Source organism: Tauraco erythrolophus, chromosome 21 (genome assembly GCF_009769465.1).
Source record: "Tauraco erythrolophus isolate bTauEry1 chromosome 21, bTauEry1.pri, whole genome shotgun sequence".
Taxonomy (NCBI): Eukaryota; Metazoa; Chordata; class Aves; order Musophagiformes; family Musophagidae; genus Tauraco; species Tauraco erythrolophus.
Window position 1 is genome coordinate 11517823 of NC_141485.1, and position 68738 is coordinate 11586560.

At 57.1% G+C, this 68738-nt stretch overlaps 3 protein-coding genes across 7 annotated transcripts in view; all 3 read right to left on the reverse strand.

Annotated features, from left to right (window-relative positions):
- Nucleotides 1–636: 636 nt before the first annotated feature.
- On the reverse strand, nucleotides 637–9912 carry PRKRIP1 (PRKR interacting protein 1). Its single transcript, XM_086624695.1, has 6 exons — nucleotides 9793–9912; nucleotides 8590–8668; nucleotides 7103–7203; nucleotides 6270–6355; nucleotides 4358–4425; nucleotides 637–2024 (listed from the first exon to the last, which is right to left on the reverse strand). The coding sequence occupies exons 1-6, from the start codon at nucleotides 9910–9912 to the stop codon at nucleotides 1909–1911; spliced, it is 570 nt and encodes a 189-aa protein (XP_086480821.1). The 3' UTR covers nucleotides 637–1908.
- A 6111-nt stretch (nucleotides 9913–16023) lies between these two features.
- On the reverse strand, nucleotides 16024–30715 carry SH2B2 (SH2B adaptor protein 2). The gene is made up of 8 exons (XM_086624739.1): nucleotides 29840–30715; nucleotides 26305–26406; nucleotides 21756–21847; nucleotides 19524–19618; nucleotides 18791–18979; nucleotides 18472–18665; nucleotides 17506–17677; nucleotides 16024–16337 (listed from the first exon to the last, which is right to left on the reverse strand). The coding sequence occupies exons 1-8, from the start codon at nucleotides 30698–30700 to the stop codon at nucleotides 16024–16026; spliced, it is 2019 nt and encodes a 672-aa protein (XP_086480865.1). The 5' UTR covers nucleotides 30701–30715.
- A 24523-nt stretch (nucleotides 30716–55238) lies between these two features.
- Nucleotides 55239–68738, reverse strand: part of CUX1 (cut like homeobox 1) — a 358862-nt gene continuing 345362 nt past the window's right edge. For all 5 annotated transcript variants that reach the window (XM_086624375.1, XM_086624373.1, XM_086624374.1 and 2 more), the window contains 9 exons: nucleotides 66078–66214; nucleotides 65533–65599; nucleotides 64262–64374; nucleotides 63692–63808; nucleotides 61338–61421; nucleotides 60782–60838; nucleotides 57738–57818; nucleotides 55784–55848; nucleotides 55239–55299 (listed from right to left, as the gene is read on the reverse strand). In XM_086624375.1, coding sequence (XP_086480501.1) covers nucleotides 55239–55299; nucleotides 55784–55848; nucleotides 57738–57818; nucleotides 60782–60838; nucleotides 61338–61421; nucleotides 63692–63808; nucleotides 64262–64374; nucleotides 65533–65599; nucleotides 66078–66214 — 782 coding nt within the window. The remainder of the gene's footprint in view (nucleotides 55300–55783; nucleotides 55849–57737; nucleotides 57819–60781; nucleotides 60839–61337; nucleotides 61422–63691; nucleotides 63809–64261; nucleotides 64375–65532; nucleotides 65600–66077; nucleotides 66215–68738) is intronic.

Sequence of the window (68738 nt, forward strand, 5' to 3'; positions counted from 1 at the left end):
CAGCACATTCTCTTTGCTTTTTAAGGATTTCACCTACAAACTCGGCATTCCTGGCAAATAACTACGAATAATTCAGCATGGGTAACGATGGTGTCCCAAGGAGGCAGGATGAGGCCATGCAACCTGAATTCCTTCACATCTTCCTCACAACCAAGAGAAGTGTGTCGTCATGCAGCAACATCTGGTCTACTTAACACAAAACAGCATTTATTTATTTATCCAGCTCAAAAGCCTGACCAGCTTGGAGGCAGAACAGTCTCTGTTTATTTGTGAGACTCTCGCTTCTCCTCTGTCCACAAACGCTAAGAAACATCAGCACATTGTTATGGCTCCTCCTTCGACACAGACGTACCAACAGGGTTTGCCTGCCCTAAGGGGGACCCGAGTGAGCAATTCTCCTGGCCCATCCCTCCACAGGGAACATGCCAGCAACTGCCCAACATCCGTTCTGCATCTTAAGCACTAGAGAAAGAAACACCGCCCCAACTTACTCTGAAGCAGAAAACAATTCCACGCAGATCTGTAACCTGGGAGGGTGGTGGGGATACAGACCTTGCAGCTCAGAGGTTATCCAGCTCCGAATCTTTGGGTGTGCGCAGGAGAACCAGACACAAACGCCACCTGCACTTGATCACATCTGCTTCCCCACCGCCACGGCAACACCATGCCACGACATAAAGGAGCTCGGACAAAACGCAGGGTTTCTGGCAGCGCTGCTCAACAAAGGCTAAATCTGAAAAGAGGTTTCTCCCTTTTTATTGTTTTTGCTTTAAAGAATTTGGCATTAACAAAGGCTTGAGAAGAAGGAGGACCACACGCTGGATGCCGAGGGTCTGCGATGAGCGTGTCTGAAAGATGGCAGGCACTTCTAATTGCAGATACACTGGAGAGACAACCACCTAAGTTACAAATACAATCACTGCTGCATGCGCTTCTCATTCAAGCACCAGTGAGTAAATCTATACACAGATGTTGGATTCCTACCAGGGAACCTGAAGCTCCAAGCAGAGAGCTCAAGCAGAGAGAAAGGCAAGTGTCATTACACGAAGCTGAGCGCAAGCAAAACCATTCCATTCCGAGCCTTTCTGCCACAGGATGTGGAGGCTTTACAGACATCATCTTTTGGAAAAGATATTGTTCCAATCCAAAAGCAAAAAGTAAATTAAATGCAGCTAATGCCTTTTTCTGTAGTTTCATGTGCGCCACATCACTTGGTCTTTTTGACCCTTTCTGCAGCACTGCAAGCATCTCTATTTTACTGAAGTCCTCTTCGAAACAAAAATAAAAGACAGAACGATCCAACACATCCCCTTTATTAATTTAGAAAACATGGAAGAAAAGTAATAGGGAAAGTTTTAGCAATAAAAAAGGGACCCTGCTTAAAAATCTATAGAACTTGTCTAGCAACATAAACTGATTTCTTTGGGTTAGAGATGACCCCATACAAAACCCCAAATGCAGAACGCTCACAGTGCAGGAGAGTCTGGCTACAGCCCACTTCTCTACTTGAGGTTAAACTCTTCCCTCGGACTCACGTATCCCACTGCCACCAGCTCCGACGTAAGCAGAACACGTAGCCCTCACAGTAATATTTTCCTTAAAGGGTAACGGATATGTTTCAGCTTTCAGACAGAAAAACACTCTGGGCCATGTTAGAAAGAACTCCAGGGTCACAGAGACTTGTGGCTGACTCTTCAGAGCAAACTCAGAGCAGACTGCACAGCAGTTAAACAAGCAATTAAGAAAAAATCTCCTATTTGGCATTTCTCTTGGGCCTGTGACGCGAGGGTCATTCACCGTTAAGCAGATACGATGTATGCCCAGGGGTTCTGCTTGGCTGAGATGAAAGGCTCTCATGCTCCTGAAGATAAAGCAATGAACAGTGTTGCCAGCTGTCCCTGAAAGGCCTCATCCTCTTCCCATCACAAAACTTGGCTCTTCAGCATCATCTTCCTTCTCTTCCTCCTCCTTGCTATCCTCTTCATCATCCTCGCTGCTGGCTTGCTCTTGAGATTGATCAGGTTCTGAAAACACAAACAGGATGAGTTGGTAACACATTCCCACGTGTCTTCCTTGTTAAGTGTCAGTCTCAGGGGCGAAGCAAACGTGCATTTGGTCACGTTAATTAGTACGGATGGATGACATATTCCCATGCGCCTTCCTCGTTAAACACCTCACAAAGTACTCCCAGACACTAAGGAAACCCATATCAGGTTCCACTAATGCTACTGAGTGATGCAGAGCTCGGAACATCAAATCCTCCCTTGGAGAAATATCCCCTTACCTCCAACACGACCACTGCGCCAAGTCCACCATTAAACAGCTCCACCTCCTGTGGAGCATTATTCCAAAGAGAGATAGTCAAAGGCTGAAGTGACAAATGATCCCATTCTCAGTCTCACCTCGGCATGTCAGAGTGGAGGATTCCAGGATTAAAGCACACAGGCCTGAGAAGCCCCGGGTAAGGCGCAGTGTATTTCTACACCTACTGGAGCCTACAGAAGCTCCAGAAGGTACCATGGGCTCTTACAGACTGTTTAGGATATTGCGAGCACAGGAACTCATTAAGACACGCGTAAGATTAATGAGGGTCACAGAAAACTCGGGAAGCCTTCTAAAAGGCCAGAAAACACCTACTAGAAATGAAGTAACGGATAATGAAAATTAGGGATGGCATAAAGTGGGACCTGAATCCAATAGCCATTCTTCTGCTCCCAGCAGCTCTCGTACCTTTCCTGTCGCCCCGGCCAAGTCCCACTCAGCTCAAACTCTGCCCAGTTACACGCAGGATTTAGGACTAGTGGTCTGATGCCACCGCGTGGTGAAGTTCTGTACTTTAATTTTTTATTTGGGGTCTGTACAATAATGCAACTTTAACAGCTGACCTTATTTAGTGCCAGCCTTTATTCTTAATGTTTTTCCTACAACGAAGGTGAAAGATGGCAACTCAGAGGTTTTATTTATTCATTCAAAAAGGAAGATAAACACTTGCCTGCCACATCCAACAAATAAACTCCGATTAATTTGGAAACACTCTCAGACCTCAACCCAGAGCACACAAAACTAGAAAATGACAAGCCTGTTGTCAGTAGGCTGAGATGGCTGTCAGTGGCTTCTATCTCCACTGGTATTGTTGTTGTTGTTATTATTGAACTACAAACTGTAAAGAGCTAAGAACTGCTCTAAAGACAGGGGAGTTTGTATTCTGGCTTCCAGAAGATGACTTACTTGTGCTGAACAAAAACGCTCTGGCCCAACGACTGGTACGTGGCAATCCCATCCCACAGTGCCAGTCCCTGACCCAGCTCCCCTCTCTGCCAGCCACTCCCTGAAGGGATGGGTATTCTGTTTTGTTCACTCAAAGTGGACAAAAGTACATTGGCTCATGCTCAGATTCTCCTCCCAGTCACAACTCATAAATAAGTAGCTTTAAAAAAAAAAAAAAACAGAACCAAAACAAAACACAAAAAAAATCTGCTCTGCTACATTCACTTGCTGTCACAAGTAAAATTAACTGAGTGATTAATTGGTCCTCCCATGTTTATACGGGAGGCTGGCAGTGGCTCAGTCGAAACAGATCCAATTCTGAAAAGCAAAGCAGGAATAAGGTAGAACTGCCAGACAAGTCACTGTTCTGCAGAATTATTAGAAACTGTTTTAAGACTGAGAATTACTGCAGAGTTAGAGTGCTAATCCACAAAGGACAGCTGTTTGAAAGAGCAAGCTAAAACATTCTGAAAGCAAGCAACGAGTGCTCAAAAGTTTGGGCAAACAGTCACACTGGCACAGCTGAACACTCATTTTCCAGACTGCAGGAGAACAGAGGCAGTCAGGATTTTCACCTGTGTTTCTGTGTGAAATAAACAGTCATGTGGAACACACGACACCAGGGTGGCCCGATTCCTTACACACAAAATCGTAACTCAGTTTCTTGCCATCCAAGCTGTGCATTTTTTGCACCTGTTTTCCCAAACACATTCAAATATTCTTTAAAAAAAAAGACCAGCCTTTAACAATACTGCCTTTTTCAGCAGATGTTCCAAACCTGCAGTTTGTCAGAGTAGCTGGGGCAAAACAGCCGCAATCACCAAACTCGGATTCCAATGTTTGCTGTCCAAAATTTCCCCTAATAAAGGGAAAATATTCACAAGCAGCCAAGTTATTTATAAGATTAAATCTCAACATAGATGGCTTTCAAAGATGGCTTTTGAAACATCAGCTAAAATAACAAACTCAGTGCTCAGCCTTCCCATCCCTGTATCGAGGGCGCTCGAAGCCAGGGGTGGGACAAACCCTTCCAGGCTCCAGTCAGGGAACAGATCTAAGTCTTGAGAAAAGAAAACTAAATTTCACTGACCTTTTCCCTGCTTCTTTTGCTCAAGTTTAGTTTTCTTAGCTTGCAGTTTCTTCTCTTTTAACTTCTGGCTATAAAGGAAAGAAAAAAAAGACTCTTTTGCACATCCAACATCATAAAGCTTCTGCACATTCATACACTGATAAAGGATGTATTCCAGACACCTTGGAAAAGCAGACTTCAGAAAAGAAGTTCAATTTAAATTAGGCCTCAACTGAAAACTCAGTGAGAGCAAACTTTGACACATGATCAACAGAAACTTTTCTATGTTGTTTTCAGTCTAATGGATTATTTTTTTAAAGTCTTTCTTGATGCCACTGCAACCAAAACTATAGGATACACAAGAATCTCCAAGAACACAGAAGGAACAAAAATGGAACTGCCCCTCCATTTTAGCTACCTATCCTAATAAACAGAAAAGAGAAAATGGTGTCGACACACAGACTGCTGGAACTGAACATTGGGAAAAAAAAATTAAGTCATCGCCGGTAATATATACTTTAATTGAAAAATAATAATAATAATGCAACATGCTTTGCCCTTCATCTTTGGCTGTAATCCATTGCCATGCTGGGCCCTAGGAGCAACATGAGGAGCAACATGAGGAGGAGGGAATCTCAGTTCACACGACCCAGTCCTGTTCGCCTAGCAAAGGTCACCAGGCAATCTAACAGCAGGCACAGGGCAGAGCCACCTGGGATTCCTGTTCCTCCCTCAACACCATAAAGGAACTCTCTGGAAGCAGAGAGCCAAGCACCGCACCTGTCGGGTCAGGACAGAAGGAGAAGGGCGGTGAGGGAAGCCAGAGGGGCTCCCACAGGGAAAAGCCACTTGGTACCTACACCAGGAGGCTACAGAAGGGGGGCAAGGAGGCGTTAGGAGTGTTGAGGCAGCGTTTGCTGTTGGAACACTTGTTCTCCATCTCAGCCAGGGAAAAGGCAGTGGGCCAGATCTGACGTGCTGGCCATCTGTTGGACCACACCAAATTAAAGACAGCAACAGCGTTTGTGTTGTGCACTTTGTGCTAATACGCCAGCGAGTCACTTTGCAACTCTCAGCTACAAGATGCAAACCCTCGTTCTCAAAGAAGCAGGAGAGGCTGCTCAGCATCAGACCCTCTGAAAGAGCTGAGCCGTGACACCCTGCTCGTTCTGAAAGGTGTGGTGGACACAGACTGCAGAATTTCAACTCTTGTGTCACTGCGCTACAATGCTCAGACTATTTCTGGAGAGCGTCAGTCTTACAAACGCTTCACTTTGTTTAAAACCTAAGAGAAGGATGGGTTTAGTATTTTTTAATTTTTCCATCTAACTTACTGGACTTGACCTGCCAGGCGTTTCGGCGAGGTAGGCAGAAGCGGCCACTGACGTTCACAACGTCACAACAATGCAGCCACCAGCAGCTTTTTCGGCACTCCCAGACTGAGCTGGACTAGCCACGCTGACAGTGCACGGAGGACAGCACCGCACCCCTCCGCGCTCCGCTAGTCCGAATCCACGCGTGTACCCTTTCAGCAGCACCCATTTTTGCACTCCAGCTGCTTGGTGCCAGCTGTTTCAGATACTGATGTAAGCCAGATGCACACACAAACCTTTCCTGGCGTTGTTGTAACAAACCTGCAGTAAGGTGTGTTGCAGTCGGCACCACAGTGTCAGCAAAAGCTGCTCAGCCAGTGAAAAGTTACCCTGCTGGCGGCGGCGCGGAACATAAACCAGGCCAGCAAAGCCTGTCAGGTTACAGCTTCCTTTAGAAACCAAACAACGACATTCAGGAAATTGGTTTGCACAGCCAGACTGCTCAGCTGATAGGTGCACACACAGAACGACAGCGTTTATCCAAAGCATGCAGCTGCAGATGGGGCACGGGGGGCAGGAGGGTTTTCATGTCGAGTCTCCTGGGAACGATCTGCCCTTACCGCTTCCTTCTGCGTTTTGCTGTTTGTTCTTCTGCAATCATCTTATTCCTCTCCAGTTTCTTCTGGAATTCCTCATCTAGTCTTTGCTGTAATTGATCACATGTCATACTTTGGTCACAATCTAAATTAAAATACTTCTTTTAAAAGTCATATCCTGTTACGGAGAAGGCTTTTAGCGAAATACAGAAGGGAGCTTTGCCAGATTTTGCCTGCTGCCTTCTTCATACAAAAGCCATATTCCTAAGGATGACTTCTGTATAGACAGCATTTTTAACCTCCAGCCTGAGCCAAAATTGAAGCCTTTAGAGGGAGGAATCCACACGAAGACAGCTGAGGGAGGTTGGGTTTCTGCCCTAAAGAATGCTCCAGTAAAGAGAGTAATTTGAGACACAAACATTAACATACAGATCAAAGGACTCATCTTGGCCAAGAGAGAGCATAACAACAATGCTCTCCTCAACTAAGACTTAACAGAAAGAGATCCAGACCCTGTGCACAGGCACTTGCTTTGATTCTGTCTGTGCAAGACAGTGATGTCAGGGATTTTTAGGTTTTAAAGCATTTTAAGTCAACCTGAGAACACACACATTCACGTGCACTCCTACTGTGTGCTAGGACCTCAGCGAACGGGGAAGATGGGGCACATCTGATGCACGCAACGAACGTTTCAAAACTGACAAAGATGCCACATGTGACACACTCCCACAGGTTTCCTCTGACAAGGGGTATGTGGAACTGAACGATTTCTACATGACTTTAAAGGAAAAAAAGGGTTTGCAATGAACACCAAATAGTTGTAGGGGCGAGGTGGGGAATTATAGAGTGCTGCTGACCTTCTCAGCCATGGCATCCATGAAATCTTGCCTCTGGTACTCTCGCCGCCGAAGATGCCGGTACACATGAAACTCTCCACTCCCAGCTCCAGCACTGGAACCTGCCACAAAGAGGAGTTAGTCTGCTAGAAAATAACATAACTAGATGCTCACAAATGACTACAGCTAGATGCTGAGGGACACAACACATGAAAGGGCGCTGTAAGATGAAAACCTACTAACAACACCTAGAGTGTGTCACCGTTACAAGCTCAAATCACTCGCAAGCAAATGCCAAAGCGAGCTGCAAAACCCTACACTTGCAGGTCACCGCAGTTCCTCCTGGGCAGTTCCTCCCGAGAGAGAATCCAGTCTCAGCTGGGCACGGAGGCAGTAAAAGAACTAGAGACCAAACGCACACTCCGTTCTCCTCTAAGCTGAGGCTCCTACTGACTAACTTTAAGCATCTCATACAAAAAATAAACAACGGTAATGTGATAAAGCCCACCATATTATACCTTCCCATGCAAGCCAGATCCCACTGACAGTTTGTGACCGTTTCTTCACAAATGAAATCCCTATAGCGCTCTCTGCCTGGCATCAGCCTGCATGCTGAAGCCTCACAGGAGCTTTCAACATCACCCTCCATTCTCTTCCTCTGTCTCCTGAGCCATTTCTCAACGCAAAGCACACAACCACGTGCCTCGAAGAAGACACCTAGTAATTAAAATGTGGCAGCTGGGACTGCAATAGGGGTGCTCTTGATACCAACAGAATCCCAGCACGTCAGGTGCTCCCAGAAAAACAAGACAGTTCAACTCAAGCACAGGGCAAGCTATCTGAAAAATCCACGAGGGATTTACAAGAAGCAGAACGGTTTATTCAGAAGTGTATAAAAGCTTTAGTCCAAGATCAGTTGTTCTCAAATAAGAGCAAGTCAGCCTCTAGAATGGATCATTAAGGATGAAGGTCCCAAAGACAGAACTTCTTCATGCAGACACAATTTATACCACAACTACTAAATTTAATCCTTGCAGGCAAAAGTAAAGCGTAAGCAGAACACCTGGGTCAGGCTCCTTGCACAGCTGCCACTCCCCACCTGGCCACGTACAATCACACCTGCTACACGTGCCTGCTTCTCACTGCCCGCAGTTCGGACTTACGGTGGTCAAGAGGGACTTTGCCAAGTTTCCAGAGCACTCTTAGATCCGTGGAACAGACAGATTTACTTATCATCACTTACTTGGCACCACCAGAGCAGGAGTTCACTTCACTGCACGGTGCTGGGGTGCCCCAGGCATTGTTCACTTTGCATTCTGACAACCAGCAGGAAAGTGGGATCCACGAATCAAATAAACTTGAAAAAAACACTCTCAAAGCACATTTCATACCTCTTTTCCCCAGCAAAATGAGCAACAACAGAAAACTGTCTCTGGCCTTTTCTGTTAAATACTTTTCTAAATTTAAAGTAGCTGAGCCTAGAGTTATCTGAAGAACAGTATCTTTACCCATCACATCTCTAACGAACTCCGGGGGAGGTCGTGGTGCCCATTCATTCAGTTTTTCAGGAATTGGTACAGTCTTTTCCTGCAAGAACAAACCAACCAGTCATCAGTATCTTCTAGGAGCCAAGTCTGCAATTTTAACCCATTGTTGAAAGGTGGTATATGTCTGACAACAGCGTCTTTCATCAGCTGACACATCTCGGAAGGAGCACAGCTGTAGTACTGTCTTCACACACAGGGATCAGGAATGAGCAGGTATCCTCTCTCTCCCGCACATTCAGGCCTGCAGGTCAGCAAACCCCAAGAGGATGAGGAGTGTCTGTGCTTCTTTCCAGCATGGAAACTAGAAGGAAGCAAGTCGACACCACCAAGCACTCACAGAGACTGCGTGTGCTCCCACCATCCGTCTCGGAAGAGGGGAAAGGCACTTGTGGGCCTTCCATGCCAGACCTATGAAGGAGAGGGAAGAGCGGGGAAGGGGGAACACGGAGTGCAAGGTCCGAGGGAGAGCACAGCGTGGGGAAGTCTCAGCCTCCTCCAGCACGCACCGAGGGAGGGCGAGACTCTCCACCCGGCACACGCCTCCTCAGGACAAGGACCAGAACCCCCAGTTAGAGGAACCAGGGTCACGCTCCCCCCCCATTAAAAGCAGCGGGCAGAGGACAGCCCAGCTGGCAGAGCGCTGAGGGGACAGTCCCCCCTGCGTCCCCGCGGAAGGGTGTCCCCAGGGAGGGCACAGCCTCCTCCTCTCACGGCAACCCGGGTGGGATGGGGGCTCGGCCCCTCTCCCCTCACAGAGCCCGGGGCGGGGTCGGGGGGGGGGGGGGGGTCCCTCTCTCCCTTCAAGGACCGGGAAGGAGAAAGCGGGAGGGTGGGGGGGGGCGGGTGTCGGTCCATTTCCCGTCACGGAACTGGGAAGGAGGAAGGGGGGTCGGTCCCTCTCCGCACAGGAACTCCGGGAAGCAGGAAGGGGGGGTCGGTCCCTCTCCCCTCAGGAACTCCGGGAAGCAGGAAGGGGGGTCGGTCCCTCTCCCCTCAGGAACTCCGGGAAGCAGGAAGGGGGGGCCGGTCCCTCTCCCCTCAGGAACTCCGGGAAGGAGGAAGGGGGGGTCGGTCCCTCTTCCCTCAGGAACTCCGGGAAGCAGGAAGGGGGTGTCGGCCCTCACGAGCCCGCCGCCCCGGGCAGGGCCCGGCGGGTGCCCTCACCGGGTTCCTCATGAGCCGCTCGAGGCGGAGGCGCTGCTCCTCGGCGGCGCTCCGCGGGATGACGAGCGGCTGCGGCTCCTTGCGGGGCCGGGGCGGCCGCGGGGCCGAGGGCGCCGCCATGCTCCCGCCGCCGCGCCCCGCCGTGACGTGACGTCACGCCGCGCGACGCGCGCGGCCGCGGCCTGTCATGGCGGCGGCGGAGCGCGCAGGGCGGGCGAGGGGCGGCCGTGGGGGAACGGGCGTCCGACGGGCCCCGGCAGCCGGGGGCGGCTCCGAGCCCGGCGCGGCCTCGCTGCGGGCTGGAGTGGGGCCCCGTGTCGCTTCCGCCAGCCCCAGCTGTGGCTGCGGGGCCACCTCCCCCAGAGCCGCGTTCGCTGGAGCGCGGGTCCGCCCGTGTGCCCGGCGCGGATCCGCCCGTGTGCCCGGCGCGGGTCCGCCCGTGTGCCCGCCCGTGTGCCCGGCGCGGATCTGCCAGTGTGCCCGGCGCGGGTCTGCCCGTGTGCCCGGCGCGGATCTGCCCTTGTGCCCAGCGCGGGTCTGCCCGTGTGCCCAGCGCGGTCTCCAGGCTGCAGCGAGCGCAGCCTGCCCCAGCCGGGCCCGCGAGCGAGGCAGCCCGGCATCCGCCGCGCTCTGGCCAGACGCCAGGCTCGGCCCCTGGCAGCAGGGCCCGAGGAGGGTGGGCATTCAGTGGCACACTCGCGCCTGCCAAATCTGTTCCCCGTGGTGGTGTAAGTGATCCGGCACTTCCTAGCGCCTCCCCGGCGGGCTGCCTGCGCCATCCGTCCGTGTCACTTGGGTCACTGGCCAGCGCTGCCCGTGGGCTTTGTCCACTGGCAGGGATGAATGGCAGCGTCCTTCCCCATGGCGCAGTCTCGCCGGGCACTGGGAGAGGTGGGCAGGTAGCAGAGGGGAGGACAGTGCACCATCTGCTTTTGGATTCACATCTGGGCTTTGCAGGAGCAGTGCCTGGGCCAGCGGAGGGCTTGTATGGCCAGATCCACACTTGTCCGATGAGGATGGAGGAAGCCGTGAGTGGGGAGGAGGAGTGGAGCTGGCTGCGATACCGGCCTCCTCCACAAGCCAAATTTCTTGTCAAGCCTCTGTGGCGCTGCAGAAAGGGCATGGCATGTGCTCGGGCTGCGTGTGCGTCAGGGCGTTAGCTGGTAAAGGTCAGCTGCAAGGGGAGAGGGGCATGAGCCTTTGTGTAGTTTATGGAGATAAGCTGGAGTGGTGAAGTTGGGCTCCCGGTTTCAGACAGCTTCGTGCCGTGCATGTGGAGAGAGCGACAGAAAGCGAACAGAGAGGTTGAGAATGGCTCCTGCTGAGATTTATGGGTATGACCTGAATTTATCAAGCCCCCATACTCTTTCTGTGAAGAAAATCAGAGCTGATCCTCAGGTTCAGCCCTATGTTTACAAAAGGCTTTTCACCGTCTACTGAGGTTGCTATGGAGATGGCGCTAGTTTATGCCTCGTGTTTGTCTTACCAACCTGATTTGTAAAAGAATGGTGTGAATTGAGCATTGGCTGAGTTCCCAGCTGGCCGAGCTGGCCCTGGAAGGCATCCTTGCAGTGGCAGCCCTGGCTGGAGCTATGCAAACAGCTTCCCCCGTGCTGTCTGCCAGCTCATGACCTCCTGTGCCTGCAGCTCTCCCAGCCTTGGGTCCTCTTCAGCTCACCAGGGCAGAAAGCAGACAGTGCCAGCCTGCACTCAGCCCCTGCTAGGGAGACACCAGCTCCATTTGCAGAGGCTGGCACAAGTGCATGCCCCCGTCCCCTCTCAGTCACTGCAGAACGGGTTTTAGAAGCAGAGTTGCTGCAAATCGATCGAGTTTCCTCTTCCCTCCGCTCTGCTGAGTCCTGAGCACAACACAGGCCAGTTCAGCTCACTGGGCCATAAGGTGTCACCCCGTTTCTTCCTCCTTGCTGCCATGGCCGCCTCCTCAAAACACAGCTTCCAAGAAGTGGGGGTGGGAGTGATGAGCTGTCAGGTCTCAACGCTCTTGTGCCAGTTCCTGTGAGAGGAAGGCAGAGTGGCAGCCGTGCCCGCAGACATCGCAACAGCCCGAGGGCTGCGGGGAGCAGCTGGACAGCTCTGTTCCCTTGCCTGGAGTGTGGCTGGCACCCGCGACACCTCACAGCCCGGGGAGACAGCAGGCAGTCGCCTGGCATCCAGCGGAGCCTGCACAAACAGCGTGGGGAAAGAGACCTGGGAGCATCTCACTCTCAGACTCGTGCCCAGGGAATTAGCGCAACTCTTGATGTATTATGTGCGTGTTACTTCTAAAACGTATCTGGGGAGAGGGGACAGGACTATTACCCGGGTCGTAAAAAAATAAAGTATTTCATCATGCCATTAAAACATACGAAGCCCAAGAAATCAGAGTGCTGGGCTGGGATCTGGACAGAAGTGTGCTTACTGGGACGGGATTTGCGTTAGAACAGGGAAGTGTTTTCGTAGTTCCGTGCAAACCAAATGCAACACTCGGCTTCCTGAGCTGGATCAAAGCAGCTCGTTTGTGTTTCAGAGCAAAGGCATTCTAGTTTTCCCACCAAAAGGATCCTCCTGGAAGCACCGCGAGCCTGTGCTGAGGAAGAGGCTGCGTGTGAGGCAGGCAGGAGCAGCCGTGGACAGCTCCAACACCCACGGGAAATCCCTTCCCATTTTTTGCCCTCCTCACAGTACCTGCCAGGGCGCAGCTCCGCGCCAGCATCCCGCAGCCCAGCCCTGCTCCGTGCCTGGGCAGCGGCTGGCGCTGCCCCGCGATCCAGCCCATTCCACGCGCCCAGGCTGCCTTCCCCTTGTTTCACTCCTAGATCTCTGCGCCTGGTGCCCCTTCCCTCCCAGGAACCCCGGGAAAGGCAAGGAAAGCGCGTTTTTCAGCAAGAAAACCCGGAATGAGTCGGTTTGCTGATACGCTGAGGGGTGAACGGCCGCCGGGGAGGCAGGCGGAGCAGCTGGTCCACCGGCGGGCGAGGAAGGAGTCGTCCCTACGGAGGGGCTGTCACCCCCCAGCTGCCCAGCTCCAGCGGGACGAGCTCTCCAGGCCCGGTTAACGGGCTCTGCAGGCTTTTGGGGAGGGAATGTTTTTGTGAACGGATCACGACACAGCCATGGCCTCGTTATGGAGCCGAGCAGCTCCCCCCACCCGCCGCACCGCCGTGTGTTCGCTGCGTCTGGGAGCCGTGTCTGCCACGCTGCTTCGCACCGTCTGGGACAACGTCCCAGTTTTCCTGGCGGATCCTCGGCAGGAGAGAGCACGCTAGAAGGACACACAGCGGCAGAGCGCGAGGCACTGTTCCCAGGAGAGACAAAGGCACAGGAGGGGCGGAATGACACGCTGCGGGGAGTTGGGCTGCCCGGAGATGTGGCACAGGCCCCTGCCGAGGGGGGTCCGTCCATCTTCACTGCCCAGGGCTGCTATGCACTGCTGTCTGCGCGGCCTCGGGGATGGAGGCGCCCGGACCTGCACCAGTGACAAACCAGACAAAAAATCACAGACTGGGAGGGGAGGAAACCCTGCCCGGCGCAACGCGGCCATGGCTCCCACCTCGCTCTGCTCAACAGTGAGAAAACGACCCCTGTCCTGCGTGTTCGGTGCGCTCCCGTGGGCAGAGGCAGGCTGAGCAGTCGAGAGAGCAGTGAGGTCTGCACACATCTGACATGACAGTGGCCTCCCACTCGTCTCTTTTTTCTTTTTTTTTCCTTATGTAGCAAATCCAGCAAAGCCCCGAGCTCATGCACGGTCCTTTTTGCAAGTGGTTTTATTTTAAAACTGGAACTCAAGTTCTCCATTTGTTTAACAAGTCCTTTTTTTTTTTTTCTTAAATAAAATTAATTTATTCTACAGAACAGTAAACTCTTCCAGACTCTTCCCTATTTACAAATTAACATTTTGCTTGCAGATCATCGCTTTCCCCCTCCTTTTCCTATCCCGCAGGTAGTGAAAAATGAGCCAACATCTTAAGGTCTGTAAGGCAGTGCTCCCATCCACAGCCACCCAGCCCGTCGGGACCTCAGTGAAGAACCGGAGTGCCGATGTCTGTGCTGCATCCGGAGTTTCCCCGCCATTCCCCATGTGTGGGAAGGAAGCAGGTCCACCTTAAGGCCATCAACCAAGAGCATCTGGCCTCTCCCAGTGGCACAGGCTCCTCTGGGCTGGGTTTTAGCTGTGCTGAGGAAGGAGAAACACCCCCAGCCAGAGCAGATGGCTCCTGCTGCCCTCTGAAAGCCCACATGTTTGGGGAGAAGGTGGGGTTTGCTGGAGGAATGAGACCCACCAGCCCTCAGCTCATGCTCCCATCGGGCAGAAAGGCAGATCTCGCATCACAGGAGGAGGCAAGGAGCCTGGGAGACCCCTTCTCTGCCCTCTTGAAGGGGGAGACACAAGTGACTCAAGAGCTGGGGACACACTTTGCTAGCTCAGGAAAGAAGGCACCTAAAAAAAAAAAAAATAATCTGACCCAACCCAAAACCACCCACAGAACAAGTCTCCAGGCAAACTCAAGGGGTTTTGAGCTAAGTTGTGGCTTGGCTCATACCTCTCTTTGCACTAAGAAGAAGAGTAACTTCTAGCTGGGTACGGAGGGGTATTCTCTACCTGGAGACCCACCCAGACACTTGCTCAGGTCCTGCTAGCACTGTCACCCAGGCCTGGCCACCACACAAGGAGCCAGGAGTCCTGGCAATGGGAATGACAGGCTGCACAAGGCAAACCGAGAAGGATGCGCTGCTACTGCGGCTGCCTGCAAGCAAAGCTGCCCTTTGAGGGTCCCCCAGCCCACCAGGCACACAATCCCAGTAAGGAGCCTGGCCTGTAAAACCGCCCTAAGGGCTTCCGTGACCTGTAGGAAAAGCATGGACAACATCCTGTGTTGTGGCCACAGCAGGTTTCTGCTCTACACCCTCTTCCAGGGCTCACCCCTGCTGGGACGAGCTCCTGGTGCTGCTGCAGATGCACGGGGCTGCACTGCTCCATCAGAAGCCACCAAGAAGCGGTGACCGCTGCAGTGCCTGGTCCCTCCCGCAGCAGTGCTGCTACAGCCGCCTCCGTTTTACACCCGCCGGGGAGGGACTTCGGCCACCAGCCAGGAGAATCCTGCCTGTCGCTGCGTCAGCCTGGCCTGGCCCCTCTGTGTCGGCTGCCCGGTCACCCACCTGGCAGCAGCCCCACTCCTTTCGCTCGCCATGGGCATTTCTATTTCTCTAAGAAACAAAAAAACAACCTTCAATAGCATCTACTGAAGACATGTAGTGTTTTCATTCCTGGGAGCCCAGCCGAGCACCTGCCTCGGATACAGCCTCTGGCCCCTCCGAGACATCCCGAACGACTAACAACAAAGGGGGGGTGTCAGATTTTTCAAGGTTTGCCATGAGCAATGGAAAATATCGCCGTGCTGTGGCAGAGAGGAGGCAGAAGGCTGAGCTCTCCCTTTCTTTTGAAACAGCAAAGAAGAGAGGAAGGAAGAAAGGGGTTCCAGGGATGCTCCGTAGGTACGGCAGGGAGCGACAGCCCAAAGGAACAGAAATGGCAGGACAGCAGGGAAAAGCCTTCCTTGAGTGCGATGTGTTAAGCTTTGGAAAAAACCTTCTCCTGGCAGAGGGTGAGGAACGTGTGTCCCAGAGGGAGCCTGGCAGCCAGCCTGGATAAACCCTCACGCCGCTGCGGTGGTGCCCTCTCAGGCACGCGGATCCTTGTGTGCAAGAAAAGCCTCCACGTGGGGATCTGCCATTTCCACGGTCATCCCGGAACACCAGAGCCCCACAGCGGCTGGTTTGCGGGGCGATGGTGCCAGAAGGGACGTTGGCCACGCTGGGCTCTCACCCCACAAGGGACGTGCTGAGGTGCTTTGGCTGGAGGAAGGAGCCTGTCACAGCTTTGGGCTGCCACCCTGGAGGGGCATCCCCAGGCACGAGATGCAGGGAGCCCAGCTCAGCCCTGGGAGAGCTCTTGGTCCGGAGGGAAAGGGAAGAGGCTGCAAGCTCCAACATGGCACTGACACCTTCAGCCTCCCAAGCCCCCAGCGTTGCCCCAACCTCAGGGCTGGTGCCGGGTCCAGCCAGGACACTGCCCACCACTGACACGGCTCCCAAAAGCGGCAGGGAGCGAGGAGGACATCCCAGCTGGGTTGCTGGTGGTGGCAGGAGGAGGTGGCAAGGCTGGTGCAGTGGTCAGGGGCACAGGTGCCCCGCACATCCTCCCCACCATCCAGCCCCCAGGCATGGGGGCGCTCAGTAGAAGGAGTACTGGTTTTCCACCGCCCGGGTCCGGCTCCGGGCACCGTCAGCTTCATGGTAGTCCTCGGCACTGGTGGTGGGGGGCTCCGGCCGGCGCTCAGCACTGTCGCTGCGGCTCCGGGGGCCCAGGGTACCCTCCAGGCGGTGGTAGGGTGCAGGGACGGTGACAGCGGGGGCCACAGCCACCCCCTCGGTGGGCGGCGGGGCTGGTGGGACAGCAGGTGCTGCGGTGCAGAAGTAGTGTGGAGGCGGCAGGTCGACCCGGCAGCCCGGCGGCTGTGACACAAGGGCTGGTGGGGGGCTGGCGTCTGCAAGGGAGACAGGAGCTTGATACTTCTAGTGCTTCCTGGGGGCTCATCCCTCCCTCCTTTGCTGATGCCTTCCCACACTGGCCCTCTCCCTTGCTCTCCCTCTCCATCCTCGACCCTGCCCTTCCCCAACACTCCTTGCCCACGCTCTCCTGGCATAGCAGGATGCTCCAAGCCCCGCAGACCTCTCTGCTCCTCTCTTGCCCGAGCCAAGGGACTGACACCCACAGCCAGGGACACACAGGTCACCCTGACACCGCTCTGCTGCTGCGTGGTCCTCCCTGCTCACCTTCAATGGGATAATGCCCACCTTGGGTCATCTCCAGAGCCACGGGCACAGCTTTAGGGAGGGGGTCGGGGGGGGGGAATCCCAGGGATCAGTCCCTTTTGGGTCCACACGAGATCCCAACTGTCCTGTTTTGACTGGGACAGAGTTAGTTTTTCACTTTAGCAGCGAGAATTGCTTTATGTTTGGGATTTAGTCTGGGGTTCGTTGTGAGAATGCTGATAGCGCACCGATGGTTATTGTTGGTGCTGAGACATCAAGGACCTTTCAGCTTCCCGTGTTTTTGCCAGCGTGCAGGAGCACAAGGGGCTGGGGGGAGCATGGCCGGGACAAAAGGTTCACAACTCCCCTTAGGATGTGAACTGAGACTTGGGATTGAGGGACAAATTGGTCAACAGAGTATTCCATGTCATGCAATGTCATGTCCAGTATACAGATGAGGGTTAACTGGAAAGAAGGGTTTTGCTCTTCTGGGACTCTCTTCCGAGGGCTCTCTCGGAGTGCTGTATCTCTCTTGCTCTCTTTTCATGCCTCTCGCTCATCTGAGATTGAGGTGCCAGGACTTTTTAACTGGTTTGGGATCATTTGCTGGGATGGGACAGGCGTTGGTCACTGGGTGGTAAGTGATTACACTGTGCATCACTTGTTTCTATGTATTATTATTATTTTATATACATGTATTCATATATTGTTATTATTAAATTGTTCTTATCTCAACCCATGGGTCTTCCTTCCCTTTCCCCCTTTAATTCTCTTCCCCAGGGGTGGGGAGGGCGAGCAAGCAGCTGCATGGTGTTTAGTTGCCGGTTGGGCTAAAGCAGGACACCAGCCCACCCCTCACCCACCCACCCCTACCCACGCAGCGGCCGCCCCAGCACCTACCGGGCAGTGGGCTCTGGGCCACGACGTAGCTGCGGAGGGTGATGTCGGCCGCGCCGCCCGACTCGAGGGGGATGGGATGCGTGTGGAAGTGGCGCAGCATGTCGAAGATGGTCTGGAACCAGAGGTGCTGCACGTGGCACTGCCCGCTCTCGTTCAGTGACAGGCGAAGGTGCTGCAAGGGCAGGGGGTCAGCTGGGGATTCCAAGGGGCAACACTCACCTTTGCGATTAGCAGGAGGAGCCGCCTCCATCAGCCAAGGGAGGTTTGCTCCTGGCATAGGACTGTTGGGTTTTGTCCCTGGGAAAACGGGAGGGTCTCCCATTGCAGGATGTTTCCTGCAAAACGCCACTTGCTGCAGCCTCGGGAGGAGTTTGTCCCCTCTCCTGGTGACTGGCATCATTCAGAAGCAGCCAGAGAAGAGGGGCTGGGGGCAGCCAAGGGGGCTGGGAGTCCAATCCTGGTGACACAGCCAGCCCAGGGAAGCCCACAGCCCACCTGCACCACTTCTTGTAGGACGGGTGATAAGATCGGGCAGTTACATCTCAACCCCTCCGCAGCGTGTGCCTTCTGGTAGAAAAGGGACTCGGCAGAAAACTACACGTGAGTTGGTTTTGTTACAGTGCACCCATGTACTTTAGGACCTGGAGCGGACAAGATTAAGGCAGGGGACGACATGCCAGGTTATGCTGGGGCTCCCGCGGGGTATTTAACCTCATGCTCTCATGGCAGGCACTCATCCAGCTGGGAGAGCGCTGGTGGGGCTAGGCAGGGTGCAGGGGGCTCTTGGGGAATGAGGACAGGTGCTCTCGAGGGATGTGCTGCCAGGCGCAGCTCCCCGCAGAGCTGCTGTGTTTGGGGTCACCGCATGGCACCTACTTGCTCGCAGAGCCCCAGCAGAGCAGGAAGGAGCCCGGGGTGCCGGGCAGGGCTGGCGCTGATATTCAGGGAGAAGCAGGGGACACCCACCTTGGCTTTGCCCTGGAAGTTGAAGGTCAGCACGTACTCCCCCGGCCGCGTTTCGCTCTGCCGGATGACGAACAAGCCGTGGCTCCGGGCACCGCCGAAAAGCACCAGCTGAGCCGCCTTGATCCGTGAGAGCGTCCCGTGGAACCAGGGGAAGTCAGAGAGGTTGATCTCGGCCTCTGCCTCGTTGTCCTCCCCTAGCCACAGGGACAGCAGGTTTTTAGGGAGCACCCAGACACCGCCCACTCCCACCCCTTCCTCCTCTCTCTCTCCGTGCACCCCCAAGAGCGAGGTGCTGAGGTCGCATCCTGCATCCCGGTACCTGCGAGATGCCCGCCGGCGGTGGGGGAGGACTCCAGCGTCTGCAGGAAGCTCTCCAGCGGGATGTGGGTGAGGAGCTCGCCCAGGGAGTCCCTGCCCCGACTGTGGGGTGCGGGGACGGCGGTGGCCATGGCTGTGGCGGTGTTGTGAGTGCCAGGCAGGGGACATCTGTCCGGTGGCCTGGGCACATCTGGAAGAGAATTTACAGAGGGATGGGTTTATGGCTCAGCATCACTGGACAAGGCTGGGGGCTGTCCTGCTCCAAAGGCAACCACGTTGGAGCACTCCTGGCTCGGTGACATCTCCAGGCCAGGTTCTGGCTCTGGCCGCAGCTCGGGGAGCTCCCTTTCAACCTGCGCTTGGTCTCCTTTCCCTGGTGCGACCGGGACCTGGTGCACAGCTGTGTCTTAATCAGGCATGGAAACAAGATGAGGCTGGGCAGGCAGAAGCTGCTTGCTGGGGCCTGGAGGGCTTGATTTTCTGCATGCTGTCAGGATGTATGGGAGCAATGCTGACCTCTCCACCAAGGCAGAGGCCACCTCCACCAAGGCGGGGAGCAAGCATAAGGAAGAGGAAGGCAACGGGCAGAGGAAGATCCATCCCCACAGACACCTGCAACAGGCTTCTTCACGTTTTCACTGGCAGGATCTACCCCCCACCCCCTAAATCAGAGCTGGCACCCAGAGACGCCCACCCTCCCCGGTGGGTGTTTTGCCCAGTTGTAACATCCTTACCATCAGCCAGGAACTCGCAGCTGCAGGAGGACACCCTGCCTGGCAGACAGGCTCCCTGCGCGCAGGACGCCAGCTCGATGTCGTCCCCGCTGTCCCTGGGGGGAGAGCACAGAGCAGACAGTCACACACCGGCCACCGCGCCGCAGACAGATGCCCGCGTGGCACCTCCGCTCCCAGGCACGCGGTGGGGACTCTTGACCGAACGAACACCCAGCCATGATCTGGGAGCACGTCCCGATGCTCCTCACTCCCTCCCGGAGGGGCTGCCACGGACAGAAGCACCCGCAGCACCGAGTGCCCGGCAAAATGACATGGCTTTTAGGGGGTGAGAAACCGGTGTGGGAGGGATTAAACCCTTGAAAGCCCTCGCTCCGGGGTCACGCCGATCGGTCCTCGCTGCAGCATTTTGCCAGAGCCTGGTTGGTTTGGATGGAAATCTGTTGCCTTGACTGTCAGCGCTTTGCTTCGCAAGACACTGCGCGTACCCACACGTGCTCCCACCAACTCCCACCCAAAGGTGCTTTCGCTTTCAACCCTCCACGAACGGAATGACTGACCCACAGGAATTTACATCCCCAAAAGACACAAAAAAAACAAGCCGGGAGGCCCGGAGCGAGACAGCGAGCGGAGCAAGGAGGGGTGGCTGCAGCGGTGCAGACCCCATGGAAACCATCCCCTCCCTTGTGCAATCCCCCCGTGACTTGCTCCACAGCCTATTTTTATCCTGGCCGCCGGCAAGAGCCCGCTGCTGCCCACAGCACTCGGCTATTCTTGCTTAACAGCGGCCACGCGGATGCAGGCAGCGAGGAAGCGGCCGTGTTCGTCAGTGGTAAGAGCTCACCAGGGAGCTGCTGAATTATTTAGTGGCCAGTAAGTGAATCAGCCACTGGGACTCATTCAGCTGCAGCCGGTTAAAAAAAAAAAAAAAAACAACACACAAGAAGGGAGGAAGGAAACCAAAACCAACGGTGCTCTGCAGAAAAGCTGTCAACGGGCGCTCGCGCAGCGGCTCCGGCGCGCGGCCCTTGGCAAAAGCATCGGGAGCTGATTGAAAATTCAGTTTCTTGGCACCGAGCGTGTGCGTTGGTGTATTAAACAGCTCGTTATTATTTGCTCTAGAGTTCATTATTATTTGCTTTGCAGTCACGTCTGGAGGCCAAAGCGGGACTGCGCTGGGTGCTGAGCAAATATAGAAGGCTGGGATGGTGCGGGCGGCAGAGCGAGGGATTGGCGCGGGGCTGCCGGCAGCTTCTGCGGCGGCTCGAGGCGAGCACGGCTGCGGTGCTCGGCTCCGGCTGGAAAACCAGCACCGAAACACGAACTGGGAGGGAAAGGGCCGTGTTTGCCAGCATTGCCTCATCAGCAGCCCAGCCTCAGCATCGCTTCTTGAATTATACATTTTAAAAAGTAGCAAAAGGATCTGAAGGAGCCCAGCTCTGGAGCCCGTTAGCCCATCCTCCCTGCAAGACGCAGCCTCCGCCGCGACCAACCCGGCAGCACCCGAACCGCATCTCTCCGCAGAAGGCAGCCTGGAGGTGGCTGGAGCCTCGCCAAGCCCCTGTTCCAGGTTTGCTTGAGGTTTTCACCTCTGCAAGCTTGGACACCTTGTTTCTCCAAAACTGTGCCAAGAAGGGCAATGCCAGGGTTTCCCTGGAGCCTGGGGAGTGCCTGAGCCAGCCTCCTGCCTCCCCGGGAGCGGGGCTGCCCGAGCCAGCTGAAGGGCAGCAGCCCAGGCACATGAACCTCCCTACGGCATCACCCAACGCACGGGCCGAGGAAAAAGCAGATGAGTTTTGGCAGAGGAGTTGTGACTCCAGTGACAGCATCAACGCCGCGGTGATAGAAACATAAATCGATTTAGCCAGCAGAATCTTAAATATACCATGGGTGCTGGACTGGAAATAAAAGCACAGAACGTAGCTCAAATATAGCATAAAAAGGTTCAGAGGGTGGGGGTTAGGAGCTTCCCGTGTCAAGGGCTGCGTTCCTGGGTCACCTGCCTCTGCCTGGCCGAGATGACACGGAGCAGGAAAGGGTGAGCAAGCGGCCAGTGCTCTGCGAGGCTGCACCCCGACACGCACAGACTGCTGACTTTGCCTCCAGACTTCTGCTGGCATGGGTCAGGGACTTTCTGTAATGCCTTAAGTCACAAAAATTGCATGGGGGTAACATCCCGTGCTCGGTGGCGAGGGCAGCGCAGCAGCCTCAGCACCTTCCTCCAGCGAGTCTTACCCCGGGTCAATGCAGTCCTGGATATCCGCCACCCAGGAGTGCTTCTGCAGGGAGTCGATGGTCTCCAGGATGTACTCGGCCCCGTTCTCCACCTGCAGACAACATGGGACAGTGTTAGGCTGCACTGGGGGTCCTGCCACCCCCTCGGGGTACAGCACAGCCCATAACCCAGCCAGACCCCCCCATTCATAGAATGGTTTGGGTGGGAAGGGACCTTCAAGATCATCCAGTTCCAACCCCCCTGCCATGGGCAGGGGCACCCTCCACTACACCAGGTTGCTCAAAGCCCCATCCAACCTGGCCTTGAACACTGCCAGGGATGGGGCAGCCACAGCTTCTCTGGGCAACCTGTGCCAGTGCCTCACCACCCTCAGAGGGAAGAATTTCTTCCTTAGATCCCATCGAAATCTCCCCTCTTTCAGTTTAAATCCATTGCCCCGTGCCCTGTCACTACACGCCCTTGTCCAAAGCCCCTCTCCAGCTTTCCTGTAGCCCCTTTAGGCACTGGAAGGTGCTGGAAGGTCTCCCCAGAGCCTTCTCTTCTCCAGGCTGAACAGCCCCAACTCTCCCAGCCTGTCTCCATAGCAGAGGTGCTCCAGCCCTCGGATCATCTTCGTGGCCCTCCTGCTGATGTTAAATAGCACCTCAGTTGAACAGGGGGGATAAGTGCCCCATCCCAGCACAGAGACACCGAGGAGTGACCCACAGAGATGCTTTGACATGTCTGAGGGTGACCTCTGACCAAAGTCGGGGCTCAGAGGGAAACCCCCAGCCCACTGTTATCAGCAAATGCCTCACAAGGTTTTTACAGCCTCTATGGCAAAACCACAGCTGGCCAGCAGCATCGAGGGTGTGTGGCCACGCGCTGGCACAGACAGCATCCCCCAAAAACAGCTCTGCACAGGTAGAGCAGAAGCCATCTCACTGACCCAAAATCCTCTCAAACCCAAACTCCCCCAAAATGACTCTCAAACCCAAGAGTTTAAAACCCCTCCTCTCTTCTCTTTTCTACTGGTGGTCCACGAGGCTTCTGATTGCAACAGGGAGAGAAACCCAGTTTAACAGCAAAAAAAATAAAACAAAAATCAGGATGCAAAAGAGCCTCCAAAAATGTAGCTCAAAGGAGCTGGGCCTTTCCAGGGCCAGGGAGGACCCAGAAAAGCCCCACATCAGCTATGGGGCAGGAGGACTCAGGACCCACGCCATGCCACGTGCCCCTGGCAGGTTTCCCTGCATCCCTCGCGGACTCTTTTACACATCGTGTTCCCGAGCTGGCGAGGCAGCCCTGACTCCAGGAGGGTATCGCGTTGCCAGCCGAGACAACCTCCTAGCAAATTAAATTAATCACCAACAACTGAATCACTGTCCTGAAAATAAGCAGGGAGCGGTGCCCAGCGCCGGCGCTGAGCAGCAACCTGCTCCCCTGCTGCAGCCCAGGGCTGTGCACGGGCCGTCCCGCCCCAAGCAGAGGTGGGGGGGAGCAGCAAAGACCCCCTCCCTGTTTTATTCAACTAGAGCAAAGGAGCCTCTCCGGCTTTTTGAGGGCAACACACGGAGCTGGCATGGGAGACGGGGCTGCTCTCACGCAGAGCATGACAGCGAGCAAAGCACGTGCAGGGCTGGGGTATTTTGCAAGTGCCTGCTTGTGCAATGGAAAAAATAATAATAATAAAAAAAGCACGTGCTCGATGTCTGACGGGCAGTGGGGACACGCTGCCTGCTAATTTTGAGGCGATTTGGCCAAAACCATTCCAGCGTGGCCTCCCCGACCAAGGCAGGGGCTTTTCCAGCTGTCACACCCCGCCGGCGCGCGGCGCGCAAAGGCTGAGCTCGGGCTCAGCATCAACCCTGTACGCGGGGAGGCGGCGGGGGAACCACGGCACCCAGCTCCCCTCCTTACCCCTCGAACCTGCACCCCAGCAGCGAGGGGTGCTTCGCCCCGTCGGCGAGACCAGCCAGCCAAGGGGGAACACAAGAGAGCGGCGAGAAGACGCCGCAGCGAGAAGGGCTGTGGCAGAAAACGAGCTACGAACAATAATGGATGTTGGGAGCAACGGAAAAGCAGCTTGTGCCGGGAGCAGAGAGGGCAACAGCTGGCTGGAGCGGCAGGAGAGGAGACGGAGCGAGCGGATGGGCTCGATGTGATGGGCTCAACGCCTGGACAGATGGGCTCGATGTGATGGGCTCAACGCCTGGACAGATGGGCTCGATGTGATGGGCTCAACGCCTGGACAGATGGGCTCGATGTGATGGGCTCAACGCCTCGCTGGCTGCCTCGGCTCACTCAAAGGATCGATTGCGATCGATTAACCCCGCGGCAGGGTGAGCGCGCTGGCGGAACGGGGCAGGAGCAGGGTGGAGGTACCTGCTCAATCAAGCATTTTCAGGCTGGTAGGGTTTGGAGTGTTCCCTAGGGTAATTAAAGAAATGGCTGAAGCAGTCCCAGGGCCGTTGGTGGGAGTGGAGCGAACACATCTGGCTCCAGAAGCTGGGAAGAGGGCAACGCCAGAGCCCTCCTCCCGCAGCCAGAGGAACCACCCTCTGCAGGCACCCAGATGCATACCCGAGCTGAACCCCCCCAGCAGCGATCTGCCAGCACCAAACCCTCTCAAACCCATCTCCTCATGCTCGGGACAGCCCCAGGGACGGGGAGGAGCAGTGCCACATCCCTGGCCTTGGCCACGCTTCGGGCACTGGTGTGACGCCAGCAAGGTGGGTAGCAAGACACGGTTGAGATGAGACTTGTCAGGGGATCTAGAAAACACGATGGCAAGTAGCTGGTGAGCCATGTTCCAAGAGCAGTTATCGATGGCTAACGGGTTATTGATGGCTAACGATCAAAGCTGAGGGGTATGCTCAGAAGATCACACCAAGGACTCTCTCCACCCACGCTGCTCTTCACTAACGATTAGGCCAAAAGCAAAGAGAAGATGCCAGACCAATTCACAGATGACACTACATTGCAAGTGTGCTGGAGGATGAGACAAGAATTCCAATGAACTTCTCGAATCCAAGACAGCGGAAGGAAAAGCCCAAGCCAGCCCCCAGCTGAAGGACATGGGCGAGCTCTGGGCTCACACCCATCAATCACCATGGGAGTCTGGGCTGGGGAACCGCGACTCCAGAGCAGTTCTGCAAAAAACATTGAGGAGTTACACCAGCCCACAAAACCATGTATGAGTCAACATCATCATCATCAGGGTACGAAGAAAGCAACTGGACCAACTTGGGCTGGGTAAAGAGGAAGAAGAAAGGAGAAGCAATCAAAGGAGAAGCAATCCTTCCCACCCACTCCTGGCCATGGCACCCTCTCTCCAGAGCCCACCAAGAAACCATGGAGGACCTTGGGCTGGTCAGTCTGGAGAGAAAACGACACGAGGTTGGTCTCTGAGGCGCAAAAGACACCAGCCAAATTAGCTCCATGTCCATGGTGGACACGGGCCACAGCAGAGGTGGAGGTCGAACAGCAGGGAGGATGCCCTGGAGGAGGCTGCCAGGAGGTGGTGTGGGACCTTCACAAGGAGCTGGGTTTGGTGGAGAGCGATCTCCCACAGGAACATGTGCTGGGGCCAGGTGGGCTACCAGGTGCAGGGGCTTTCACAAAGCCAGGCTCAATTTTTTCCCCTCCTCTGCTTTCACAGTTGGTTTTTTTTTTAAGCAGGTTCATTCCACCAGGAAGCTCGGCCTCTCCACTCTGCCATTACCACACGCTTTTAGGGAGAAGCATCAGGGGGAGAGGTGGTTTTTTAGCAGAGGTAGGACACAGAAACCCTCAAACACTACCCTTCCCCCATGTCCATGTGCTACCTCCCAGCTGGGCACGTCCACCGACTCTGATGGAGGGCACGAGTCCACCAGCACAAGCAGGAGGGCACAGCCTCGTCAGCTGGACAGAAACACCATCTCCAATGACACGTCCATCACCACGGCGGCACATCGCGCCCTGAGCTGGGACCTCAAGGAATTTAGCCCCGCTCCGCCGTGCCAGGCCGCTGCCTTTCGGCAGAGCAGGAGGGAGTGTTAAGCTAATTAATTCCATTATATGGAAAACTCTTTCTGCAGAGAGAGACTTTCACTCTTCGACTGCGCCCCCAGACTCACGGCGGGTGGTCAATCCCCACGGCCTCGGTGGCCCCGCACAGCCATTCCCATCGCCCCGTGCCAACGAAACAGCCACCACGAGCCACTGACCCGGGGCAGCGGCCGTCACGAAACCACGGGCAGCCGTACCAGAGCATTTCCCCTTGCTGGTTGCCTCTGGGCACTGATTTAACCCTGGTGAAACGGAGAAGCAAAACCCCCACGGTGAATGCCAGGCAACCACCCCCACCCCAAAGCACCCAGGCATGAGGTGGAGGCTGCATCGTTTTTCCGGGGAAAGCACAGACAGGGAAGGGGAGGCAGGGATGCCCTGGGGAGCGTTAGTGCTGTTGGCATCTCAGCTCCAAAAACCAAGGCAACGAGCCCCTCGGGGACTGAGCATCCCCACCACGGGGGCTGGATGTGGGCGCAGATGGGGTCCCCACCAGGACACCCCCCCTGCCCTCACCTTTAGGACGAAGGTGTTGTCCTTATCAGGCATCTCCAACGGCATGGTGGTGCGCACCTCGATGATGGCCGACAGCGGGATGCTCACCTTGGGTTTGGAAGCCTGGGGAAAAAAAAAAAAAAAACATAAACCAAAAAAAAAAAAAAAGAAAGAAAAGAAATCAATAAATAAATTAAAAAAAAAAAAAAAAGTCGCTCAATTGAATCAAAGTCTCCCAGGGGACGACGCAGCGCGGCTCTCGGAGACGCAAGATCGCAGCTCAGCCTGCGTGGTTCCTGCAGAGGAGCGGGGAAAAAGCGCTGATTTCCCTCCTGTGCCTGATCACTCCGAGCTCTTTTAATTAAACCAAGAGGAGGCCCAGTGGAAGACAGGGAGGTTCATGCCTTTAACTGCCAAACCTCTTCCCTGCTCCGGCGCGGGCTGCTAAGCCAGCCCTGCCGTGATCACTGACCTCCCTCCTTCCCAAACCCGCTCCCGATGGAGATGCGCCGCGGGAGAACCGAGCTGCCAGGGGACGGCTCCTCTGCAGAACGCAGCCCAGAAGATGCCCCGTTTATCCAGCGCAGCAGCAGCATTTCCACCGAGAAGCCACGACGCAGCAGCCTTAGCCACGCAGGGAATTTTAATTACATTAAAATAAAGAAAAATTAATTTCCCCCGGGGCAGCCGGCACCCGTCGGAGCCTCAATGCAGGGGCAGGACCCGGTGCCTCCCCCTCGGAGTCTCTGCTGAGCAACAAATTCCCCAGATATTTGTTTTAATTATAACAAATCCCCGCAAAGGAGCCTGCGGAGCAGCTCCCCAGGATCGATCCCTCCGGGATTCAGAGCATCGTGGCTGCGGGATGTGATTTAGTCACCAAAACCCGGTGCCTCGGGTGCACGGGGCAGGACGAGCGCTGGGCTGCAGGTTACCAACAATGGGTTCAGTTCCCATATTTTGGGGGAAAAAATAAACAAATCCAAGACAGAACAGGAACTTCTTTTTCCCCTCTGGGATGTTTCATTTCCACCAGCCCCAGGGCTGCCTCCAGGCACCTCTCGGCCGTGTAGGGCTCAGCCCTGCCCTGTGGATTTTTTTTCCATCTTGGTGTTTGCATGGGAAAAGGTCAGAAAGGAGGTGGCAGCTGCTTCGAAAGGAAAGAAAATACGGTGTTAATTCACCGGTGAGCCAGAGAAAGGTCTTCTCTGGGAGGGTTCTTCCCTTTACAGATTTAAAGACGTGACCAGAGTTTTTGTAGGGTCTACGCAAAACCAAAGCTGTGGGCTACTGAAGCGAAAAGCCATTTTCCTCCAGCTGTGCCAGACAGGTGCCACTTTTACAGCTGAACCATTTGCCAGATGGAAAGCAGGATGGGACGAGGGGAGAGAGACGTAAACCAAAGCAGGGCATGATTATCACAGAAGAGCAGACAATCTTCATAAAAGTTGCCATAAAATAATGTCGAAATTGATTTTTAGAGGCAAATCAAGATACACTTTAAAAATAAAAAATCCCCCTATGAGCGCTCTCTTAAATGTTTTAAAAGAAGCAGTTGTTCCATTTTAACCTGCGTTTATCATCCCTTTGGTGCAGCTGACTTGCCAGCGCAGCCTGCACCCACTGGCTTCACCGGATCCTCCGTGTGTCGTGCCATGGACACGGTGGCCTCCTCCGGTCCCTGGGCTGAGGAAGGCCCCCCGAGCCAGCTCCCAGCGATGCATGCCATCCGTACCCGTGCCGAGCTGCTCGCTGGAGAGATGCACTTGAGTTCAAACTCATGCTCTATATTTTATCAGGTTGAGCAAGAGGCACAGACTAAACACCAACAGTGCCAGGGTTCATTTCAGCCTCAGAAAAAATAGGAAATGCTGTTTAAAAATATGAACTATCCTGCTGTCCCTACGTACAATGCCTGGATCCTACAATGCCTGGATCCATCCCCTGCCAAACAGCGGTTAGCGGGGTTGGGAGCGTGCCTAGCCCCACGGAGCAGCAGCTCAGTGTGAGGGCTCACATTGGCTCAGCTTCGCTACTGGGAACTGAAACATGAGTGGGAAAGTCCAAGAGGAGATGAAGTAAATGAGATTTTTCCTCCCTGGGTATTAAAATAACTGGAGATTTCATTACCAGCACATACAGCCAGTAAAGCCCCACGGAACAGTTATTGTTTGCCCTGTGCCGCTCGGAGAGGAGAACGTGCAGCGCGGGCGAGGCATGGGGGCCTACAAGAAAGATGGGGAGAGGCTGTTCAGGAGGGCCAGTTGTGATAGGACAAGGGGTAATGGTCTTAAAATAGAGGGAGGTAGATTCAGGTTGGATATTAGGAAAAAATTTTTTACCATAAGAGTTGTAGAACACTGGAACAGGTTGCCCAGAGAGGTGGTGGATGCTCCATCCCTGGAGACGTTCAAGGCCAGGTTGGATGAGGCCCTGAGCAACCTGATCTAGTTGGAGATATCTCTGTTCCTTGCAGGGGGGTTGGACTAGATGACCTTTGAAGGTCCCTTCCAGCCCTAACCATTCTATGATTCTATGATCACGGCGTCGGTGCAGGTTTGGCAGCGGGACACATCCCGGCACTCAGCCCAGGGGCCGAGGCAGTCCTGCAGCGAGGAGGACGCTGATGGGCTCATAATCCACGTGTCTGGAGCAAAGCGCTCCATGGCTCAACCATTCGCCCAGGAGAAGAGGGGACGGGGGGGCATGTGTGAAGGAGAGGGAGGATGCGCCAAGGACACACATGATGAAAACCAGCTCCTCCTTTTGAAGCTTTCACTGAAGTTACAGAAGAACAGGTGCAGGCAAGGAAAAGTGATATTTTAGGTAATATTAATAATATTAATATTATTATTATTATTAATAATCAGTGTTCCTCTGCCCAGAAGGGTACATAGCTGGGGCTGTCTGGGAGAAGAGCTGCGAAACCCACCCACCCATGGTAGTGATGCTCCAGCTCCAGAAGGCATCACTGGTGTCTTCTGTCCCCATCACCAAAAGCTGCACTGGGGGGTCCTTGCAAAATTACTCCAAATGAATTATTATTTTTAAAAGGAAAAAAGACACCCACTTTCAGAAAGTGGACCAGCAACCCTCTGAGACGTAAAGCACACAGCCCAGGCAACAATCCCAACCATACCGCTGCTGCACCAGCCACTGGCAACCACGTGTCTCTGCAACACATTGGGAAGAGAAAAAGTCCTCTGGATGGCCTGGACACCCCATGTCTTGATGGGGGAAATGAGCTTTTCCACCAAGATTGCTGATTTTGGGGGCCAAAGGACCAGGCAGAGCCTTCAGCATCTCTTCCAAGGGCTGTGGGGAAGGAGGGGACTAAGCTCCGGTGAACAGCAGCAGTCGGGGCTCGGAGGTTGGATGGGTTTCGACCACGTTGTCCCATCCATTTGCATCTCAGCTACACAGCACCAAATCTCCCTCTGGAGCAGAGCTGGATTTTATCTCAGCTCAGCAGTGGAAATAAGAAAAACCTCAAGCAAAGCCCAACTGCTGCTTGAATTGCTCAGAAAAACAACAGCGGAGAAAAGCCAGGACTTACCTTCGGAGGGACATAAAACTCAAGGAGGAACCTCTCTCCTTCCACCTTCACCGCTTTCCGGAGCAGGAGGCGGCACTTCTGCCACTGTGAGCTCCCCACACAGTTCGTGTCGTCGGCCACCATGTAGCGCAGCGTCCCCTCCCTCTGGATATCCACCAGCTCCACCTTGGAGGAGGGCACCTTGGACAGGCGCAGCTTGTGGGTCCATTTCTCCCGTGGGTCACCAGGCTCCTTGCCTCCCCCTGGCCATGGCTCCCTCTCGGCTCTCCGGCCGCCCGGAGCAGCCTCGGCACCCGGCTCTGGAGAGGACTTGCGATGCCACATCTCCTTCATACCGTCCACCACACACAAGCTCATGTTCCTCAAGGAGAAGCCTTTCTTGAACTTGGGCTTGGTGGCAGCGTGGATGGAGACGTCCTCCGAGCTGCGGGACTGGCCGTAGGAGGACACCTTGCGCGCCTGCGCCTGCTGCGCTGGGCTCAGGTACCGTCCGGCACCCAACGGGGCGTCCATGCTGTCCAGGGACTCGGTGGACGTCTCCTCCTTCCTCGGGGCAACCTCACGCCCGTAGGGGACGTGGCAGTTCTGCAGCCCCACGAAGGGCACGATGTTGTACTTGGTGGGGGAGTCGGACACGAACACCCGGCTGACCTCCAGGCTGAAGATGTCCAAGAAGTTGGCGGCGAAGTGGTGGGAGAAGGAGGTCTCTGCCCCGGGGGTGTCGTAGTGGGGGTTCTCCTTCAGGAACTGGCAGAACTTCTGGGCGAAGTCAACGGCGGCCGCCTGGGCATGCAGCTCGCAGAACTCCCTCCAGTCGGGGAGCGGGGAGGAGGGCTCCTGGCACAGGGCATCGCCGTTCATGGCTGCCCCATTCCACCTGCCGCCAGGCTGCGGGGGCAAGGGGACAGCGTGAGGGCGGGCACAGGAAAGGACCCGGGACACCTCCCCTGTACAGCCATGCCCCCTCCCTAAATGGAGGTCTCCCCCCACCACAATACAGGAGCAGGTTTGCAGCCCTGGTGCGAAGGGAGATGCCGTAGAAACGTGCTCTTGTGCCGTCCCGTCTCCACCTCATCTGCTGGGAAAAAAAGTCTTGGCCTGGGCAGCAGCCATAAATTGTACTTATTTTACGATTATGACCATGCAAAAGCATTATTGATTTCTCATAAAACCGCTAAGGAGTCCCCGACCGGAGGAGCCCATGGGATTCGCCTCGGAGGTTTCTCCGCCTGGGCACAGTGGCAGCTCTCCCCAGGGCTGAGGCAGCACCGGGCGTCCCTCCGCACCCAGCACCTACTGCTCCTCCATCCGTACTTCTGCCCTGATCCTGTGCCACATCCCTTTTGGTTAGGGTTTGGGGTTTTTTAAGACACATGGATCTCGTTGCCTTGGTTGGGAAATACGAGCCTGACGCGCTCTGCCAGAGCTGCCCGTTCCCAATGCTTTGCAGCCCAGACCCTGCTCAGCCGGGTGACATCTCACCTGGGGCAGGTGCTGCTCTCATGTCCCCCCTCCCTGTCTGGTCACATCTCCATCAGACCGAGCCGAGTGGGACCTCAGCCCCTGCCCACCCCCAGCAGCGGGCACCGCAGTGTTACAGACACCCCGGGGCAGGTCCTGGGCAGAGGCTGATGAGTAGGTTGGATCCAGGGCAAAAAGAAAAAAAGAAGCCAGAGCCCAGAGCCCACAGAAGCTGAAGGGAGCTGAATACCAGGCCCGCACACCCACGGGAGAAGCACCAGCCTCCATCCTAGTCCCTCTGCCAGTGGCCATGAGGCTCGCAGGGGCTTGTGTGTGTCCCTGGCTTTGAGCTTACGTTGCACTTCCCAAACCTCTGCCTGGCTTTGGGCAGCTCAAATGGCCTCGCCGGGGACACCCTGGCAGCGACAGCATCTCAAAAAACATCTGCCAGTGCTGAGACCATTTGTGCCAGCCCCAATGAGCAACTGGGGCATGGCTCAGCCCATGTCCCCGAACGCATGGTCCATGTCCCCAGACACCCCCTCCTCCCACCCAAGGGCACTGGTCTGGCTAATCCACCTCAGGTGGCTCAAACCCAGAGCCCAGGGGTGCCCGTGGCTGCTCCACTCCACTCCAGACCCCCGCCTTCCGCAGGGCCTCGTGCCCAGCACTGGGCAGCCGTGGGACTGTGACTTGCAGAAGGACAGGATGGTTCCCTGGATCTGCTGTTCTCCATGCACAGAGTGGCTCTGCTGCTGGTGAGGGATCGCTCCTGCTAATAAATCACGCACGGTAACCTGCCAGCAGCTCACATGGCCGATAATTAATTACCGCTCCGATGAACTGCACAAGCCACGGGATCAGCACTCACCCGCTCCTCGCCCTGCAGACCCCAATCATGTCGGTGCCCAGACCCCGGGCAGGACTGAGCCCTGAAGGCTGTGACCCGGAGCAGCAGCTGTGGCCAGGAGCTTGTTGCCATTTCCCCAGCACATCCCTACGGAGATGAGACGGTGCCTGATCTGCCTGCACAGAACATCTGAGCTCTCCAGGAGCCCCTCCATCCCTGGAAGTGGCTCTTCAAAGCCCCTCAAACAGGGAGAAACACAGGCAACAAAAGTGCTCGATGGCAAGAGAAACCCCGAATTGCTTGTGAGAGCCAGAACCGGGGGAGCTCAGCTTCTCCACTGTCTCGTAAGGACCACACGGTTTTCCCCTCAGCAGCGGCTCTGCCCCACACATGTAGCATCTGCCCGCTTTCGAGACGGGGACACTGCTTGGTGTGCCAGCTGTGCCCGGGAGGCAGCAAGGACAGGGCACACACGTGGTCACTGAGGACCCGTGCTGGTCTCTGGTCTCCCGCAGCGCCGTCACCAGACCCCGGCACAGCTCCAGTCCCTGCGGAATTCCCCAGCAAGGCTCCATCCAGCATCACAGGGCTTTCCCTGAGAGCTGAGCGGGTCCTGCTTGCAGGGATCCATGCCAGCTGGAAAAACCTCCATTCCCGTAGTCTAGGAGCAGTGTCTGGAGTTCCCCAAGAGACAGCAGGAAAGCAGCAGAAAACGCAAAGCTGTTTGTTACCCGCCCAGCAAACGCAGTTCCCACTTATCCACCCATCACCGAGCAGAGGATTTAAAGGCTCAGCTCATGGCTGCTGCCCTTCGGCTTTAAAATTCACAGCCCCAGCTCCCTGCCGCTGCCCTGGGAGCTGCCCTGGCACCAAGCAACCAGCCATGAGTATTGGGACTCAGGGACGAAGAGGGAGATGATTCCCTGCCGATCCGAGCAGGCGCAATGAGAGCAAGGGAGGAGGAAAAGGTGCAAAGAGGAAAGAGCGGAAAGGGCTTTGGGGAGGGAAGAGAAAGCCCCACGGTGATGGGTTTAATTGCATCTGCCAGAAGGGAGCGGCTCAGCTTTGCCCGAGGGCTTTGCTGGTGTCGTGTGTCCCCCCAGGATGTGGGGAGAAATCCCCACGCATCTCTCCAGGAGGGACTGGTCTGCCTGCCCGAAACCGAGGTACAGTGAGTCAAAGTGCAAGGGACTGAGAGATTAATGAAAAAAAAAAAGAAAAAAAAAAATGAAAGGCATTTCAGAAATAATAATAAAGAAAAGGCCCCAAACAAAAAACGTTGCCATCCGGGCGCTGCAGCCGGGCTCAGCCTCGGAGACGTGCACACAGAGGCATCACAGCATCTTCCTTTCATCTGCACGGGGATGACAGGCTTTAAAAGGCCAATTTATAAAAATGAAGCCTAGAGGAGAGACATCTGGCAGGTCTGAGGCAGCAGCAGGGGGGGAATTACTAACCCCATGCTCTGTCTCCAGCCCCCCGTGCCCAGAATGGGCTTGGGAGCCCCCAGCCAGGACCCCACAGCAGGGGCTGGGAGCAGGGGGGTGGCTGGGGGCAGCCCCCAAGACCACCGAGCCAGTGCCACCCCAGCACCCACCCTGGCACGTCCCTGTTCACCTGATTCCTGCGGGAAGCAGGCTCCCAATTATCCGTGTAGATTTACCTTTCATCTGGGTGCCTCCGCTCCCCTCCATGCCAACAGCGTTGCCCCACTTCTCGAAATAACTCCTCACGCCACAGACAGCATCCCCGGGCAGAGCCGTGGAAGCGAAGATGAAAATAAGCTCAGGATGAAAACAAGCAGCAAATTGGCGGTTGCTTTTTTGGAAAGCAAGGGCCACCCGCTTCCAGCCCAGCCGCCCGAGGACTCCAGCGTGCTCCTGGACACCGTTCCAAGGGAACGGACCCCTTTGGAGGTGCCACCTGCCGACTCCGGAACCAGCTCAGGGACCACAGCCTCGAGCCCCTGGCCTGGGCTACACGAGAGGATGGACGTATGAATATATGAGAAGGCTCTGGGGAGCCCTTCCAGCACCTTCCAGTGCCCAAAGGGGCTACAGGAAAGCTGGAGAGGGGCTTTGAACAAGGATGTGTAGTGACAGGACAAGGGGCAATGGCTTTAAACTGAAAGAGGGGAGATTTCGATGGGATCTAAGGAAGAAATTCTTCCCTCTGAGGGTGGTGAGGCACTGGCACAGGTTGCCCAGAGAAGCTGTGGCTGCCCCATCCCTGGAAGTGTCCAAGGCCAGGTTGGATGGGGCTTTGGGCAACCTGGTGTAGTGGAGGGTGCCCCTGCCCATGGCAGGGGGGTTGGAACTGGGTGATATTTGAGGTCCCTTCCCACCCAAACCAGTCTGTGATTCTATATATAAAATGAGGAGGTTTGTTGTCAAAGTGAAGCCACAGAGTAGCAACCAAGACATCAGGCTGGTGATGGGCTCCTCACCCACCTGCACGAGTCCCCAGACACCTCTGAGGGCAGAGCAGAGCTGCTTAAAAAGGAAGGAGGGGGAAAAAAAAAAAAAAAAAAGATTTCTGGGGATCAGCCAAGTGGAAACCCAGGTTGCAATCGCAGGCGAGAGCCGGGCGCCGGCAGTGGTGTTATGACAACCGCTCCCGATAAGCTGTGCTGATGCCCCCCTGCACCGGGGACGCGCCTCGGCACACGCAAGCAGAACGCTCGGAAAGTCGAAGTGAGCTACTGACCTCGAGAAGAAATGAAATTTAAACTGTCAGCAGAAGTGCAAAAAGACCATGGGGGAAAAAACCACAAATAAAAATACAAATCTGCAGTCAAGCAGGAGTCGGGGAGCAACAACAAAGCCAGCGGGATTCGCAGAACCAGAGAGGTGGGGAGGCACCGGCGTCTGCCGGGGTGTTAATAACCCCAACGCACAGCAGCGCTGGTCATGGGACAGCCGGAGCCGCCAGCCCAGCGCCGCTCCCAGGGCTTTATTTAAGGAAACAACCCTAATAAAGAGATGTTTCCCTTCCGCCTGGCGGAGCGCAGCCAGGCTGGGCCAACACCACCCGAAATTCAACGGGAAAAAAAATCCTGTCGGGTGGAGGCTGGCAGAGGCGAGGCTGTATCGCTCCATCTCCGGAGCTCAGCCGGGGCCGAGTCGTGCACAGCCGGGCGCCGGGAAGGGCCGGAGAGGAAGGAAGAGCGGACACAAAGGTGTGCAGTGAAGCCCTGGCTCATGGGGACGGTGTCCCCAGCTCGGAGCCAGCTGCTCCGGTCCCCCAAGCTTCCAGCAAGATCGATGCCGCTCCAAGCCCCGGCTGGCGATCCCACGGGAATGGGGCGAGGAAACCCAGGCACCTGCTCCCCCAGAAAAGCGCCTGACCTCAGCGTGCCGGGCCAGGGGAGATCCCCGAGCCACGGGAGGGTCCAAGAGCAAGGTGACACCTCCGCGGCCCCCCCGGCAGCAGGTGGACGCTGCTGGCAGGCAGCAGGCCCTGGCAGGCGGGCAGCCCCTCCGGCAGCTCGCGCGGCCCTGTGGCACTGCCTGCCCCGGGCAGGCGGGCAAAACAGCCAGACTGGGGCTGGGGGCTGCCCTCGGGGATGGCGGGGCAGAGCCAGCAGCACGCGGCGCTCAGAGCCGACGGCGGAAGGGAAGCAAGCGCAACGTCTTTGCTCTTGCTGTGCCAGCCCAAGGGGTGGGAGACGTATTGGCCACGGAGCTGATGTCCCGCCGCTTCCGCAGCGGGCACCCGAAGCACGCGAAGACCACGCGACCTCCTCCCGGGGCTTCCTTTGCCACCTCGAGGGGCTGGGAAGGGTCCCGGCCACCAAGACCCATCAGAGCTTTAACTGAGCTGAGGAAGAGAAAGCCGTAGGGCAAAAAAGCAAGAAAGTTACCTGCCCGTGTGCGTTCCACGTCCCTCCGGGCCCACTCACCATCCCCATGGCAGCCCCACGGTGGGAGAAGCTGATGGCTCTCTGCACTCCTCGTTGCTCCATGTACTATTTATACCCTATAGATCTTAAATCGGACCAGCTGTCTGAATCGGATAGAAATGGAAACAACCTTTGTTCCTCTCGCTGACCATCCGTCCCACTAAAATATTCATTGAACGGCGTTTTGGCCTCGAATTTAATGGTCGAACCACCTTCCTCGAACCAAGCCCCCATCAAACACGTGCTCTGACTCCCTGCCCAGACGTGCTACAGGATCCTCCTGTCACCTGCAGCCCAGAAAACACTTGTCTGGAGGGGAAAAGGCTTCACGGGTCTTTTTCCAGTGCCCGACGAGGAATCCCTCCACCCGCAGCGTTAGCCGGGGCGGCTCTCAAAAGAGGTGCCCCAAAGCACCCAGCAGCTTTGGATGGCCATTTTCCAGGGTTTTGGGGTGCAGGTGCTGAAGGGAGATCTCTTCAAAAGAGATAATGGGCAAGAAATTATCCTTTTCCCCCCCCCGTCTTGCACACACGAAGGTCTCCCCGCAGCTCTGCGTGCAACCCCCCGTTCCGCGTCCTGATGCCGACCCCGCAGGAACCGATGTACCCCCAAACAAATCCGGCTTTGGGGGCCGCATCCTGCCCCAACACAGCTCCAGCCCCGCTGCTGATTCACCGAGCAAGTCCCTGGCCCGCGGCACCGCTCACCCTGTGCCGGGGGACCCACTCCCTGCCCGGACCCCTGGGTGCTGGGGTGGGGGACACACAGACACCCTTTTTTCCCCCCCATGCAGCCAGTCTGCCGAGCCAGGCAGAGCTCAGGACCATGACAGTCTCCCCACAAAAACTGAGATTTTTTTCCTCCATTTCCCACTATTCTGACCAACTTCGTATCACTTTCCCTCCCTCCCCTCCAAAATTCCCCTGCCATGTACATTTTACCTCCCGTGCTGACAGCTGCTGGAAAATAAAGACAAGTTAATAGACAAGATCCACTGGATCTTAAACAATCTCTTCTCCGAGTAATTCCACTCAGCTTGCCGGGAGCCACGCTGCCAGCCCACACACGGGGCTGGAGCATCACCCAAGGCCCTTGGCACGCCGCTGATCCGGGTACAGCGGCGTGGGACCCCAGGGGTCCCAACCACACCCATGGGGAAGGGGTCTCCGGGCATGCAGCGATGTGATGCTGTGCGAAGCATCGCTACAGCTGGGCACCACGAACGCAAGGTGCCGCGTCTGGAAATCAAGCGAAGACACCCCCTCAATGCCCCAAAAGAAAAGCTGGCTATTTTTTGGAAAAAAAAAAAAAAAAAAAAATTAAAAAAATAGAGCTTTTGGTAAAGGAGGTCAGAGCCTGTTGTCCCTTCCCTCTCGCTCGGCTGCCACCTCACCTGCCTGTCTCCAGCCGGGGAGCTTCCCACAGAAAACTAACCAGTCCAAAGTCTATTTTTAACCACCACAATAGCAGAACCTCCCGAGAGGAGTGGCCGAAGCCCCATCCCCAACCAAGTACTCTCACGTTTCCCTTGCTAAGCCCTAGATTTCCTTCCGCTCCTCAACAAAACCCTCCTCCTCCTGTCACCTTCCCACCCTCGTAAAAATATTTGCACATCCACCTCCAGGCCGGACGGCGGCGGGTGCCACGCGGCAGCAGGGTGCACAGCATCACGCGCACACGTTATATATTAACTACTGACCTGGCACCTCAGGGCAGCCCCTTCCCAGCCTCAGACACACCAAATAACGGGAGATTTAGCCGCTCATCCACCACCCTGGATGTACCTGAAACTCGGGGGATTTAAAGAAAAAGCCTCGTAACATAAACCCAACCGCAGTTGCCAAAACAAGGGCAAACTCCTTCAAAGAGATGACCCTCGCCCTGTAGATTGTTACGCTGTTAAGGGGCTCCCTGGGTGTTTTTGGGGCTGCGTGGGTCAGTGGTGCAGGATGCCCAGCGAAGCGCACCCCGATGTGGTACGGCACAGCCATCGCTGCGTGCCTCCGTCCTGGCTCACCGCCGGGGATCCCCCCTTCGTTAGGGCAGAGAACCCCCCCAAGGCTGTTTTTCCAATTACAGCACATAATAAACATGGGACAAAGTTACGTAGGTCTGCAGGAAATTTTCTTATTATGTTTTTTTACTTTGCAGATGTAACTCCGACACGCGTCGCTGTCTCGTACCCGCCTGCAAACAGCACTCAGCTGCTGCCTGATGGCACCTGAGCTTGGGAAATTCAGTTCTACCCAGCGCCTCACCCAGGATGGCTACAATTGCTGCTAATTGCTTAAATGGTGCATATTAAGCAAAACACCGCATAAAAATTCCAGTGGGCTTTGAAATCACCCCCCCCACTTCAACCAGATGATGCCAAACCACCCTGTTACAGCTGCCATCCCTGCCTGGAGATTGAGCCTAGAACATCCCGTTTCCCTTCGCTGTGCAGGGCACCTCCCAGGCAGGCAGCACTTCGTACCCAGCGCAGTGGCCACGGCCACGCGGGCGGGATTTATGGGCTGTGTCTGACTTTGCCACCAGCCCTCCCACCCTGCCGCAGCGCCACCGCAGCCCCTCTCCTGCCCAGAGGTCTTGCGTGCCCAGTGCTGCCAGGACCCAGTGTAGCACGGCACAAACCTGCTCCCATCTTCCCGATGGGACCCTGGAGCGACCACACACCGGGTCCCCCTCCCCGTCCCCCCAGTCCAACACACTGCAAGCATGTGCAGGCACGGATGGGTGCAGGGCTCCAGTTGAGCCTCGCCCCAAACCTGGACCCTGCACCCACAGTGTGGGTGCTCCCCCAGCAAGCAACCCTTCTGGTTTTCCCTGTAACAAAAATCACTCTTGGGATGCGGTTTTTCCTTGCAGGGATAACCTCTCCTCCTCTCTGCTGCCATGGAGCCAGCTGGGATTCAAACCTGTAATTCCTGGGAGTCGGGGAGCACACAAGGCGCCCCCCACAGTGGAAGGGTCCCCGATTTCCCTCTGCCGGCCTCCGCTCCCAGCTCACACGAGAAAGCAGAGCACCGAGCCAGGCACAAGTCCCCAACCCTTCCCCACCACCTCAACATCATCCATGGGCACGGAAGCAGGCGGAGGGCAAGCGAGGGCACCAAGATGTGGGTGCGCCGGGATGGGAGCGGCTCTGCCGGCCTTTGGGCTGGAGAAGAGCAGGGAGGGCAGCGCCGGCCTGGGGCAGCCCAGGCAGCCTGATTCAGCAAGAGCAGCAGATGTGCAACCATCATCAGGTTTCTCTGCCTGCACTGGGAAGAGGAGGAGGAGGAGGAGGAAGAAGAAGGGCATTAGCCACCAACATCCTCATCTTGAAGAGACTGGTGATTTACCTCTGAGGAAGAAGGACAAGAGGAGGCTGGATGAGGCCACCCTACACAAGACATGCTCCCCCCAGCCCAGGAGAGGAGGGGACAGACCTGATGGTCAAGAGGAGCAATCAGAAGAGGTAACCCACTGTCAAGCAACCACAGCACCCCTGAGCCAACCGAGGGGCTCACACTCGAGCAGCAATTTTAAGCCCAAAGCCTTGCCCAGAGCAGGACAGGGGAGGCTCCAGCCTGCAGCCCCCAAGACTGACTTGTCCCACTCGATGGCACAGGGACAACAGTCAGTCGCCTTGGTTGGGTGAGACACCAGACACTGGCAGGCAAACCCACACCCTTCTCAAAGGCACATCAACAGGCTGGAGCATCTCTGCAAGAATTATGCAACTTTTTTAGAAATAACTTATTCAACGGCCACCTGGGGATGCGCTGCAACGTTATGGCAATGGAGAGGCACTATGGAGCAACACTGAGGAATGCAAGAAGGGAGGTCCAAGATGAGATGCTCACGATCCCATCTAAGCACACCTCCTGGCAGGACACAACCACCTGTCTGTGCAAATGTGATGGCCTCAGGGTAGGAGGGCTGAGCGTTTCAGAGGAGCCTAGGTGGTTTAGGAGCATGATCCCTATCTAGAAGTACAGCCCCAGATGCCCAGCATTGCAACCATGGTCCTTCTCCATCCCCTCCCCCCAAAAAAAAAGAAAAGATGGAGGGGAAATTTAACAACACCACCGAAGAAGCAGTGGCGAGGCCTCCCATGGATTTTGGGCAGGGTGCTGGGTGGACAGAGTGGTGTTACCTCCTCTCCTGTTCCGGTTCACAGGGTCTCCGAGATGCCAGCAGCACGGTTCTTCCAGGTCAAGCACATAACTTCAAACGATGAATTTCTACACCAGAACGAGGGACCAAGCCCGACTCGGGGCCCTGGAAGGCAAAGTTTCACACGGTCAAGCCCTGGAGCAAGTGCTAAGGTCCGCAGAGCATCTCCCGAAGGCACATTTCGCCCCGCTCCGCTTCAGCCGAAACCAGGAACAGGCAGAAGGGCCACGGGGAGAGCCCCTCCGCTTTCCACAGGCCTTCACGCCACGCAGCCCGGCCTCGCCACCGCTGGAGGAAGTTCAAGAGCTGCAGCTGCCCCACGGGTGTCCCCGGAGCCCCGCGGGGAGCGGGAGGCACCGGCTGCCCCAGTGCTGCGGTGCCCGGGGCAGGACCGGGCTGGCAGGGGGAGGAACCCCCCGCGGCAGCCGGCGACCCTCCCGGCGAGCCCGAGCGAACAATAATGACGAAAAAACAGAGCATCCATGCGGGGTTTGCACGCTGTCCGTGTCCCCCGCACCCCGGAGCATCCCCCCCGCCCCGGGGCGAGCCGGGACCCGGCGAGTGTCGCCCCCCCCGGCGCGGTGCCTGCCCCGGCTCGGCCCCAGCACCGCCCTCCCTGCTCCCCCCGCCGGGCCCGGGGCCGGCCGAGGAGCGGCGATGCTCACCGGGGGTGGGGAGGAACCAGCCGGGGGAGGCGGGGGGGGGGAGGCGGCGGCGGCAGCGGCAGCCCCCGGCCCGCCCGTGCGGAGCCCCAACGCGGCGGCTCGGGGAGGGGGCGGCTCGGGGCAGCCCCCTCCCGGGCCCACCCCGCCGCAGGGACGACCCTCCCCCGGCCCGGGGGGAACCGCTCCCGAACAGGCGAGGGGGGAGGTCCCTTGTTTTCGCGGCTATTCCCGCCCTCCCCCGCCGCCGAACGCAGCCGCCACCCGGTACCGGAGGGATGCGCTCACCCGGCCCGCTGCTCCCGGCTCGGCGCGGCCCGGCGCGGCTCCCCGCGGGCCAGCTCTGCCCGGCCGCCCCCCGCACCGCCCGGCAACACCGCCTCCCGCCCCTCCCACCGCCCGCCGCTTTAAAGGGCCCCGCCCGGCCCCGGGGGGGAGTGGGTGGGGGGGGTTCCCGCTCCCCCCGTCGCCGCCGGTCCTTTCCCCGGCTCAGCCCAGACATAACGGGGTGCAACGCACCGGGCCGGGGTCTCCTGGGGGGCTGCACCCTGCTTGTGGGGTCATCCGTCCTCCCCCCCGACCCCATTGCCTGCCTTGGGGCATCGTGTCTGCGGGGGCTCCCCAAATCCCCGGAGGGCTCCCCAAAGCCCCGGAGGGCACCCTAAATCCTCAGAAGGGCACCCCAAATCCTCAGAGGGCACCCCAAGCCCCTCCAAATCCCCCTGAATCCTGGGAGGGCACCCCCACACCCCGAGAAGGCAGAGCAGCGCTTTTCTCGCCCCATCGACCAGCCCCAACGCTCGTTTTGGGGCTGGGCAACTCCCCTGGGTACAGCAGGGTGCTTGGGGAGATGCCCTGCACCCCCGGGGCTCAGGAGGCAGGGCTGCGGGGCCGCCGTGGGCTCCGGGAGGAGGTTTGTGGGCCAGCCCCAGCGCTCGCCCTCGCTGTCCTCATGACATATTTATAGGGCCCATCTCCGAGCACCTTCCTCTGCCAAGGGGGTCAGGACAGACACATAATCCGCATCTTAGCGCAGGGGGAACCGAAGCCCAGAGAGGTTTAAGTGATTTAGTCAGGGGTCACATTACCGTGGGATGCCTCTGGGACCCCGCTCGCCCTCCCTGGGCCTCCCCGTGGTGTGTCCATGGGGCGGATAAGGATGACTCACCAAAATAAAAAAAAATAAAAAAGAAAAGAAAAAGGATACGCAGGAGGAACAAATCTTTTTTACTTCTGCGGAGCACCTGTAGGATTAAGACAATGCTGGTTGTGTAAGGGGCAGAGAGGGGGGCGGGTTTTTATCACTGTTCTTATTTATTTGTTGTGCTTGCCTGCCGTTCTCTTAACCGGCACGGGAGTAATCCGGTGAGATTTTGGGAGAAGCTGGTTTGGGGGCACGGAGAGGGTGCAGAAAGGAGGAGGGAGGGTGATTGTAGGGCTGTTGCACAATGATGCCCCGTTGGCTTTTTCTTCCCCCAAGCCCCCAAAGCAGAAGAGCCCAGCTTCCTAAACCTCTCTTGTTGGGTTTTGGGTAGGAACGTGAAATGCAGGGCAAGGGGGATCTGCAAAACCTCTGTCTAGGAGGCACGGCCGGGGCGTGGGCTCTTGACTTCTCTCCTTGATTTCGTCATCGCTGGTTTTGTGATGATTTTGGGTGAATGCCCACCCTCTTGCTTCTGACTGGTCACGTTTTCTCTTCCCAGGGGTGTTTTGAGGCTGAATTAATGCTCACCAAGGGCCTGGAGCCAGCTGCTCAGCGTGGGTTACCCCGGGCAGACCACGTTCACCCATCTCCCACAGCGGCCGATGGGATGTTTCCGCTCACTCCCCCTTCCCCGGCCTCTCCTCCAAAAAGCCTCTCTCCCATTCATACACGTTTTTAAAGAAAATACACAATCAATAGTCTCTCAGGCTGGAATTTCATTAAGGGTTCCAGCGCGCTCGCTATCGATTGCCAGCGCAGCTGGCAGCCGCACACCGTGGGTCTGGCAGACCCGGCCCGGCCCATGCCATGGGACCATCCAGACCATCCTCCATGGGAACGGGCAGCCATGGCAAGGCATTGCCGACCAGGCAGAGGGTCCAGCTGGATCGGCAAAGGGGCTAGGGCAGCATGGCAGATGTGGCAATCCTGGCAGGGCGTGCTGCAGCCCCGCCGCCTGCGAACCCCGCGGATATCGCCCGCGTGCGCCACGCTGCAAAGCCAGCGAGGGGCTGGGAACCCCTCACTTCAGACTCTGCTCTTCATCCCTCCTAGATTTCAGTTTCCATCGGAGGAGCAGAAAGCCCAGCGTCCCAGCTTTTACTAAACTCCCAGATTTTACGAAATATCACTCAAGAGCAAAACACACTGGGAGCCCAGGGAAGGGCTGGGATGCTGGGATTTCTTCCGTGAGCCAGAAGAAGTGCCTCTGCGGATAAGCAACCCTCTGTGGATCGCTGCTTGTTTCAGGATGTGTAGAACAAGGTCGGAAAGCCCGGCCTCGCTTGCGACGAATGCCAGGTAACCTCGCGGGGCTGCAGTTAAAAAGAACCCCAGGGCTCCAAGGTGGACATGGCCAGTTTGCAACGCCGCTGGTCAGTCGCTTGAAAAATCAAGTGAAAAATCCCAATCTTCAAAATGGTTCGAGGGCTAATTTTAGATCGCTGCCTTGACCAATGAGATTTACAAAAATTGCTGGGGTGAGAGTTTGACTTCTCCCGCGACTTTCCTCAGCAATCCCCAAGGAGCTGTGCTCCGCTGCGCAAAGAGCATCCCTGGTCCATAGAATCATAGAATCACAGAACGGTTTGGGTTGGAAGGGACCTTCAAGACCATCTAGTTCCCACCCCCCTGCCATGGGCAGGGACACCCTCCACTACACCAGGTTGCCCAAAGCCTCATCCAACCTGGCCTTGAACACTTCCAGGGATGGGGCAAGATCCCCAGCTTGTTCAGCTCCCCAAAGTGTCTTTTTAAGGGTTTATTTTTAAACCATGGCCATGGGCCATAAATTTTTCACAAGTCCCACTCGGCAGCCGGTGGGAGCTCCCATGGATGGGGATGAGCTTCAGCTGGAATCCTTGGCCTGAGTTTCGACCCCGCTCATCCCTCTCCCATCACCATGGACGCGGCAGACACCACCGTCCCCATTCATCACCAAACCCTTTTAATAGGAACCGTGGCGCAAGCAAAGCAGAACGTCTCGCTTGTAGAAACGCGGCCCTTCTGCTACTCTACATGATTTAAAACTGGTGGTGAATAACCCTAATATCTGCTCGCTTCTGCCAATCCTCATCACGCCGGGACTCCCTCGGAGCTATTAAGCTGCCTTGAAAAAAAAAATCGCTGGAAGGAGTGAAGAGAGCGGCGCAGCCAGTGCTGGGGAGGGCTGCTGGCAGCCGCCCGGCTGGAGTGTGACGTGCCCTTGAAATCCTGTGCCTGGAGGCATCCGGCGGCCGAGCCGTGCCAGCTCCGGCAGCGTGCCCTCCGCCACCCGCACCTCCTGGCGAAGCCAGTTTATTTTTAATTTCTCCGCCTCCATCCTCGCCGTGTCCTGGGGCGCTTTCCGGCGAGCGGGGACCGTAGTGCTTTTGAAGTTTTTCTGGCAAAACCCGAATGCTGTGGGTTTGCAAAGCCACAAAAAGCACAGTGGGGAGAGAGGAGCGTGTCAGGGGCAGGAAAGCAGGGGCGGGAGGTGAAGCGTGTCCAGCATCCCAGGAAAACACTGGAAAGGGAGGTTGGAGACCATGGCGGCGGTGGCACGAGGCAGCCCAGCCGTGAACCCGCTTTCAAAACCACTTCGTGGCGCAGGCATGGCAAAAAGCCGGGTGCGTATGCGAGCTGTCAGCCGGGCAGATGGGCCTCGGGCTTCTCCTGGGTTGTCACAGCTGCAAATTGTCCAGGAACAGTCTCTAATGAGACGTAAGGGAAGGATTTACTGGAGAAAGATGTCACAGGGATGAAAGGGGGAAAAGAGAAGAAACCAGAAGAAATAGTGGCTTGGTTTCGTGTTTGTTTCGTGCAGGAGAAAATTGCTTCAGAATGTCCTTTGGCACGTTAGAGAAGGCAAATGGCCAGTGACAGCCCGGCCATGCGGCTGGAGGAGTCTTCTCTTGGGGATCCCGCTGATGTAAAGACCTTGATGTGCAAATTGCCTCTCCTCCTCACCCCCGACTCAGGCCTCACCTGTGAGAAGGAGAAAAGCCCTTTCTTTTCAACACAAAGACCGTGGCTAAAATTTCCTCTGTGACCTGAGCTTTTCCTTCCCCCGCTGCCCAGGGTCCCTGGGCAGCCCTGCTGGAGCAGTGCTCTCCCAAGATGACCCTCAAAGATGGATAAGCCCAAACCGCAGACCAGCACAAAGCCAGCCCAGCTGAAATTCCCCCTTCCTCGGGAGGATACACAAACAGGACCAAACCCCATCCTCATTGCCCCCGGGATGACCGATGGAGTTTGGATGGAGACAGAGAGCATCGGCCGAGCGGAGGAGCCAAGCTGGAGAGCGACCGCCACCTCGCAGCATCAACGATTCCTCCTGGGTCCTTCTCGCGCGCGCGCAGCCTGTCCTACGGCTCTTCTGCGCTCCAGACGTCTGCTCAGGATCGTGTCCAGCAGTGCTGGACACGGCTGGGAAGGGAGTAATATTTGGGGTTGATGAGTGGGGAAGGAGTGCAATATCCCAAAAACAGTCAGGCAGAGAGGGGGTTTGGGGCTTAACCCTTCTGCATCGCTGGCATTGCTAGGAGCAGCATTAGGAGCAAAAAGAGGGTGTCCAGCTCGGTGTCAGTGGACACAATCCACGGCTTCAAGATTTACCATCCTAAAGTGTTTCATTCTGCCTGATCTTCATGCCTCCAGTGCATCCTGCTGGGATGGAGCTCACCGGGCCCCTCCGAACGCCCCGGCCCAGCACCAGCAGGACAGTATCTGCACTCACTCAGCATCTCCAGGTTTTGAAGAAAGATGGTTGCGTTCAGAAACACAACATCTCCGAGGCCACGGCCCTCGCGAGGGAGTCGGGCCTCTGCGGGGGAAGCCGTGGGAGCCCAGCGCCGGTGCTGCTGCTGCTCTTCTTCCTCCTGCTGATGCAAATGAAAAGCGATGCTTTTTCCGTGCTACAACTTCCCCGGGGCGCCTGCCGGCAGGGCGGCAGCTGGGGAGCTCGCCAAGCGTGCAAACGCGTGTGCAAGCAGCTGCAGAGCCCTGCGTCGGGACGAGCACCCAGACGCCAGTCTTTGTGTCTGGGGGGACGTGAGGGTGTCCACACCTGGGGCTGCTGAGCTGAAACTCTAGCTAAAAAAAAAAAAAAAAAAATCCCAATGTGATTGCTCCTGCCTCCTCTCGCCAAGGGCTCCGCTCCTTCCTGTGCTCCCCGGACCCATGTCCCTCCTGGGGGAACAGGCATCTTTTCCAAACTGCCTCCCATTTCTGCTGGAGAGAGGTCAGGCTGTTGCCTACTCTCGGGTTGTCTCTTAAATGTCCCTTTTCTTTGTGCTGCTCTGCTCTGCTGGGGCCGTGCTTGAAAGGCGGTGTCGGGGGCTTAGTTTAGCCCGGGCAGAGCATCGTGTGGGAACCAGCCACCAGAGGAAAAGGCTCCAACCCTCCCCCCCACGCACCCTCCGTGGCCGTGCTGGCCTGGCCAGGGGTTCTCCAGGAGCCAAGCCCTGCTTGCTGCATCGCACTCCAGACACCTCCTGCAGCTGCATCTGTTCAGTGGCCTCTGCTTGGGGGTGGGCTGGGGACCCCAACTGTGCCGGTCCTGACCCACAGCTGGGCTGTTCACCCCAAAGGACCACGGGATCACGGCGCAGCTCTCCCACAGGATCTGTCCCAGGTCAGATCCTCCCCCCTTGCACCATGCAGCCATGAGTTCCCTCGATGCCGCCGCTCCACGCTCCCTTTTATCCCAACAGTCCCTCTGCTCCACATCCTCAGCCTCTGTCTGCTGGGAGCCAAACCCCAGGAGATTTCAGCCTACAGAAAGGGCTTTCACCTTTCTTGCTTGCCAACAGCTCCTTGGGCTTGGTGATGGAGGAGAAACCGCGTGGCTCCTGCTGGCAATGGGCTGAGCTTTGCTGTGCGGGATCCTCTCCCCGGCATTTCCCACTGCAATGGTCCAAGCGGCTCTTTCGTTGTGGTTTTCCAGGGTTTTGCCTTTCCTGTAGGCTGGAGAATGCCCTTCTGGCAACCTTGGCTTTGAAGCAATCCCACGCTGCTGGGTCAGGCTGGTCCCGGTGTTTCCGCAGTGCAAAGCTCTTCCTGCGGCAGCTCTGAACGCGCGCTTGCACGTGTGCTGAAAAAAAAAACAGCATTAAATATTAAAGGCAAAAATTGTCTTTGCCTGGACTCAGAGCAGCTCTTAAAACTGTTAGCAGCTCCAAAATCCCAACCCTCCCTCAGCTTTGAAAGCTTCTTCCATGTTTTTAGCAGCCCGTGGGGAGCCGGTGCGAGGGGTGTGCGAGCGGTGAGGTTGGGGTGCGACGTGCTGCTGGAAAAGTTCCCGAAGCGAAGCCACGCAACTCACAGCAGCTGCTGGGAAATTCCTGAAGCCCACGAGCTAGCAGGGACCTGTGTGCGGAGGGGAACTGGAAAAAAGCCCTGCAAAATCCCAGTTCTGGGCCAGGGCACTGGGAGGCTGTCAGCGAGGGCAGCCCCCTTCCCAGCCCGGGGTTGGCTGTGCCACCCCAGAGCGGGGGTGACACCATGCTGGGACAGGACGGGTCCCATCCTGCCCTCACACACCTGGGAGATGCACGGTGCAGCCCTGGCAGCCCCTGCTTGTGGGGATGGCTTTAGGGTCCCCTCCATCAAAGGGGACCAGCTGCCACCCCCACCCCATGCACCCCCCGGGGTGCTGGGATGCTCGATGGAGCCGGGCTGTAGAAGGGACAGTGTTTGCAGAGCAAAGCGAGTCATTTTAGGGCGAGGAGCCCTTTCCTGGCTGCTGAGGGGTGCAGCGCTGGCTCCCTGCACCCGGCGAGGGGCGAAGCCTTTTGAGGACATCGGTGGGACCGTTCACGTGGGTCCAGCCCAGAGCCCTCCTCTGGGCTAAACACCTTCCCCAAGCCCCCAAAACCACCAAGAGACTATTAAAAAAAAATACTGTTCACTACAAAGCCCTTTCTTTCCCCAGGAGACCCTCACGGCAGGGGGAACTCCATTGATCCCACCGTGGCTGGGACCTGCAGGACCACTTCCCCAGCACCACGGAGCAGAACAGATTGGATGGAGAGGCTCAGCATGGACCAGCACTGCGAGGAGGGGTTTCCATAGCAACAGGCACCCGAAAGGCCTCAAATCCTGTGTGTTTGGGGCACTGCTTTGGGGTGGGGGTCAGTGTGCCAAGGGGGTACCTGGGACCCCCTTGGCCTGCAGCCGGTTTGCTGCTGGGGCGCATCCTTCCCACCCCGCCGTTCCTGGCCCAGCTCCATGTCTCATAAAGTCACTCCTCGTGTCACTTTGATGACCCACCGTGTGTCTTGCAGGTGCCTGGGGGGGGTCTGTCCTTGGGGGGGGTCACAGTGGGGTGCTCACTCCCCAGCCCAGCCTCCCACGGGGAGCGTGGCCAAGCCCCAGCGGGGTGTGCGGGTTCCCCTCTGCCCCCCGCTCCCTCCCTGGCTGTTTTTGGCTGCATACCCGGTGGGCCCCGTGCCAGCTTCCCCCCCTGCCGCTGCCAGCGGTGACAGTTATTCTGGGCAGGAGGAGATGTCAGAGGAGGTGACTAGGGCTGGGTGCTGCCTTCGGCCCTGGCACTGCTCCTCCGTGGCTGGGAGAGCCAGGCCTGGCTGCCGCGGGTCCCATCGGGGTGTTTTGTCACCCATTTTTGCATCACGGCGCTGAGCTCACGGGGCAGCGGCTGCACAAAGCAATGACACGACGGGGACAGCACCGTGCAACGGCCGTGATGCACTAAGGCAACGGGGAGCAGCACCCCCAGTGCGGACCGAGCTCCGCGCAACGGGGACAGAGCCCCCCGGGACAACGGGGGCCGAGCTCCGTCAGCGGGGACGAGGCACGGAGTGGCTCAGCGCAGACACCCTTGGCCGGTGGCACTGCCCGTCCCCTCGCAGCTGTGGGCAGGTGAGAGGCAGGGGGCGAAACGGGTCAGGAGAAAGGCAAAGGGTGTTATTTTTGCCAGCCTGGGTGAGACCTGCCTCCCGTCCGACGCCCGCACCGTCACCCAGGCACCCTGGCAAGAGTGGGTGCACCCTAAGGCACCCACGGCTCTGCCCGGCTCTGGCACCTGCCCTGGGCTGGAAATGCCCGCCACGGCCAGGCACACCTTACCTGTGAAGCCAAAGGCAGACGGGCCCTTCGCCGCCGGTGGGATGGCATCGGCAGCGCGTCCCCGCGTTCCTCCCTGCCATTGTCTTAATTCCAGCACAACCTCTTGCTCTGCTGGGTCACCGGGCTGTGCCGAAAACCGGCACGAGCTGCAGCTCGCCGGCGGCTCACCGCCAGCCGGCAGCCAGCACTCGCCAAGGGCCCTTCCCAGCGGAGCTGCCGGGACTGAGCACGGCTCGCCGGCTGCCCCAGAGATTTCCTTTGTCTTCCAGGGGAAACAGCCACTCCAGGGATGGGGAAAAGAAACCGGCCGCCCTGAGATACCGCGGGGCCAGAGCTGGTGTTTTCCAGTTAAAAGGCCACGCGCAGCTAATGGTTGAGCTTCCCCCTCCCGGCGCTATGGCTGGGCTGGCCAGAGAGCGCGCGTGGGGCGAGGAGCTGCTGGCTGCGCTGGCCGGGAGCCGTTCCCGGCGTCACTCGGTGATCGATGGCTGGGGCATCGGCCAGGGAAATGCAGCCAATTTCCTCCCTTTTTGTTTTTTTTTTCATTGCAAGTTGTCGCCAGGGGAGACCCTCACACCGGCATCTTCAGGGTTGGCAGCTTGAGGGGGTCTGTCCTGCACCAGCCAACATTCAGAAACATAATTAAGGAATAAAAGAATAATCAGGGTGTTTTGGAGGAGCCGCGTTTCCGTGCCCATCCCAGCTTGGCAAACTGTCATGCTGCCAAAGCAAAGCCTGGGGGTGGGGACTGCCCAGCACCCCCATCCTGGGGCATCCCTGGGATGCAGCCGCACAGGGAAGGGCTTTGCAAGCCCCTGCAGGGATGTGGGCGTAGCGGGGGGCAGTGGGGAACCGAAGCATCTTCATGCCACCCCCAGCATCCCCCACAAAGGCAGGGCTGGGGAACGGAGGAGGTGGGTTTGGCTGAGCCCCAGGCATGGGCTGCTGTCCCTGGGGGAGCAGGGGCTCCCTGGGGAGGGACTCAGCCCACGGCCCCTTCGGCATCCGTCTCTGCCGGTGCTCACCGCGGTGGCACAGCGTTTCCACCTTATGCGCCTCGTCTACGTTTTCCTGCCTTAATGAGAACAGACTTTCAAGGGAGGGGAGCGAGGTAAATATTTTTCCGCTTCCTCTCCGAGCTGGAAAAGCCTGCGAGGCCCATCTCCAAGGAGACTGTAAATAAGGCGGAGGGGGAGGACGGGGCGGGGGGGCTGCTCCATATGCTGCACCAGCTTTCGGCCCCGGCTTGCCATCAGATGTCTAACACAACAGGAAACAATAAAACAGTTATTACCAGCCGGCACCTTCCAGCGCGGCCGCGCGGAGGAGCCTGCCCTCCGCCTCCTCGCCCGAAATCCGGCTTAATAACAGGGCTCCTCTAGTATCAGGGTTATCGGGGCTCCCATGTTATTAGGGCTCAGAGATGCCCGGCTCTGCCAACCTACTGCTGAGATTTCAGCATCGAGGTAGCCCTGCTGTGATTCCCATGCGTCCGCACGTCCCTCCGCCAGCTGCTGTCACCTCTCGCACGGGACCGGGTGCCCCCGCCGGGGACGGCCACGCGGGCAGAGCACCGTGGCAAACACACCCCGGCCGAGGGAGATCCCAGTGTTCAAACCCTGGTGCCGTTTTTACAACACCCCGTCTAAAACCAGCAGCCGTGGCTGCTCCGTCTGTTGGGAGAGAAATGAGAGGGACGACGTTCCGTAGACCGTAAAGCCGTGCGCCCTGGGCCGATAATTCCCGCCTCGCGGCCGTAACTCCGGGATGAGCCAGCGCACGTCGGCGGGATGGACCTTCAGCCGTGATTTAAAGGCAGCAAGCGGAGGAGATCCACCGCCACTTCCCTGCCTGTTTACAGAGGATAATTAGAGCTGCTCTTCCAAAAATAAATACAAATCGATCCCTATGGCCGGGCTGGTCAGGCTCCTGCCTCCAGATATCCACACTCCTTATATCTTATCCTGTTTTTTTTCCATATGGGCCGTGTCCGTGCACTGACCCGTCCTGCAACCTGTTTATCCGCTGCATGTACTGGGTACACCCTGAACTTCAAATAACCCGCAGCACCGGGCGCATCTCCCGGCGCTGGCCCTGCGCGTCTCCGTGTTTGCGAAGCTCCTTTCCTGCCGGCGCGGAGTCTCGCTCGCATCCTGCGTGCCAGGCGCCGGCTCCGCGTTATTCAAGCTCCGCTCAAACCCCATCGATCTCGCTTTTCCATTTGCAGAGCAGAGGCAAATGCGTTCGCTGCCTGTGCCTCGGTGGCTCTGGAGACCCGTTTGCCAGCAGGAACCGAACTGGAGGGACAAGGTGCCCAGCTGGAGACCTTTAGAAAAATCATACTAATTTGGTTTTTATAGCACTGCAACCATTGCCGCTGCAGTTTGCCCTGCGAACGCTGCCACGTCGCTCCTGAGCATGGACACGCACCGACCGGGCTGCCAGGTCATCCCCTGCGGGGCTGGAGCTGGATCGGGCCCCTCGCCGCTGCCCCTGCCCGGGGGGGCAGATGGGGTGTGCGCTGCAGCCGAAAAGCGAGACAGATCGGCCGCATCCTGGCGATGATTTCTCTCCTCTCTTCTCTGCCTGCGGCAAAAAACTGAACTTGTGACCCAGATGTGAGCAGCCCGTTATCTCATTAGCCAGCTGGGCTGCCCCGGGAGCCTTTTATTACCACATAAACCTCCACCCTGCCACCGAAATTCAGCCTGGGTCTCTGAGATGGGACGGAAGATTCGCAGGTTAAGTGGATATAAAAAGCACAGGTTTTCCTGTAATTATTTTCCTGAGTATCTATCGATACTAATTAAAATTGTTCCCCATAATCAAATTTCAAACGGCGAGGGAGAGCAAGGGGGTCACTGAAATCCTTCTCTCAGGGATAAAAGGGGCTTTTAAATCAAATTAGCAAAAATCCGCTCCCGTCTCGCCTTACTGCTTCGAAATAAAGGCAGGGACCCAGCGAGGGCCAGGCTGCCCTCCGAACCCGGCCGAAACTGGCCTCACAGGGTGCTGGGGCTCAGGGTGGCTGCAGGGCTGTGGGTCCATAGGGGTGTGCATCCATCTATAGGGCTGTGGGGCTATAGGGGTGTTTATGGGGTGCCCAGGTACTGCCGCTCCATGCAGTACCTGCCCTCACGCTGCACGCGGATGAGCAGCGAGGCCCGTGCAGAGACGCCGTTGCAGTTGCCGCACACGGTGGCAGGTGCCATGGTCACACCGGTGCCGCGGGTGAACACCGCGTCCCTTCTCGCGGCCGAGTCAGCCCCAGCCTGTGCACGTGCTGCCGTGGGCCGTGGTCACCTCCGGGTGCTCCTGTGTTTGGGGAATGGCATTTCGGGGCAGCGGCTGCTCCGCGGTGCGGAGGGTGCCCGTCCCGTTGCCGTTTCTCTCCCTGCCCGACGGTAAGGAGAACAGGACCGGGCTCTGAGCGCGTGCGTCCCCAAAAGGTCACCCAGTGCAGCTGGTGGCAACCAAGAAACTGGTGATGGGCCAGGCAGGGTGTGGAGTCAGCTGTACCCCAAACCCCGGGACACGCGGGTGTCCCTGCGCTGCGCGGATGTGCCTGCAGCCTCTCTCCGGTGGCCGGTGCCAGAGAAAGGCAGGAGACTGCGGTGGCAGTGGGCATCGCTGGAAGTCAAGAAAGAGAAGAGAAAACAACCCTCTGCATCCAACCCCCCGTCTCTCCAGGAGGGATTTTGGGACAAATCACTCAATTTGTCATTTTTATTTTGTGCAGAAGGAGGTGATGGCTCTGGCAAGGGACGAAAGCTGGTAGCCCCAGGGCCAGGAGCCCAGTAAAACCAGGGAGTCCTGGGGGACTGCAAAACCCGCGGCACAACCCCTGCCCTTCGGCCCCTCACGGTGGGGGGCAAAGCTCTCCCCAAAGCCCCTCGCATCCGGGGGCTCGGGAGAAGGAACCCATGGCTAAAACACCAGGTCAGAGCTTGCCAAGCCCCCCTGGGGCGGGAAGAGCAAGAAAACCCAAACCATTCTAAGATTCTCTGACTTTCTATGAAAAAAAGAGGATGAGGAAGGGGGGGATCCTGACCAACTCCCCAGTTAGCCAGGCAAGTGTACACCATTCAGCCTGAGTGCCTTTACCAACAGCTGCGTGGGGATGTACAGAACATCCCCGGGTTTGGGGGCTGCCTGGGCTCCAGCCCCTCGGCTCCCGTGGTCCCTCCTTGGCTGGGAGCCTTTCACCTGGCCCACGGGGCACCCGTGGGCACCGGCAGCCGGGACGACGGCTCCAGCACGTGGGGACAGAGGTCCTGCCCTTCCCAGCGCTGCGAGACATCGCTGCCTTTAGCTGCTGTAATGGATTTCTAAAATTAGCTGCACACTCTGCCCTTGGACTCGAGCAGGACATTTCTCAGTTGTTTAATATCAAAAGTCAAAAAAAAAAAAAAAAGGAAGCAAAGCACAAAAGCAACAAAGGCAATGCATGTCTAAGTTTATTCTATCACTTGTCCCGCAGAATTCAACATCTATTTTAAAGTCATTTCTGAAGAGTACAAGTGCGAATAGCCGCAGAAGTTTTGCAATTCCAAGACGCCACACGCAGCTTCTAAAAAAAGCAAATTTAACCTTCCCACCAAAGCCCCAACGAGCAGCCCACCCTTCCCTGGATCACGTTTCCCAGCTACTGATTTCAGAGAGCAAAAACTCATCTCCTCCACATCTGAAGCCGATCACTTTATGAAGACGTCCCCGGTGTCCAGCACCATCACCCCCCGGCCCCTCGCTGGCATCGCGCCCCGCGGGAGCCTCCCTTCCGCACGGGCTCAGTTTACCCCGCGCCGAGCGGGACAGGTGCAGGTCGGTCCCTCGGGGTTCAGCCCTCCCTTCGATTTCTGAGTATTTTACATTTCGCCGCGGGCCACAGCTCCTATAAATAAACCTGGGCCGCCCGTGGCAGATGCGCAGCCTGTCGCTGCCTGCACGCTCCGTTAGAGGCCCCGGCTTCCCAGCAGCGTGAATGTGAATAGATCCGAATCGGCAATGAAATATTAATTGGAAGCAACACTCTTCTCCTGCCTTCGGAAGGGAATTTTAATTGAGGACCACGCTAACGAGCTAATATCTTCCTGCACCATGCGGGCACAGCGAGCCGAGGCACGAAGAGGGGGTGTTGGGACTTGCTCTTTTTTAATCAGCCTCTCCCATCACCTCTGTCTGCCCAAATCAACCCAAATGAGCAGCCCAGTGTTTATCACCGAGGGAACCCGCCACCAGCAATTGATTGATTTGACCTGGGGCTTCCTAGAAGGGTCAGATGTTGAGCAGATCAGTTGTAGGAGGCAGGTACTGCCCGGCATCAGGTGAAGCTGTTGAACCCAGAAGGGCAACCAACGCTCAGCAGAAACATCTCAACAAGAAGAGAGTCTGGAGCATCCTTGTGAGACCAGTCCTGACCAGCACCACCTCCCTTCATGCCCATGGAGCCCCACCTCGCCGGGCTGTTCTCAAACTGAGGGCTCCAGTTCCAGAAGAGCATCTGCTGGTGCTCAGCACCATGGTAAGAGGTGCTGCAGGAGGTTCTGAGAAGCTGGAGCACAGAGCTGACCAATGGCTTCGTTTGGCTGGAAAGGCAGCATGAAGGCGACGTGCAGAACGACCTCATCTTCGGGGACTGCTGATAATTCAATAAACCGCAGCAAAATTCTCAAATATAATTTGAAAACGCAAGTTCAGGAGGTTGGTTTTTCTCCCCATTTCTGGCTAAATTTAGTGCAGTGTTGCACTGGGCTCGAAAGAGGATGGGAAGAGACACTGCATATGAGAGGAATACCTCTTATTTTGCATTTTCCATGTGTTTTGGTAAAGACTGAGCTCTCCAGGACAGCAGGAGGACATGGCACTGCTGCAGCCTCCTCCGGGGAGGGAGGGAAGGCTGGGAGCGCCGTGTCCTGCGAAACGACTCTCGGGAGCTGAGGCTTTTGATTTCCAAGGGTGGGAGTGGGGCTGGATCATTGCCTCCATCCTACGAAGCAGAAAGCAAAGCTACAGCGAAGCGGCTGGCAGGGAGCGAAGGGACAGATCCTGCTGCGGGATGAAAGGGGAGCCGGCGGCGGCGGGGTCGCGTCCGGCCGTCACTGCCACATGTCGCCCGCGTCCCCGTTCTCGTGGAACTTGTGCACGTGGTCGGCGTACCTGGGGAGAGGGCACAGCCACGTTAACTCGCAGTAAGGCCCGAAGTATTTTGGCAGCCGCTTCGTTTCGCAGCGCCAGCCGCGACCGTTAGCCCCACGCGTCCCCCCAGCCACGGGCAGCTGCAGCCGGGAGCCGCTCAGGACAACGGGAGTGGAGGCACCGGCCTGATCCTCATCTGTGGGCTCACGTTTGGCTTTAGCAGCCTTCCTCGCCGGGCAAGAACCGCTCACGGGAAGGGATTTGGGAAACACCTGAGTGAAGACAGGCGGTTGCCCTGCTCCGCTCACTTTTTCTCCCCACCATCCTCATTGGATTAAGCATTTAAACCCCAGTTAACCACCCTTGTTTGCAGGACAGAGGTGCACCAAGTGGTGCCCCCCCCAAAAAAATCTGCTGCAAACCAGCACGCTCTGGTCCACCAAACCCAGGTGGATGAGGGTCCCGACCCCGGGGCCGGGCTGCCCCAGCCCACCCTCACACCCACTTCTTGGCGCAGTACGCGGCACAGTCCCGTCCCACGCTCTCGCTCCAGGCCGTTTTGTAGAGCACCTGCAAAACAAGCAACGCCATCAGCTCTGCTTCCACCTGCCCGTCTCTGCCCGCCCTCGCAGCCCCCCGTGTCACTGCCGTCCCGTCCCATCCTGTCCCCACCATCCCGTCCGCACGGCCATCGGCAAAATCCCCGCTGTGGCGTTTTGTGCATCAAGCAGACACCTGAAGTGATGCTCTGGGTAAAAACCAGCGTTGCAGCCTTGTGTGACCAGCACAGAGAACCCCAGTGCACGTTTCGGGGGCTGCCCTCGGGACGGTCAGGATGACCCTTTCCCAGCAGTTCTTTTTGCTGGGGCCGTGCTGCCGCAGCTGTGGCGGTTTAGGGCGAGGCGGGCACGCTCTGGGTTTCACACGGAGGGTGAGGACTTTGGAGACATGGTTTTGGCACAGGCTTAAGGAAGGTCACTGCTCGGTTTGGTCCCTTCTTTCCCTTCGAGCCACTGGGTTTCCATTTCAAAGCTGTGGTCCGAGGAGGCAGCGGGGGGTTTTGGGAGGAGGGAGAAGCCACCCCATGCCAGGCCGATGCACTGGGGATGTGTAAGCCATTGGTATCTTGGCACCAGGGAAACACTCTACTTCCACAAACACCCTTCTGTCGGCCTCCAGACGAGGGCTGGTTGAAATCACGAGAGGCAGGAAGGGGGGACGGCTGTGATGTCCCCCGCGATCAGCGGTGAAGCCATTGCTCCCACGGCGGGGGTCCCTGTCGGACACACGGTGTGTGCCCAGCCCAGGCAGTGCTGGGTGCTGCATTTCAGACCCTTTTGTGTCTAGATGAAGTAAAATCATTCCAGCCATGTAATATTTATGAATTTTACTCTTTTTTTTTTTTTTTTTTTTTGGTTAGAGCTTTAAAATTTAATGATATTTAACTTTTTATTTTCTTTGCTCCTTTCCTCGCCAAAATAACACAAAGTCGGCTTTACTTTGAGAACATCGGGACAGAAATATTGCTCTGATTTGTCTTTCATCTCATTCCACCATTTAATTATTTATTATTTAGGGTTTTTTTCCCCCTTGAAATGATAAATAAACTCCCAGAAACCGTGGTAGGATATAGGAGGAGTTTGCACAGCGACTGACTCCCAGGGGATTCAGGCTGGCTAAAGCCTCTATTCCCAATCAAACCTCCACTTCCAGAGAAGTTCTAGAGGTCCCAACCCTAATGTACAGTTGGGGAAATCTGAAAACTAGAGAAAAACAGAGCCACAGGGCAAGTAGGAAACATGGGGAGAACCAGAGCTCGCACACTGTCATGAGAGCCAGAGCCGGTCGCCCGGGCGGGCAGCAAACATACGCGGGCTCCATCGCGCAGGAGGTTAAGGGATGTACCCAGAAACGGGAAGGTGGAATTGCACGTGGTCTAGAATCAGGTGATGTGGGGTCATGGGGCTGTATTTTATTCCTAAAATTTCTCATGCTGCTAGCTTCCCAATAATTAACCCGAGTTTAGCTGCCTGACGAGCGGAGGGCTCGCTGCCTGCGAACCAGACGCGCCCGCGACTATCATAGAACGGTTAGGGCTGAAGATGCCAGACCCCACGCGAGCTCCCGGCATGGCAGCACCGAGTCCCCACGGCTGCTTCCAGGCACAACCTGAAGACACAGACAGCTTCCAGCTCCTGCCCTTGGGCAAGTCCGTGCCTACCTGAGGGTGGCCATCCCCAACCCCTGAAGCCAAGGGGGATATTTATTGGCACGTACATGTCCCCGCTGAGCCGTGCTGCCCACGCTCCCAGCCGCCCCGCGCCTCTGGAGCCAGTGATACCCCAGCTGCAATGCACTCGCTTGGCATAACGTCTTAAAAATGCAAAAATTCCCCCTGGATGGGACGCTTGCTGCTGTTTTAATGGGGTGCCCGCCCCACTGTGCCCCCCCCCACTTACCAGGAAGACGAGACAGTGCAGGAACAGGGTGTAGAAGAAGGCAACGGTACGGGCTGTCTTGTTGGACAGGATGAGCCGCCCCTGCAGCAAGAGCAGAACGGAAAATCCCGTTTTAATGCGGGTCAGTGGAAACCAGCCCTCCCCGCGCACAGACTCGGAGAGACCCCGGCCGAGATCAGGGCCCTGTTTGTGTCAGACCCTACGTAAACTCGTGGGTGAGGCGGGACGCTTTGCCACCCATCTGTGCCCATCTCCGAGCAGCTGCTCTCCTTCAAAAGTGACTGCCACAAACGCGTATGCTCTTGGCCTAAAATTGCCCAAATCAAGGTGAACTCAGGACTGCCAACCGCGGGGTTTCCCCCCACTGGGGTTCGTTTTGAGCGGCCTTTACTCCCGCTTTCCCCATCAGATCTGCCTGCTGTCCCTGCGCCAGCCCCTGACTCGGTGCCTGCCTGCGGCTCGGCGCCGCTCCGCAGAGAAACCCCGGCAGTAATTAAGTCTTGCACAGTTTTAATTGACGAGCTCGAAGAAGTTGTGATTTGCAGCGTCCCCTCGCTGCCTCCTCGGCAGGGCGGCCGAGTAAACCCTGCGCCGGCGCTGCCAAAGGCTGATCCTACTGCACAGCCCTGCCTGCGCCCCAGCTCTGCTGCCGGACCCCAGGAATGGCTCAGAGGATGATTTCATGCAGCCTCCCAGGCACCCTGGCCCGTTTCAGGGGTCGCCCTGGCGTTTTCACACTCCTCCAGCTCCTGGCATCCCTCCCTGGGAACCTCCAGCCAGCTCAGCCTAAAGCAACTGCGGTCCCATGCTGCGGCTCTGGATGCCCTGGCACGCACTTGCGCTGGCAGCGAAGGGCTGGTGAAGTGGGATTAGGGCTTGGTACGGCGTGGAGCCCCCGGCTTCGGCAGCAGCGAGGCGCTGTGCTTGCCGAGAGCCGCGTACACCCTCTGCCAGGCTGCGGCGATGGCTGAGCACCTCGCAAAATAAAAGCTCTCAAGCGTGTCAGTCGCTGCTGGGCTGTCGATTTTAGGGGAGCTGCGTGCCAGACCCCTGGCTGCTTTCCCCAGTAACAGCCCTTCTGCTGCATGGTGGAGGCTGGTGGTCCGGGCAGGTCTCTGGAGTCCTGCGGCTTGTCCAGCCCTGTGCCAGCCCGCAGAGATGTCGAGCTCACGGGGGCCCTGGAACCCTGCGGGGCTGGGCTGTGCCATGCTCCATCCCCTCGTTTTGGAGAGGCCACGGAACAGCGCCGGACCCTGACGATGTCCAAGCCCTTCTGGCCCATGATACTGGGGTCCCGACGGGAAAACCTTCGCGTCCATCCCTTTGGAAGAGCCAAAGTCAGGAGTAACCACAGCCTAGAAAAGCAGCTTACGAAGGACGCATCCTGCCTTCCTACACAGCAACTTTGTATGCCTGCTGTGAAAGCCAGGGATTCATTATGGACATAAGCACATTCCCCGACCACCACGCGGGCTTTCCAAAGCTGGCATTAAAACCCACAGATCTCCCACCAAACCAATTCTGGGCTGGAATCTTCTTTGCTATTCACGGCCACAGTAGAGGCTGCTGGAACAAACAAGATTATGTTCTTAAATATTCCCAAGGAATAACTCCCCATAGTAATTTTTTTTTGTAAATGCCTTTCATTAATTCTCTGCGGTGCTGGCACGCCACCCAATCCATATTCATGTTGGCATTTGCTTGGTTTTTATGCAAACAACAACTTTGCCTCTATTACAAGATATTTCTGTACTCTGTGGCTGTTGCAGACCAGCGGTCCTGCATTAACCTCTGTTGCGCCGGATAGCAAGGGGTTAACTCTGCCAAAACCTGATCCTGAGCCTGCTGCTAATGTCACAGGTTCAAATATAAGTCAGATTTTCTCAATAACCACGTTTTTAGCTCAGAAAGCAGCATTCAGCCCTGAGGGATGGCAGTCAAAGCCCACAGTGGCAGCAGCAGCCCCCCTGCCAGCCCCGGCTCAGCCGAGGACCCGCTGCTGCGGACACTGGCAGCTCCCCCGTATTTTCCCTGATGCTTTTTTATGGAAGGAATAACCAGAGCAGGAAGAGTCAGGGCTCGGGAAGAGGCTTTTCTGGAGAACGCGGTAAGAAGCCGCCGCGCGCCTGAGGACGCTGTGCTGTGCGAGGCAGAGCATCTCCCTGGCACGGGACCCTCGCAGCCTGTCGCACGCCGGCTCCCCAGCGGCGGGGTGCTGGGGCTCTGGGTGGGTCTCCCGTGGGGAGCTGGGCTGAGCTAACCCTGACTGCACCCTGTGTGCAAAGAGAGTGTGTCCTTGGGCTAGCCCTCGGCCAGGGGTGCAGCACTGAGCCCCCCAGAGAATCACAGACTGGTTTGGGTTGGAAGGGACCTTAGAGATCATCCAGTTCCAACCCCCCTGCCATGGGCAGGGACACCCTCCACTACACCAGGTTGCTCAAAGCCCCATCCAACCTGGCCTGGAACACTTCCAGGGATGGGGCAGCCACAGCTTCTCTGGGCAACCTGTGCCAGTGCCTCAGCACCCTCAGTGTAAAACCTTTCTTCCTCAGATCTAATCGAAATCTCCCCCATGTTACCCACCCGTGGTACCCACCCACGTTACAAATCAGGAGAGGTGTTTCCCGCAGCCCATTGCATCCCTCTCCCAGAGCTGCCCGGGAGCCGTGGGCACAGCCGGGAGATCCAGCGGTTCATGGTGATCCTCTGGGACATAAGCTGTCCCGAGCTCCTGGGCTGTGCCCTGACACTGCAGTGGCCTGGGCTGTGGCATCGCTGGCTGGGCTGGGGCTGGGTCACCCGCTCCGGCCAGGATCCCCTGGGACACTGTGGGATGGAGTAGGGCAAAGGGGAAAGGAGGAAAGCGAGTTCTCCTAAACCAAACCCCAGCGTGGCCCTGGCGTGGTCTGCACCCGCTGCCCAGGGGAGCAGGGATAGGGTCTGCCCCCCACCTGGGGCCAAGCTCAGCAGCAGCGTTCCCGGCGCAGGCACTGCGCTAAAAACCTTTCGCCACCCGCCGTGGCCCGGCGGGTGCAGCCACTCACCATGCTCAGCGTGGCCTTATCCCAGGGACTGAGGCTCAGGTACTTCCGCTGGCGTTCCTGCGAGCAAACGGCACGAGAAGCTGATTTTGAGGCTCAAAGGGCTGATTTAGGGTTTGCAAATCAGGGAAGGAGCTGTGTGCCCCGGGATGCTCCCACCCCCCATACACACAGCCGTGTGTTGGGGACACTGCGTGTGGACGTCGGCTTTTTTCAGTTTCTGATGTTTAAAGCGAGCGGCATTTGAGTGTTTCACACTTTCAGAGCGCTGCCCCTGGATTTCATCCGAGTGATGAAATCATTTTCCCAAGAGGTTTCATCCTCTGGCTGCTCCTTCCCTCCAATACACCCGACCCACCTTGCTGCAAGCAAAACCAGAACCCAGCAAAACCACCCAGTGGCACACTGGAAACCCCCTTCCCTCCCCAAACCCATCAGTGCCGTGCTCCCACGCCGCTGGAGCATGGCCAGCTGAGTCCTACCCCGGCTGTGGGGGGACACGATCCTGCGGCACGCGGAGGGGCCAATGCGGAGGGAAGGTGCTGGGGCCATTCTGTACCTTCCTGCTGAAGGAGGAGAAGGGGTCCAGGCGCTCTTCGTACTGGGAGGAGTAGCGCTGCTCGGTGTCGTCCCGGCTGCCGCCCTGCGGGAGCAAAGGCAGCGTGAGAGGCAGCGGGTGCCGGCGCTGGCGTAGCTGCCGGTACCTATCGCCCTGGTGCGAGGGATGTACGGACACCCGGCACAGGGCCAGAGCCCCCCAGCCCCCCTGAGCTGCTCGTTTGAAAGAAATGACTCCCAAAAAGATGGAGCAGCTCAGCCCAGGGCTGATGTTTTGGGGGTTGTCAGGATCCGTCCCCTTCAAAAAGGAGAAGCGCAACAGGGGCTATTTAACAAAGTCCTTTCTTCTACAGGGAATCCACCATGTCCCCCTGTTTTTTGCCCTTCCCGTGGACTTACAGTGGCCTGTGCCATCCCAGAGAGCTCACCTGGAAACGCCCGGGCTCGTGCAAATCCCACCCTGAATTCCTTTGCTCTGCGCCACGCAGGAGGGACACCATGGTTCAGGAGGAGGAAACGGTTGTTTAAACATACGGCTGTTATTAGGTGGGCAAAGGGCGAGGAAAATGAAGGAAACTCCTTGAAGGAGTGAAAGATTTCGGTCGGTTCAGACGGGCTGGGTTTCAGACAGAGGCTCCCCTCGCACAGCTGGATGAACGGCGGCAGCAAGTCCCGAGGATGCTCGTGCAGCCTGGGCATCCCTGCTCCTCCTTTCTCCAACGCTACCTCTGCAGGTCATGAGAACTGCAGGCTCCACATCCTTCCTCCCAAAACCAGCCTGGAAACGGCACGTGCTGTCACCTGGCACGGTCACAGCCCGTTACGAGCCCCGGTTCCCAGCTCCATGGGCAGCGTGTCCTTGCTCAGGGGCTCCGGTGCCAATCCATCCATCCCGCAGCACCGTGCCTTCTCCACCTCCGCCCCCCCCCGCCCGGTGACACTGACATTTAACCCAGGTCCTTCTGGACCAGTTACTACGTGCCGCTGGTTGCCCTCCTGCCCGGCACGCTGCCCCGCGGCTCCGTTTCACCGCGGGCAAACCCCGCTGCGCGCAGACCTTTAGCAAACGTGCCCTTAACGTGCCGCAACACGATCCATGGGCACCGCGCGGGCAGGAGCCAGCGCTGAGAACGGCTCCCAGTTTAGGGGCGATGCATTGGCTACGGCCTGGCCTTACTGAACGATCTTTGATGATTATTTTTAACGTGTCACATGCCCGTTTAGGTGGTGAATTATGCAATCCCCCGTGCCGCTGCACCGAAGGCTTTTGCTCTTTAGATCATGCGAGTGGCATTCAGGGGTTGCCTCGTGGCACTGAACAAACAGGGATATGATCCTCCATGGGAGAAACGGGCAAAATGTCAGAGGGGCCGACCCAGTGTCATCATGGAGACATAAATAAAAGAACCAAATAAGGTCCTTGATGACTGTAGGAGTTTCCCATCCCTGAACACTGTTAAAACACCCGTCAATAAAACAGGCTCAGTCCAGGCAGTGCGGAAAGGCAGCAGCCTCGGGGGGGGATGGCAGGGCGGGCGGCAAGCAGGGCGAGGAGCTGGCATGCCAACCGATGTGCCTTCCCTGGTTACCATCACTTTTGCAGTTTTTAGGAAAGCCCGAGGTTGTGGTAGCCCAGCTCTGACCGAGGAAGTGGTGGCAATCAAAAGCTCCCCAGGCAGCAGCCCTGGAAAAACTCCAGGGATTCCCAGGGATGAAACCCCCAAGGGATGCAGCACAAGCAGAGCCGGTTCCAGTGAGGTCTGACCCTGCTCCCCAGCCTCCTCCTGGAGATACTGGGATCACTGGGACAGTTTGGGGCTGGTTTCTGCTCTTTTGGCTGCCCAGGAGAGCAGGAAGCTGAGCAGCTCTCTCTGCTGGCCCCAAGAAGCTTGGGGCGGTGGGGAATGAGCACAGGTATGACAGGACAAATTGTTTTCCAGGCTCTAACTGCAGGGATTTCTTGCAGGAGGTCCCAATTGAACCTGATCAGGCAGGAGCATCCACGACTTGCCCGCTGGAGCATCACGCTGACAGCCCTGAGCATCAAAGGGGTTTGTAGCAGCTCTTTCGAGGAGGAAATTTGAGCTTCTGGCATCAAAGCTCTCGGACACCCTTCAGCATGGTTAAAAACTACCTTCCCAGCAGAGGGGCTGGGTACCTGCTCCTCCAGGCAGAGCACTGCACCCTTCTCCACCCCACCTGTCTCCCCTTTTCTAACTTCCACGCAAGGTGCATGGGGGTAACGTGCAATCTCCCCATTGCTCTTGCACATGGAGGGCAACAGTCCATGTTTGGGATCTGTCCGTCCGTGTGAACCCAGCCAGAGGACAGACAGACGGACAGGCAGCCACTCACCCGGCCAGGGTAGCTCTGCAGGAACTTGATCTTCTCGTAGAGCTTGATGTTGTCGGCTCTCAGGTTGTCCAGCTCGCTCTGCAGTGCCTGCACCGTGTGCTGCATCATGCGGTTCTCCTGCACGGAGGAGCAAGGCGGCCGTTAGCAGCGAGGCCAGGGCGGGACAGGATCTAACTGGGTGCGGGGTGGAAGGATGGGTTGATTTGGTGCACCCAGCTGGGGATCAGTCCCCTCTCAGTAATTAAAATCTCCCGGCTTTGAATTAAAACTGCTGCCAAATGAAAATTCTCCCAGCTGCCGCTGCACCCCAGTCCGCCCATCAACAAATCTGATCCCTCCATGGCTGAAGAAGGCCCCGGGCAGCCGAGGCGGCTGTGGGTGCTTTGGGCTGAGACCTGGCCCCCGTGGGAGGTGCAAAGGCAACCTGCCAGCTTCGAACAGCTTATTTGGAGCTGTACTTCAGTTTGTGCTATTGAGCTATTGAGCTATTGAGTTTTTCCTCTAAATGGGTCATTACGGCAGCCAGCTCCAGACCACAGCCCCTGCTGGCTGCTGTCCGCACCGACGTACCCCCTCCAGCTCCTGGTTCCTGGCCCGGAAACGTTCCCTCTGGCTGGAGATGATGGAGAGGAGTGAGTCCACCTGTCCCTCGGGGAATGAGGTGCTGGGGGACGGCGGATGACCTGCGGGTGAGGCTTGGCATGAGAGACGACCCAGCAGATGCCCACCACCCACCCCAGAGCAAGCAGTCCTGCCACCGTGGGACCTCAGGGTCACGCAGGCACATAAACTCCTGTGCACAGCTATTACGGCAAGGACTGGTTTTTATGCTTTCATTTTTTGGGACTTATCCTGGGAATAGACAGGTTCACTCCCCAGGGACAACCCATTGCATTATTTGATGCCTTCCCACGACCCTGACCCTCCCATCCCTGCCACCACTCTCCCTCGCAGCTTCTGCAGCAGCCGGACCCCTAAGAAAAGACCCAGCACCACAACCAGCCCCTCCACCCACGTACTCTTCTCTCCCTTCCCCTCCACCCCTATTTTGTGCTTTCTCCTCTTTCAGCCACCCCAGCAAAGCAGGGACCAGGAGCCCCATTTTATGGATGCCCCACGTGGCTGCCCCCCACGATGGGGCTCTGCAGGTGTCCAGGGGGCTGCGGCCATCCCTCCAGCTCTGCCTTCCCAGCAGCAGGAGGCATCCGTGGCCAAGGAGAAACATGTCCCCGAGGCCATGACTCAACCGGCTGCACAGAGGAGCTATTCATAGAGCAGGATGGGTGGCTGCAGGTTGTTTGGCTTGGTGGGACTGTTGCTGTGATATTGTTTATCGTGTGTTTTCAAAACCTTTCAAAACAAAAAACAACAGGGGAAAAAAAAAAAAAAGGAAAAAGGAAAGGAAGTGGGTTTTCTTCCAGAGGAGCCAAGCGCCGTTATTTGTTTGATTCATTTTCTCCTGCAGACCTCAGCGCAGGCGCCGATCCGAAGGAAATGTTTAGCTCGCTGGCTCTGGATGGGGTTTGGTGTGGAAAGTGCAGGAGCTAAAGTGCAGGATGCCTGGTTCAGCTCAGGTTCACCAGCTCAGCATGGAGCCAGACCTGGCACGTGCCCGCTGCACCAGCTCGGGAGCAGCCGGAGAGCTGGCAAACCGTGCCGAGCATGGAAAACCCGTCACCGGCTCCAGTGAAGGACACACTGAGCAGCCGATGTCTGCGTCTGCTTAGCAGCATCCTCATGCCACCATCCCTGGAGATGTGACCACCATGCCCATGGCACCAGGATGGCCCCACCAGTGCCTTGGCTTGCAGCACGGCTCCAGCACTGTGCCCCCCTCTCACCGTAAAACAGAGCCGTGGCCTCCTTGATGGGCTCCGGTATCTTCTCCAGACTGGGGACGGCTGCACCCTGGCCAGCACAAGCAGAAGGGATTAAGCGTTTCCCACCTGCCCGAAGGTGCCTGGTCAAAGCAAACCCCTCCTGGGTCCTGCCACCACCCCGGCACCCACAGCCTCATGGGAAGCATCGCTGTCAAACAGGCACTCTGCAAGGATCAAGACTGAGACTACATGGAGAGGCTGGTGTTGCCCCCTCAAATCCCATCCTTTGCCCGGGAAGAAGAAGGGCTGGACAGTTGCTGGTTGCCACCACCACCACTCCCTCCCATGCCAACACCATCCCATTGCATGGGCATGATGCAACAACTCTGCCAGGTGAGTTGGGAGAAAGAAAGAAAAAGGAGGAAAAAAAAGAAGAAGAAAAAAGGAGGTGATAAAACAACCCCCATGCCTGCCGCTGCCCCCTCCATCTGTGATGGTCAACCCCAGGCCCATGTCGAGTGGTCCCTGCCCGCTGCCGGGAGCCGAGTGCCGTGGGTCGGGGTTACCTCTGCATCCGGGCGATGCACGGCGGACAGGGCTTGGATGGTGCTGAGGTCGTGCTCCAGCTTGGCGATGAGCTCCTTTTGGCCAGCCAGTGTGGACATGGCCTCCGTCAGCTGGATCTGCAGCTCCGCACAGCGAACTGGAAAACAGAGTCGGGGCCGTCACCTGGGGGTGGCCCAAAACCCCAGGTTTTGCCACGCAGACAGCAAAAAGCTGAGAAACGCCCACCTGGAACACCAAAGCCAACTCACGGGCAGAAAACCCGTTTTCTCCTTATTTCTGGGGTTAGCAGGAGGGACCAGACCTGCTTCAGGCAAAAGGCACCAGGGGCCCAGCCCAGCTTGGCGATGCCCCAGGGTGGGCAGCCATCCCTGGGGCAGGACCAGTGCCACTTCCCAGTGCCAGAGGCAACGTAAGCTGGCAGCTGCTTGCACCCGCACCGCTGCTTCAAATGCACCAGTAAGATATTTTTGGTGCCCCAGTGGTACCTGGCAGCATCCTGGCTGGGCAGAGTGGGGGGACCTGGAGAGGGGTAAGGGGAGCTGAGCCCACGAGCTGATCCCCTTTTCTGCACGGAAAAGGCGCAATGGAGGAGGCTTCGGGCAGCACGTCCCCGGCCGTGGGCGCTGGGACAGGCACACACGGAGCGGACAGTTGCCATGGGAGGTTGGAGCGGGGTGAGGGACATCTCCAAGGAGAGGCTCGGGTGGGACCAATCCTGCCCCCAGGCACTGGGTGAGGCTGTGCAGCCCCCAGCATCCCCGCTTGGCCAATTTTCGACAAATGAGCCCACTTCCCAGTTGCCCCCCCCCCCCCCCCCCCCCCCGAGTAAAACCCACACCCTAAACCACAACAGGCGCTCACTGGAATGCTCCAGGAGCAAACCAAAAGCTTCCCGTTCCCCTCGTATAACCCCGGCCCAGATGCGAAGCCACGGAGAGACACGTCGGGGCCAAACCAAAGCTGCAGCGAGAGAAGCAGGACCAGCACCCCAGGGCGAGCTCCCTGCTCCGCCTGCGAAACCACGCCGAAACGCAGAGCGCCAGCAAGACGGAGCCCTGTCCTGCAGCAGAAATCTGTCCTGCAGCAGAAATCATCTTGTTTCACCTTCCTCCCTTGTTGCCAGCAACGTCTGCACCTCGGCCTGGCTGAAAAAAACCTGCTCAGACCAAGGTTCAGACCCTGCGTTTTGCACCGCCAGCCTCCCCGCAGCCGGGACGCAGGATACGGCCCCCTGTGCCTGGATTTCCAGGTGGGTGAAAGCTCAGGTCCCAGCTGTTCCAGTCCCTCCCTGATAATTCCTGTTGTAATTATTCCCCTGAATTCCAGACGGCTGGAAGGCAAAAACCAAAATTTCTTATTTATCGACAGCCAGGGAGCAAGAATTTCCCGGGAAGCAGCCGCGCTGGAGCAGCGCCGAGGGCAGACTGGTGCCCGCGGGGCCTCGTGCCCTCTCCAAAGACTTCACCGAGAGGTGCAAGCATGCGCAGCTGAATTCCAGCTCCCTCCATCCTGCCGGGCTGGGAGCCGCCCCGCGCACCCCAAAACCAGCTGCGGCGGTGGGGTCCGTGCGCGGGGCTCGACGCCCTGCAGAGCCCGGCCGGGAGGGCTGACTCCGAGCAGCGGCACCGGGGGCTCCAACGAAGCCATGCCCGAAGCCACGAAGCCTTCCCACGAAGCGGTGGCTTTGCCGGTGCAAATTCCCTTCCTTTTTGTCAGAAAAGCAATTCCCGTGTTATCCGTACGGGACCAAGCTGCCTGGCAGGGAAAAGAAGGTGACGCTCGCTTCAGCCCCAACGCGCGGATTTCATTTTTCTCCCCTGGCCATTGGCATTTCACAGGCCCCAAATAAAAGGCGCAGGAAGGAGCCGGGAGCAGCTGCGATCGAGGCACAGTCCCACTGGAGGTCAGTGTTTCTCAAGGAACGGGGAATCGCTGCCTGCTCCGAAACATGGGTGGCCTGCTGCAAAATACCTGCATTAACCAGCTTTGCAAAGAAGCAAACCTCTTCCCTACGGTTAATGATTTAATTGGCTCTTTAAATTGCGTTAAAAACGTAATTGGGAAACTATTAGTAGCCAAACAGGGGCAGTGGGGGCCAATTCTGCACAAGGCAGCCCTAATCACTGTGCCGTGGGCCCGATGCTGCTGCCCGTGTGCCGGTTGCACCACGGCAGGAGCAGGGCAGAGGGCTGGCCAGGGCAGGACACGCTCCCTGCCTCCCACCCTGCCCAAAAAACCTTCACAAAACTGAGCTCTGGCATCCTGCAAAAGGAGATCCGAGCCCCGGATCCCAGCTCCTGAGTTTCTCTCTTAAATGATCTTTTTGGACTGAGTTTTTCAGGAGAAAAAAGGTCACCAAAGAAATCCATCTCCCAGTTTCCAAGCAAGCCGCATCCTCCCTTCCCTTGGGTTTCGCTGCCTCGGCATTGCCCAGTCTTCTACAAACTGTCCATGAAAAGACTGGAACCGTGTCCAACATTGAAAGTAACGAAAGTGCACGGAGCTTCTCTCTCATTTCCCCTTCACTATCTCTTTTCACAGTGGTTTTTTTTTTTTTGGTTTATATTTTTTTTTTTAAATCATAACTTTCTTTTTTCAAAGGGACAGTGGCCACCCGCGAGCTCATCCCTTCTCTGCCAGCAACCCTTCACCTCCAGCAG

Bases quoted from the DNA above. Each gene is read 5' to 3' on its own strand.
- PRKRIP1 (XM_086624695.1), bottom strand. From the start codon at position 9,912: ATGGCGGCGCCCTCGGCCCCGCGGCCGCCCCGGCCCCGCAAGGAGCCG. The intron at 7,204-8,589 runs GTAAAGATACTG...TCTTTGTGGCAG, and splicing joins GTTCGTTAGAGATGTGATGG to GTTCCAGTGCTGGAGCTGGG. The intron at 2,025-4,357 runs GTCAGTGAAATT...TTGTGTTTTCAG, and splicing joins GCAAAAGAAGCAGGGAAAAG to AACCTGATCAATCTCAAGAG.
- SH2B2 (XM_086624739.1), bottom strand. From the start codon at position 30,700: ATGAACGGCGATGCCCTGTGCCAGGAGCCCTCCTCCCCGCTCCCCGAC. The intron at 19,619-21,755 runs GTAAGACTCGCT...CTCTCCCCCCAG, and splicing joins CAGGACTGCATTGACCCGGG to GGACAGCGGGGACGACATCG. The intron at 16,338-17,505 runs GTAGGTGCTGGG...TCTCCCTTGCAG, and splicing joins GGCCCAGAGCCCACTGCCCG to ACGCCAGCCCCCCACCAGCC.